Here is a 62,305-nt window from a genome sequence, read left to right as displayed (position 1 = left end):
CCCAACAACATCAGCTCCTGTCTCTCTGTATAGGTGCACCCCTCTCCTCAGACATCACATTTCCAGCACATCAAATATTGCAAGGTGCACCCTGGCTGTTGCTTCTGGGGAGAAATTTCTCCCCTGGATAAATGTTTTCTGTGTCCTGCTGCTGCCAGGAGCAAAGCCAGGCTGTGCTCAGAGGAACAGCATGGGTTATTTCTAAATCCAAGAGGGAAGGTGTCAACTCACAATTGTCCTTTGAGGTCAAAAGACAGCACAAAGCATCTATAAATTGATGACCGAGGCAGAGTACATTAAATAAATATCTGCCTATTAGTTCAGTTCTGAGTCTCTACAAGAGCCTGAAGGGAAAATAGCTTTTCCTTGATAAACAACAATGAGCCACTGTTTTCCTGGCCAGGTACTCCTTGACTTGGGGGTGATCCTCCAGGTATCATTCTTTAAGGGACCATTATTGTTGCACACTGGAAGACTGTTTCAGTTCACATGCCCCATTAGCAATGATTTATCTGCACTGCCACATTTTTTTATTAATTTTAACTTCAAATTCATTTTCCTCTTCTGCATGGCCATGAGGTTTGCAATCCTGATCAGCACCAGGTGCTCCCCAGGATGACATCAAATGCCCACGTGTCCCACAGCAGCAAAACTACCTGGCAGACCTTGGGAGCAGCAATGGGACAGCCTAGGGAAGCAACAGCCTGTGCTCATCCTGCTGTTGCTGCACAAAGCCAGCAGCCTCATCAGGTTCTTCACTTTGAGGACCAAGCAAATATTTAACAAGTTCCCCTTGCACTGTACCAGAGTTCATTTTCTGGTCTCCTGAGCTCCTTCAGTCAGTAATATCCTCTAATTGATGTGATTTGGCACTTGGCCATGGAGTTAAATTGATTTGTAGGCCAGCAGGAGACAGCAGGTGCCCTTTACCCTTGAGAAAAGTGGCACGTGGCTTTGTTTATCAGCTGCTGCAAGGGGATGCCATGGCAAGAGATGCCTTTTAGGGGTGGAGGAAGGGTGTTGGCCTTCTTGGTGTCCTCTTACCACAACCCCTGTTAAATGACAAGGTGTGACTGCCACCAGTGAGAGTCTGGGCATCACTCCAGTGATGAAGTTCACCTTTGCTCCTTGACCCCGGGGAAGCTGGTGTGAAGGGTGAGAGAAATGGGGAATTCCCTTCTGTAAACCCAGGTAGGATGCATGAGGCATCTCTGTGTTCCTTTGAGGGGTGCCCCAACACAGGCTCACACCTGTGGGCTGGGATCAATCTTTGTTCTGGGGTAGGAAAGTTGCCCCTGGTTGTGTAAGGACAGGAGGAGCAGGGACACCCCCACTTGTTGCTGTCAGTTGTATTAATTATCACATTTCCATATTGCTTTGTTGCAAATTATTTTAGGGCATAGTCATGTAACTCTTACGCAGGATGGTCTACAAGTTTTAACATCCATATGCAACTCACCTTCAGGATTTTACCTCCAGCATATTAACACTGTGGAAAAAGGAAGTCAGCGTGGAATCTCAGATGTTATCATCAACTTAGTACTCTGAATGTTTAAGTTTACTTGAAAGTCTCTTTTAATAATTATAAAAAAAAATTAATATAGTAGAAAAGTTAAGAATCTCACTTTCCATTTCAATCATCTTATTCCTATTCTGAGACTTTTAAGCTAGCATTGAAGGATTTTTCTTATCACACACATTCATCTTTAAGATATTTATTGATAATTAAAAATAATAAGATTTCAATCACTCATATAAAAGTAATAAATCTGAGTAAAGCAGCGTGACTGGTAGAGGTGGGGGGGAAGAGCTCCTTCTCCTCAGATGTCACCTTACTCCAGCAATCAGGGATTTGACAGAGCTGGAAGGATTTTTCCCGAGCACTGGCCAAATCCCACGCGGAAGCCGTTGCCCTGGCAGTAACCTAGGGACAGAAAACAACAGACAGCTTGTTCTGTAAGGACAGCAGGATTTTACCAGGAATAAAAGTGAATAAAGGCATAAAGAGACCAAACCCAAGTGAAAACATATCAGAAATTCAATGAGGGGTAAAAAAAACCCAAACACCTGGAAGAGTTCAAGTAGCTCAGGGATATAAGAAAAAAAGAAGCACAAAATGTTAAACACAGCAATATGCAAGTTCAGTGAATTGATCAAAGAGCAAACAAGATATGCAATATTTCTGTTTTCAAACCTAACCTGGAGCACCATCAATCTAACTGGCAAAGCCATTTGCTGCCTCGCCCAGCCCTGTAATTAATCAAGTAAATCTGGATTCTCTTTCTGGAGCATTAGGACTGCTCTCGGGACATCAGGATGCCTACAGCCAGAAAGATGGTCATTAAACCTTGTCAAACAGCAGGACCTACCCTTGCAGAAGTTGTTTTGCTTTCTAAAATCAAGTGGTTTAGTTCCAGGAAAAACTCAGCATCTGAGTCAAAGTACTCATTTATCCTCTGTGACAGACGTGGAAGGTCTGCTGGCTGCTGCTGAACTCATGGGGCTGTGACAGAATCTCTGATCTGGGACAACTCAATATCTCTCTACTCCTGTGTGATGGAGGAGATGACACTGGGACGGAGATGCTGCAGCGCCTCTTGCTGCCACAGGCCAGCCAAGCTGCTCCAGAAACAGCATCCACCAGCAAAGCTGCAGGCAAGGCAGGGGAGGAGACACAGCCAGGGCCTTCTGGCCCATCTGGGAAGTCTGTTCTGGGAAGAAACAGCTAAGGAGACCTACTGTAGCTTTCTGCTACAACAGCTGATCAAAGGGAGGACACAAGTGGCATATGCTGGATTTTAAGGACTGATTTCATAGTTAGAGATGGATTTTCCTGATGGAATACATCAACCTTTCCTGCACGTGATAAGAAACAGCTGCCTTCAAGAGGCCAAGATGGAGCTAAACAGAACAGACCTTAACTCTAATTCCCATCCTTAGCACAGGTCAGTGGAAATCTCCTCCGAGGAAGAGGATGGGTGGGCTCAGGCTGCAGGGCAGCCAAAGTTATCGCAGCACAAGGACAGACCCTGCAGCTCTAACCCACGGTGCAGCTCTCACAGCCAGGCTGAAATGAAGTTTTCCCAAGGACAGCAGTGCCTGTACGTGCTTGTGTAAAGCCACAGACACCATCCCAGTGTCTGCCAGGTAATCCCCATCCATAAACAATACTGCAGTAAGGTGCTGTAAGGCTCAGCTCCGCTTCCATTTGTCCCATTAGGCTTCATTGCCAGCTTTCCTTTGAGTGCCAGCTTATTATTTCAGTCTAGTTTAGTTATTCCCGCTGTCAGCCACGATTTAAAGCAGCACCAAGGAGAAGCCCATTAAATAAAGCAAGCTCTGTGCTGCCAGCAGCCCTGGCCTGAGCTGTGTGTGTGCCAAGAAGCTACTGAGGGGTTTTTGCAGCTGGCTGCCACACACCACCAGCAGCCCCTCCCCTGCAGTGCTCCCTCCCTGACACACTTCTTGGGAGAAAGAAATATATTTCTCTCATTTTATGTGTTAGGTCTCTGAAATAGCTCCCACATGGCGAACAAGAATATGAGGCTGAAACAGGAAACTAAAAATGATGGGTTGGGCACTTGGAAGCACCTCGGGGATAAGATGGAATAGCACTAGCCCTGCCTCAAGAGTGCCTTAAGGCACTGGACCTGCCATACATCACTAAATAGGAGCAGATCCCAAACTGTCCCAGCAGACAGCCCCAGCAGCACCTGGCTCTTTGCAATGCCCTGACCACCACAGTCACAAACTGCTGCCAGTGTAAAATAGCCCAGCTGATCGATGAACATGAGACTGTCCCACTGGGCCCACAGTGCCTTCATCCAGGTCAACACCAGTGCCACTCTGCCATCTTTAATGGTTAAAGACATTCGGGATTCAAAGTATTTATGTAAGTAACACAGTTTGTTCTGGGCATAAAGAACAACATGGGTCATGGACCAGTCCCATTTGTCCCTGAGGTGGATCCCAATGGCAGCAGTTCCCAAACCACAAGGTGCTACTCACCAATAAGGACCATCAGCATGAACATCGAAAGGGATGTTCACCATACTTAACTGTATCCTAATTCAGGGCTCCTGGCATAGTTAGTGGAGGGAGATTGGCAACTTTGGAGGGCAGTGTGGCACTTGGAATTGCTGGAGGTGTCTCTGCACTGGATATATAGGAAGCCTGTAGACAGCAGTGTCAGATCCCCACACGTGTCAGCACGAGCAGTTGTGGGGTTGCTGGGAGGCTGAAGGATGTCAGAGGTATTGGGGACTCCTGGTTTGCATCATCTATGGCTCTGTCCAGTACCTCTCAATCTCCAGTTGTCTCAGCATCTCCCTCTGTAAAACTTGCAGCACCTCACAGAAACACAGTTTTCAAGGCTATTGCACAGGCTGCCAGGTGGGAGACACTGGGGCTCTGGCTGCAGCACCACCAAAACCACTCACAGAGCCACTGCTTGGGAGACTGGAATACGTACATTGCTTTCTTTTTTCATCACAGAAAAGTTCTTGGGTTTTGTTAAAAATCTTTCTGAAAAAAATGATAATATTAAACTGTTTTGTCAAAAATTCCAAAAGTCCTGGTTGGATTAAGAAGGCACAGGTATGTAGGCTCACAGTAGCATCACACCTTCAGGTTGCTGCACAGGCATTAGTCACTCACATTTTATCTGCCCTCAGTCACACCTGTTAGTGTTTTCCCATTGCTTGAGCCATTTGTTCCTGTGCAGACTATCTCTGATCACATCAGCAGGACAGAGCAGCTCAGAGCCAGGCTGGACCTCATCTGATGACACACAACATCCCACAAAACATTCCCTAAAAATTCAGTAAGCAACATAGCAAAGACATGCAGGCGTGAAACAAAAGTTTCTCATGACTGTTCTTGCCAAATATTTGCCACTTCAAAGCCATAAAGGGGTTGAAAAGAGGAAAGTTAAAAATACATTTGTTTTGCACTAGGTTTGGGTTAAAAAGAAGTAGGAGTGGGATTTAGATCACAAAACACCGTGGTAGATTTTAATTTACAAAATCCTTAGTTTATAGAGATGAAAACTAAAATCATGTCCCAGCATGAAATAGCTCTGAAGCAGAGCCCTTTCAGAGGGGAGCTGGTCAGCTGTTCTAGCAGGCTTCATGCTGTTTCCCACATATTTGATTTGCAACACACTTCATTGAAGATGCCTAGGCTACAAATGAAATATTATTTGCAAAATAACTTCTTTCAGCATTTGCTGAGCTCTGCTCTACATGCAAACTTGAACTGTGGTGGCAACAATCCATCAACTGCTTCTAGTCTCAGGGTATTTTCACCCTTAAGGGCGTGAAAAGCTCCATCATCCCCTTAGCACTCACACACCAGCATAGCAAGAGCCTTAAATACTTAGCAAAGCCAACAACCTCATCTGGAAAGCATTTATGGCAGGGAAATTTCTATCCACCTGCTTTTGCCTCCTGGCAGGTAGGATGGAAACAACTGTGCTTGCATGGCAGGTATGTACAGAACAGCCCATCTCTGCACCAGGTGCTTGCCCTGCTGGGATCAATCCATGGAACTGTGTCCTTGATGCAGTGTAAGAGCAGTTATCCACCAGTACCTGTCAGAATGATTTCATCTCCGTCCTGCAGGAATTTACGAGACTGTCCACTGCCAAGAGGGATTTCTTTTGTTCCATTCCAGGACAGCTCCAGCATGGAGCCGAAGCTCTCTGGCTCCTGCAGCAAGAGATTGTAAACAAATTAACAACTTTTTAGTATCTCTCCTGCTGTTCAGCTACTTGCTGCTGGGACCAGACACACAAGTATGTTACCTCTAAGGAACGGAGTGCTGCTGTTGATTTAATTCATTGACACATTGGCTTCTTTCCCTGCCTTTGCATTTTAATTGCTTGCTGGCTATCAGCAGTGATGTTTACAGCTGTTATCTGGTGCATTTAACACAGTGCTCAACCCTGTAAAAGCAGTTTGGGTCTGCCACAGCAAGAATGGAAACAAATGGAGGAGACTTCTACAAATCCATCGCTTTTATGTGGTCACGTTTCAGATTTTTAATTACATTTTGTTCTTCAAAAGAGCAAAGCTGGCGAATGTTTGTGAATCTCTAATGTCATTCTGACAGTACAATAGCTAGAAGATTCAAAAAGCACATGAGAAATGCTCAAAATGGAAGTACAGGCATCCCATCTTGAAAACAACTTACCTGAGGCTGTCTTTTGAGACAGCATGTACAGGATTTGTATTTGGTGTTTCAGAAAGTGTGAGTTACCCATAAATTGCAACAATCGCCCATATGGCAGTACAAGGGGAATAACAGCTTGTGAAGTTAGCTCCAACTTCACTGGAGAAACTAAAAGTTATACCCGTGCACCTTTTACATTCTTAGCAGAAATACCCTCTCTGAAGGTAGAAATACCCTTAGCAGAAATACCTTTAGCAGATATACCCTTAGCATACCCTCTATGCATTTCATAGAGGGTAAATGGGCTCTGTGGATGCTTGGCCACAGAAATTAATTTGCATCTATTGTAAAACAGTTATTAGGGAAAGGAATACAGGAGAGGCTAAAAACCAAACACCAATTAAAAAAAAGAAAAACAAAACTGAAAACTCTTCACAGTGTGATTTTGGGGCTACCAAAGCAGCAGCAGATCAAAGTGCCTGGGAAAGAACTGCAAATAGTTCCGTGGCTGCTCAGATCAGCCAGGATTCTGACCCAAGCCCTGCTCAGCTGGTTCTGGATCACTTACCAGCTGCCAGTGATTGTCACTATTTAAACACTTACAGGTCCACTGATGGTGCCAGAAGCCAGGAGATCTCCAGGTCTGAGGTTGCACCCATTGATGGAATGATGAGCCAGCTGCTGTTTCATGGTCCAGTACATGTGCTGGAGGAAGCAGGAAGAGGATGCTAAAGCAATGAGGGACAAACCTCTCTGGTGTGCCACTAGGCTATGCAAAATATATTGCATTCTCGGGATGATGCTGGTAAGACTGTCCCAAAAGGAAAAATTCTCTCTTTAATCAGTAACCTTCAACAACCTAAAAGCAACATCCACAGTTACTTAGTAACTGCATTCTGAGCAGTTATGTGGCCTGGCTGACAGCATTTATAAAACACATACTTTAACATGGAATTTAGTTCCCTAAAATTTCCCTTTTTTCAGCTGGATGTGATTTTCCCTTTTCTTCTTCCTCTCTAAGGCCAGCACTACTGACCCAGGCTCCACGATTAAGTCCAGTATTTTAATGGCTTTACAGAAAAATCTCCTTATTACTGTTTTGCTGACTACTGATTTACTGATTAAGGTAATTACTATGCAAAGAACCAAATATGAATATGAAATTGATTGAGAAATGCTGCAGCTGGCACACAGATCTCCTGGCTTCAATCAGTGGGCAGAGGCAGAGCTGCCACACTGCCCACAGAGGGGCCGGGGCAGACCCAGGCTGGCAGCAGTGAGTTGCATCTAAATTAGAGCTGTGGCTGCAGAGCTGTATTGCACCTTGACAAGCCAAGAGGCAATTCCCTCTCCCTGTGAGCCCTCTGCTCCCACTGCCAGATGGGCACATAACTCAGGATGCTCTGAGCACCCCAAACCAAGCACTGGAAAGAGCTGCCCCCTTCCTCAGTGCTTGAGCACCCAGGAGGTTCCATCTCACAGGGGTGAACTATCACCACCCTCCAACCTTTTCCCTCTGTCTCCTGTGCAGATACACACCAGGGTGGATCTTCAGCTGCATTGGAACAGGCTGCCCAGTGAAGTGGTGGAATCATTACCACCCCTGGAAGTGTTCAAAAGGCGTGTGGGTGTGAGGGACATGGTTTAGTGGTGGACTTGGCAGTGGGGGGTTAACATCTGGGCTCAATGATCTTGGAGGTCTTTTGCAACCTTAGTGATTCCATAATTCTATTTTATAGAATTGCAAAAAACCAGAATTTAAAACTGCCTAAGGCTGGAGCCAATGGCATCAGCAAGACTGCAAACAAACAAAACATACTGGAGTCTTACCTTGAAATTGGATCTGCATATAGTAGTTGGTGTGTTCATTCCTTCTCCTGCAGAAAATAAGGAGTAAGAAAGAGAGAAGCAATTTGTTTGTGTTGGATGAATGATGTTGGAGTCTTTTATTTTACACATGGATGGAGACTTCTTTTATCATTGTAATCCCTAGTGAGAAACCAGTAATAACGTTTTTTATTGCTACAGAGACCAGTATTTCATAGAAAACAAGTGGGGTTTTCCGATGGATAGCACTGGAGTAGCATCAAGCTGCTCATTTTCTATTCTCTGCTCTCCTACAGGAGCAACACCTGGACCTAGCAGTCATCAGGGCCATGAGCTGGGGTCTGAGCTGGATTGACATCTGGATCCCACACACATGTGCACTTTCCATGCCCCACTTTCCCCTGCTCCTGCAAGGAGACCCCACAGGGACCCTCCTCATCAAAAGCCGACCATCTGGGAAGGCATTCCCTCCTTGGCACATTGCTGCATGGCCAATGGGGAGCAAGAACAGCTTTGCCTCTTTCTCTGACAGAGGCAATCTGGGTAAAGATGGAAAAGAAGGACTGTGTAACCAAGAGCAAAGTGACTGAACGATGTGGTGATTCTGCCGTCCTCAACTGGCAATTTCAGCTTTGTAACCCACTCAGCTTTGCCATACCTTTAATAGCAACAAAGAGATTGATGTCAAAAGTGTAGGGTTCTTTATCCTGAAGGTAGGGCAGTGGCTTGGGATCCTAAAAGCACATAAAAGGCATCACAGTCTAAACAAACAGAAAGGAAAAATTCCACAAGCCACTCAAGAGACTTTTTCTTTACCCAGCCTGTGCTGCCCACCCCATTCATTTCACTGTTCTTACTGCTCAGGTTATCACTTTGACTGGTCTCATGAACACACATAAAAAGATCTTTCTGAGTAGATAGGATATCCCTACAATCTGATTCCTTTTTCTGCACATGGGCTCCAAAAGCCACCTCCATCATTTCAGCACGGGTATTAGCCCAAAACAGAGTGCTAAGCACACCTTTGCCCTGTGCCAGCACAGAGAAGATGGTGAGGTCTCTGCAAGACTCTCTGTTACCCTTTCCAATTTAACTAAACATTTACATAATGCAGACAATTGGAAATGCTTGAACAAAGTGTTTTGGCTTGAGTCCACCCTCTCTCCATTGCCTGCTGGATGCTCAGTGCTACCAAAAGAAGATCTCTGATCAGTTTATTTTCCAGGTGTTTTAAAGGAGATGATTTTTCTGCCCTTTTAAAACAGGATGACTTAGGGCACCATGTTCCAGGGCCAGTGACATCACTGAGCACTTGAACTCACGGGGCCCTGGTGCCTTCATATGTTCTGAAGCAGAATCACACTTGTAAACTCCATGAAGACAATGCCTGGCATTTATACAGCTCAGTGATTTCCACTGATGGGACCTTCCAGCTCTGCTGACATTTATCTACCACTGCTTTTCCTTTATTTCAACCCTTTGTCCTGCTAACCTGGACAGGGTTTGGCAACACAAATGGCATGAGAGCTTCCATGGTAACAACCCACGGAGAGATGGTTGTGCCAAGGCTCTTGCTCAGGAAGGGACCCAGAGGAACGTATTCCCACTTCTGGATGTCACGGGCTAGGAAGAGAAAATTCAAAGCAGTTAAATGTATCCTAGGAGTTGCACAGCCATCAGACCTGTGAAAGAGTAACATGAATCAGAAATGTTACCCCCACCCTTTTCTAGCCACTGTGCCCAAATCCTAATTTCAATCCGTCCCTTTTGGACCTTCAACCTCATTTTCTTTGACCAGCAAGATTAGGAAGAAAAGTCAGTAATAAGTAAAATAAGTCAGGCCATCCCCATATAACCAGTATTTTTATCTCCAGTTTAATTAATGCTTTTACACCCAGCTAATGGTCTTTGCCAGTCAGAGGGCCAATTTCAACCAGTTAAATCTTTGTAGAGACTGAGGGATTTGTGATTGCCAAATCCTTTTCCTTCTCCTGACACTGAAATCAATCACCATCCTTGGAATCACCATCCTCAGGGCTGCTCTATCCCTGCCCAGAAGAAACTAGACTGATATTAGCTCTTTTATAAGCAAATAAATCTTCATTAGGCAGCAATTTCTGGTTCTACTGATTGATTGAAGACGGATTAATATAGACACTGAGAAATATAGACAGCACTTCATTTTCATCCCTTCCAACTGTACCCAGTGGTTTCAAGGATCGCTATTCTACTATCAAAATATGTAATTTATCCTTCTCTAAGGTTTCTCATGACACTGTAACCCCCTCTCCAGGCAGACTCCTGCAGCACTGGTTACCACTCCAGTCGTTCATAAGGACCATCCCAAAGATGTGCTCATGGGCTTTGCTGATAGGAATTGGCTCCCCATACTTGTTTCCAGGACCTACAAAGAATGCCTGAAATTGAAAAGCAACACACTGAGGTTTTTTAAGCCAAAAATCCTTACTGCACAGAGGATTACAGGCACCAGCAACAGAGGCTGGACAGGATGGGCTGTGCATTTCCCATATACATTTAGAAAAAACTCGTGGCCTACTCCCTCTTTCTTCCCCTCCATGAAGCGGGCAGGCTTGATTTACTTAAGAACATTGTGTTGCTAAGAGACAGGCATTAAACAAGGGCACGATGTTGTCAAAACGAAGGAGTGAAAAACAGTCCCTCCTAATTACAATCCGGATGCAGAACAGGTTTGCCCACTGAAAGGACTCTGCCGCAGACAGTGAACAGGAAAGAGTTTAAAAGCATCTGAGGAAATGCTGAACCTGGCTGGAGCCTCTTGTGACAGTGGAGAAGAGGAGGCAGATGGAGAAATGTGACCACTAAATAAAACAGGTCATGAACTGGGTGCCTGTACTCGCTCCCTTAGGAAATGTACAGTCAGAGCACATGGCGGAGGATTCTATAGGGAATAAGTTGTCTCTTTCTGCCAACAATATGGAAGTTTTTTCTTCTGCTCTCGCAGCAGCTGCCAGTAAAACTCAGGCTGCAAAGCAGAGGTACAGCAGCACCACAGGTACCCCACTTTATGGGGTTGCTTCCCCCTTTGCAGCACTGATTTACAAAGCACACAGTATTAAAGGCTTTCATTTCATTTTTAGTACAATTTGCCTCAACATCACACTTCTTTCATTTTTTTTTAAGAGGAAAGATGGGGAACAAATCATATAAAAATTATATAAATCATTAAAATTACATAAATCTTAATGAATACAACTCTCCCTTCTGGACCACACTAAATCACAAGACACTGTGCCTTCCAAGCATGTTTTGTTACAACATCCACAGCACAGGTTACATCTTTCCAGTCAGGAGGACGAGGAGTTTGAGTCACACGCCCAAGAACCCAGGGCTTCCTCTGCTCTAGGCTCAAGCCTGTACTTTCAAAACTCACAGGGTCCATTGAAAGATCCTGCTGTGGTGCAGAGGTAGCTGCTAACCAGGTAACAGGCTCTGGTGTCTGATAAAAGAAATTCTGCCTGCCTTCTACCAGACTGCTGTGCTGGTGCTCAGGTTGGGGCAGTCGAGCCATTTCCAGCCTGGAAGCTGTATGAGCAAACCTCCCAGTAAGCTAATGCACCCTCATCCTCATCAGAAGGGAAGCTTTTCTCCACAGAACTCTTTACTGCCTGCCACACAAACTGCTCAGAGGGGAACACAGGAATGGACCTTATAGGACATTCAGTTTAGAAGAAGCTAAACCCACCCTTTCTTCCCTGTTTCTATTTTAATGTTTTTCAAGTGGTAAGGAAAAAAAACCCAAACCCATCTCACCATTTCTAACTCGATATCCAGACGTTTACAAGCACCAAACACTGGAGGTTTATCTGTAGGTAGGAGAAAGAGTATTTTACATCAGGAAGGCAGGTAGGGAAATAGATGTAATGAGAAGAAACAGAGCAGCTGGTGCTGCCTGGCATAGAAAACACAAGATGGACTTAACCCACGGCTTTCTCTTGACCTGACCCAAGGCCGGGCTTTAGACAAGGCCTCCCAGACCCTTCCTCTCCACTACTCTGTGATGTGGAGGAAAAGTAGAAAAAAAAAAAAAAAAAGTAAGAATCCACATTAAAATCCTACCATGGACTCACCATTGTCAGGTTTCATTTGTCCCACAGGTCTCCGGATGGGCGTCCCAGACACCACAACAGATGATGCCCGGCCGTGATAACCAACAGGTAAGTGCAGCCTTGTGAAAGAGCATCACAGAGCATGGTTAGCTGTGTACCAGAGCAGCTTTTTGAGGTGGAAGCACCGTGGGGTTGTGAGGTACAAAGAGAGAGATCTGCAAAGATGGGCATGATCACTGGCACCTTACTTACTCTGATATAAAGACATGAGTGAACTGTAATCCAAAGCCATGTAGCAGTCAAGGCACTTCAGTGCCACTGCTCCAATTAATTCCTTAGAGCTTAAACCCTGCTTTTTTGTCACTCAGCAAAAACTAATTTCTTAGGTAAATCTGTCTTTGAACCAGGGGACTGCAGGGTAACTGGTGTGGCTGCTGCAACAAAATGCAGTGCACTTGGGTGAGGCTGGGGACATGTGAGGTTCAGTTCTGGTATCAAATTCTTGACTCTGTTCTCATCTGCTATGAACTGAAATCAGAACATTCCTGAAAAACTACTCAGATCATTAAAAATTTATATATACATAGAGATAAGCCTGAAAAATAATTCTGCACTAGAGAAAAATCTAAGCTACCCACCAGTTTGGCATCAGAGCGTTCTCCTTCCCCCTGAACATGATCCCAACGTTTGTGGCATGTTGGCGTGAAGAATAGAAGTCAGTGTAATCTCCTGCATGAGAAGAAAACCATAAAATAGGGATCAATGGCAGGAAAGTCCCTCATCTGCTGGGGGGCTAAAGCACATCATATGCTGCTGGCAATGAAAAGAGCAGAAAAGGAGAGAGCGAGAGTGCTGGGTATGGTCATGTAATTACAGCATGAAGGGGTGATTAACAGTTTACCTATAAATTATGCATACAAAAATGGCTTTTTTTTTTTTTTTTCAGTAGATAAGAGAGGGAGCAGCACAGGACATAAAGCAGCAGCCCCCTTTCAGAGACAAGGCAATTCCCAGTGCTTTTCCTCTTGCCGGTGGTACCCCGTGGAGGGACTCGGCTGATAGTCAGGACATCTGCTGCCCTCTGCTGCCATCCTTGCAAACAGCTCCCACCCTTCAGAACCACGGGAAAACGGAGGAAATGGGGGGAAAACCTCAAATTAGGAGGATGCATTTTCATTACATTGTTTTGTGAGCTCAGTAAGTTATCCTGCAGCTCCAGGAGGATTCAGCAGTAAGTTATCCCCTGCAGTTTCAACCTTCCAGCAGAGGATCCAGCCATTCACGACAAGCAAGAACCACGCACAGAGCAGAGCTGCAGGTAAGTGTTGTGGAATCCTAAATTCCTTGTATCTCCAAGACACAGCCTCGTCACACTGCCAGGGCAGTGCTCTGTTCCCAGCACTCATGAGAGACAGGAGTCAGCAATTTTTTGACAAGACATATTGAACCTGTAAAGCTATTTTCAGGGAGGTATCATACCTGTGGGAACTCCACATGGTTCCTTTGGGACAGGCTAGGCTTTGTCCCAAACCAGGCTGTGCTCCATGGAAGTCAAAAGCCCAGTGGGAACAGAGTTGGATGGGAAATGGGCAAGTTCACATCCTTGCTCCTATGAAGGTTAAGCCCTCAAGTGACTTTGATCAAGTTGGTTTGGGTCCAAATATAAATTTCTGTTAGAAACAGGAAAATGTTTATATCTCTACATGAATATACTAATTCCAAAGCATTCCATGGCCTCATGGGAGTGGTGGTAAGATCTGGGATGCAGAGTAATGGTCTGGGAGTAGAAACTCATTCCTGTTTATGATGCCATGCTGGAGTATCTGCCTTGAAAAATTTTGCAAGACCTGAATTATTTTCTGATGGCAAAAGGGAAAATTGTTGGAAACTGAACAAGTGTTTCCTGCCTGGCCGTAGTCACAAAGGCATCACAAAGGTAATCCAATCTGATGACAGGAGTTATGTACCACCAGACAACCCTGATTTAGTGGAAATTGCGTCCAGGAATCTTCTGGCTGCTATTGAGCTTCCCCAGGCTTTTATTCTTGTGCCACAGACAGCACCTACCTTTCATTATGTGCAATAATCTACTTCTGGCTGCTGCAGAACCCATTCCCTGTCACAGCTATGATCTGACTGTCTGAGCAGGCTGGAAATAAAGCAGCTTGTCTGTGCAGGAGCAAAGGGCAGTGCTGAGGAGCCCTTGGCTGCGGGGAACTCACCGATGTGGGCGGGCAGGTGCATCGTTGCAGAAGCTTGAGGTACGAACGCTCTGAAATGAAAAATGACGCCTTCAGCTCTCAGAAAACTTGCAACTTTCACCTGTAAGAAGCACGTAAGAGACCGACTTGCTCTCCCAGCTCCTTCCTTAATTTAGTTTGCAAAGCCTTGTAGCAAAAAAACCTTGCAGAAAAATCTGATGACTGCACAAGCTTGTAACTTGAGATGGTTACAGCCGAAAGGAGCATCTGTCAGTGGGAGTGGGAAGGGGGGCATGCCTGAGGCCAGCTGGGTTTCCAAGGGGCACAGAGAAACACCCTGTGCCTCTGCTGCGTGGGCAGGATGATTTCATGGGATGTGGCTCTTGAGGTGGCCGATCTGAACTTCTGGCACCGGTCTGGGAAGGTTCAACCGAGGTTCAACCTCACTTCTGCACATGTGTGCCTAAATCCCCCAGGGAGGAACAGCTCCTGCTGGCTGTCAGGACAGGCACTTGCACCATTTAAAGTATCACTCCAGACAAGAGTCTGGAAGATATGGGGTTAATGAACATACATTTTCCATCAGCATAGCAAGGAGCAGAGCACAGTCCTCCCCTCCTGCCCCTAGGCCACTGCACTGCCCCAAGTCTGAAGCCAATCTGTGACCACAGCTGGAAGCTCACCATTCTTGCAGCTTCACTCTGCTCCCTCACCTTCTCCGCAGCTCCGTGTTGTCCCTCAGGGTGGGCTCTCCAGCCGACAGCAGCCTCTGGAGTGAAGCCCTCGCCTCCATCCACGCCGGCCGGCCCAGCCCCATGAAGGCGTTCAGGGTGGGCTGGCAGAGACACAGAGGTGGGGCAACAGGGAAAAGACCATGTTTTGTTCATCCTTCATGAAGATGTCCTGCACTCCTATCCGAGTGTTGGATGCCTGTGGCCAGGGTTATGCAGCAGTGGCTGCCTAAATCATCTGTCCCACCTCTTCATGACTGCCTACACCCCCATTCACCCCTCACAAGTCCTCTGCAGCAGGACCTGCTGCATGTTTGCATCACCCCATCCTAACACACCACTTCAGGCCTTGGTGGCTTTGATATCTCAATCAGCTGTAACCAGATGTCATTTATATTTACCTTTACCCTTAACACAACCTCCCTGTCATTAATATCCCATCCAATTCCTTGCCATGAAGTGTTGAAGGCACAAGTAGGATTGAATTGACATTAAGGCTTTGTGTCAGACCCCTGCATTGCCAAAGGCTGGTGACACTTTCACTGAAAACGCCCTTTGGACCCCCAGTGCCCCAGCTCTCCTTCCTGTCACACCTGTGATGGTTTTCCCTAGAGCAGAACCTGCCTGACAACACATTTCTAGTTCACGTTCATTATCTCACCACAAGTTGCCAGAGTCCCTTGCGGAACATTTCTAAAATGTGTGTGGAAATTAGAAGAATAGACTCTGATAAATACCTGGTCAAAGACGTGCTGATGTTTGGCAAGAGCTGGTCCATTGAAAAGATGTTTAATGACGCTGAGATCCAAAATCTGGTCTCCAATCGCTACCCCAAGCCTGTGCCGAGGCTGCAAAGCAGCAAGAAGAGGGGGGAAGAGAAGAAGAGATTATGCTTGTAGCCAAAAATTCTCCAAAGAGGGTATGGGGGAAGACAGTGACCACAGTGCATTTAATCCATCTGGGACAAGGGTCTGATGCCACGACAATAGGCCATTAAGAGCCAGTCTATGAGTCTGGCTGCTGAAAAACATCTATGGGCAAAGCATCATTGCAGACTTCTGGCAGACCTTGAGAGGTGGAAGACAGCCTCAGCTGGGGAAAGGACAGCACAACAAGCAGAACTTTCTCTCCCTTTCCCCCAGAAGTATTTGCCCACCCTTCATTAATGACAAGCATTGCAGAGTAAGCCTACACATGTGAAGTAGCCAAATGCTATCGCCCCTTTTACAAGTGAGAAACTGAAGCACAGACAGACTATGGGCAGGATGGATCCCATCCCTATAACCATGTAACAGGAGAGAGAAACAGGCATTTCTGCACCCCAGCTCCTTCCCAGAGGGCCACGGGTGCTCTGGACCGCCCTGACGACACCAGGCACGCAGAGCGCCTTGCTCAGGCACGTTGTTTCTGTACCACATGGGACGAGGCTGCCCTGCACCACCCATCCTCACACCACCATGGCATGCGAACCCCAGCCTAGATCCTCCCTTCAGGAACAGAGAGGAAGGGTGGGTTGTGGCTGCACTGGCTGGACAGATGCAGCCCAAGAGACAAAGCCCCCGTTCATCCCCGGCGCGTGCGGAGCCGGCGGTGCCGGCGGGGCAGCAGCACGGACGGACCCACGGCAGCTCCGCCGCAGCTGCGTGGGGCTAAAAAATGCAGACAAATTTCAATTATTTGTGTCTACGGGCAAATAAAGACAAACTAGTCACAGTCACTCTGAAAACAAGCTCACCAAAATAACCACCCGTGCTATTAAACCTGGGGTTTTTTTAACCTTTAATTTCTAAACAAGATTCCAAGTGTGGTAGTAAGTATTTATTCAGCAAACATTCCTGCAGAAGAAAAAACTAAAGGTCACGTCAGGTTAATTTGTAACTGGGATAGTCAGGAATGACATCAATTGTTTTACCCTGAAATCATTAAAACATTGGGCTACTTTTAGAATGTTATTTTCCTAAATAATTTCCGTAAGTCCTTGCCTGTCTTGTCACAGGGTTTGAGTGAAGATGTTTTCTTCAAGTAGTTATTGAAGAAGGCAGAAAAATAATCCAACCTTGCTAGATAACAGCACACACATCTAGGAGGAGATTAAATGAACCATCTCAGTTTTATCTTTAGAAAATACCACATCAGAAAACACAATCTTATGGTTTAAATTTTTTTTTTTTTTAAACCTGCCCAGATAAGCAGCAGAAACCAGGAGGTAATCATGAAGTTTCCATGAGCAATGATAAATAAATTCTCTGCTTTTTCCTTCCAAGATGCAGCTCTTGGCATGTTTCCTTTTCTCCGGGAGGACTCATGTCTGGGCCTCCATCCCATCAGGCACTTGGAGGTGTGAGGTTCAGCCTAGCTGGGCTCAGTATTCATGAAAATAGAAACTGGGAGCTACCTTTTTGGCAGAAAGGTGAACCATGTATGTGATCATAAATACCAGATCTGAAGCTGGCTCAACCTGTAGCCTTTGGGCACAGCTATAAACGTAACACACTTGCACATGTTTAACACAGCACTGCATAAACATGCCCAGTAAAACACAACAGGTCAGCTGCAAAAACAGATAAAACATACATTTGGTGCCCTGGTTGAATGCTTTGGCAGCCACTAACCAAACTCACTAAGAGCAGTATTTAATGTGGTTTCTTAAGGGTGACATTGTCATTACAATCAGTCACAAAAAAGATGAGGGATTGAGCTAAAAAAACTGAGTGTGAACTGTGCTGTGCCTCTACATAGGGAGTGAGAGGATCAAACAGCTTTAATGATTTCACAGAAGTGGTCAAACACACAAAACCTACCACACATATTAGCCAAAGTACTTCTCGTCACTATTAACACCTCTCATTTCTTTTGTGCAGTTTTAAAGAAGATGACATCAAAATAATCACACAAGGAAATGCAGCAGCTACAGCTTTGCTGATAAGCCAGGAAGGCTTCGCAAGTGTCTCCAGCTGGGAAGTTTTCCTTTCTCCCAGGATGCCGGGAAATTGTGCTCTCTCATAGCCCTGGAACAGTTACAACACCCCAAGGACAAACTTTGCTGTTACTCACCTCCTCCTTAGTGGAGAAAACCCCGTAGGGGAGATTTTGGAGAGAAAAATCCGAGTCCTTGTCTACCTGGATGAAAGACATGCTGAACACTGAGCACTCCCTGCTCACGGATGACAGCACCCACCTCCCGGGTGCTACACGCCTTCCGAGGAGGAAGATCCCCTCCAGGTGTTGTAGCCCAGGGCAGGAAAGCATCAAATCCCACCCTCTGTCCTCAGACACAAACCAATCGCTGCTCAGTCGCCATCCCACCCCTCTGTCTGCTCCCCTGGCAGGTTAATCAGTGCCAGAGCTTTGCCTGAGTCAGCAGCTGTTGATTGCTCCCAGCCAGGCAGTGACCCTGGGGAAACAGGGTCTCCCTGCCCACAGTTACCTTTCCTGCAGGCATTCAGAAGATGTGTAGATGTGGCACTTGATTTAGGGGTGGACTTGGCAGCGCTGGGTTAACTGTTGGACTGGATGATCTGGGAGGTCTTTTCCAACTTTAATGCTTCTACGATTCTATAAACCCTCACATGAAACTGAGGTCTTCCTGAAACGGGTACCTTGCTGTGGGTGAAGGATGTGACCAGACAGCTCCAAGACCAGAGGGAAACCCACTCATTTACCTTCTGAGGGGTCACTTATGTGCCAGGATGCTGGTGAAATGATTATGCCCACGCTGAGCAGTTCTCCCACGAGGAGCTCAGCAGTCCTTGAAGTTGGACAATTCACACCCGAAACTGCACTTTGTGTGTATTTTAGTTTTGCAGTGCTGCACCTCTCTGAGTCCTTCCACTTTCCCCAGATAGTTCCAGCAGCTTAAAACCAGAGATAAAAGTGCAGCCAACCATAAAGACCAGGGAGGCCGATCCTTCTGCTTCCAGTCCTGACTTTCTCCCACCTGCAGGAGAAAATCCACCCATTTTCAGAAGTAGAAACCACTGAGGGAAATATCCTTGAAATTAGAACTAAATAGCAAAGACCACCTATTTCCAATAAAAAATTAGATATTCGTGACTGCCAAGCCAAGGCATTGGTTTCCTGCTCAATTTTTTTTTTTTTGGCAGTCATCAGAAGAAATGCATAAAGTTTTACAGCCAGAGATTTGTGCAAGATGATACAACAGCACCCATGACAGCCCATCTGTGTCAGCCACTCACTAGTGGCTCACAAGGTGCTGTTTAAAAGGGGTTCTTCTTTAAATAATACGACACATAGCACAAACTTGGGGAGAATTTCCTGTGAAGTTCCTGTACCTAAGGTACAACTCCATTCCACTGGCTGTTGGAATTATTTTAAACACAGTGAAAATGTTTCATAGCAACATTGGAGGATTTGGGTTATAGAACCTGCTTATTCCAAAAATGAAGCAAAACCACATTGAAAGCGTGTTCCAAAACACCCTGTCCAATGTGAGAAGACATTTACTCAAGCATTTTGTAGTGTGAATATGCTGGTGTTAATTAAAATGTTAACCTGCTAACCTCGAGCTGATGACACAAAATACAGAATGAGAAGCAGATCAGCCACCAGGATAACACAGAGCCAATGCCAAAGCAAACAAACATGACACGCAATTCTCAGGTGTCAGGGAAAGGTGGATTTCCAGTCCAAATGCAAGTTCATGCATCAGGAGCATATACTCTTTCCATACTCTTAACTCTGAGAGACCTGCACAAGCCAGGCCAAAGGAGGTTTGCTAGATGGCTTGGAGAAGGACAGGTGTGGAAGCAGACCTGCCTCACTGTGGGCACTGCCAGGAAAGGATCCTGCAGGCACAGCTCCATTTCCTGCAGTGTGATCAGGAGCCAGAGGTTGTTGCTTTTTAACAGGTGGTGGTAAAGGTAGTGTGTGAATTCCAAAGGCAGTCACTTTTGTTGTATCATTTCTTTTTTCAGTCTCTCAGACACCAGAAAATACAAACATCACTCACTTTCCCCTCATCGTGAAATCTCTGGTGTCTCCACTCTGCTTGGCCCAGGAGTATCAGTCATGTCCAAGGCAGATTGGTGGGGAGGGTGCACAGGGGAGAGAAAAGGACACACTCAGGAAAAGGGAGAGACCAGAAAAAGGGAAGAGGGAGAAATCAAAGTGGATTAGAGAATAGGGAAGTAGCAAAAGAGGAATCCAAACAAACACCCACCAAAGATGATGCTGCTGCTCTTCCACGGTCTGTGCTGTGTAAGAGGAAGTGTTCTGAGGAAACACAGGATCTCTGACCCCTGATAAGCCAGGCCATTACTGAAACTTGCCAGTCAGAGTTATTTATTCCTTCCTTTATAAAACCCATGTGCTCATAGATTATGGTTACAACATTTTTGCAAGCACAAGCTGCTTCATTTATTATTGGGTCTTGCAGATTACTTTCTATAGCTACCAGAGAAAGCTCCTTCTGCTGCACAGTTTATATCCCAAATGTAGTGCTTTATCTACTAATTGCCAGCCATAGCTTTTAGAAAGCATTCTGAATTTTAAAGGATGGAGCCAGCTTTGATTAAAAATTTAATGTTTTAAATAAAGCCATGCAATTACATTTATTTCACAAATGCTTTAAAGCAACAGCAAGTCAGCCAGTGAAATTTCAACTGCAGATCAGTACCATTTGGAGGAAGTTGGTGCTACTTTAGTGTGGTGTTAGGTTTGGTGATAAGCAACACTGGCTGAAGTTTCCCTGGCACTACAGAAACCACCTCAAAGTTATGGAGAAGAGCAGGGGGGTTGAAGGGTTGAGGCACAGACTTTAATCTCACGACACCTGAAGAAAGACACTTACTGAGCACCTTCACAAGACAATAAAAGAACAATTCCTCCTGCAGTGCTGTCTGTCAGATAGTGGATCCCAAACCCCACGGTTCAATTTCCTAGAACCAGAATCACACCCATGGCTGCTCCACATCTCCACTGATCACATCAGTTTTACCTGCAGGTCTGCCCCAGCTCAAGTACATTGTCACAAATGACCCAAACTCCTGCATATGAGTGACACACTGCATGGGAAGCACTCCCTGGGCAGAAGCAACACACAAAGTAAAAAGCTTCTGGAAACTGGTGTCTGATAGTTACAAGTGAAAAGGTTAAAAAAAAAAAAAATCAACAGTTAGTTGGCATTGGGATACACATGATTGCTGTGAATAAATACACTGTAAGTAAAGAAATCACCAGTGGAAGGTCCCCATTAAAAGAAAGCAAGAGAAATCCAAGTTATATATGCCAGTGACAGCCACAGGGGCTCAGATTTTTTTAAATTTTATTTAATCAAAGTTAAGACGTGGATAAACATAAATACAGCACAGGTACTTCAGATCATTCTTCATATTTGTGTACAGACAAACTGATGGATGAAATCCCAATGAAAACTGCAGTCAATGAAGTGCATACAGCCTTCCCCCCACACACACAAAAACAAACCCCAATTAAAAAAAAAAAACAACAAAAAATCCCCCACACAATCTCAGCACACACTCTCATTACAAATGATTCATACATAAATAGGTAGAGGGTGCAAACAAGCTAATATGCGAACATGTATAACCTCTCGTTAATGGGAAAAAAAACCAGAAGCAGCCATAATGATTAAAATACATTCAGTTACTGATAACTAGTTGTGCCATACAAGGCATTATCAAAAAAAAAAAAAAAAAAAAAAAAAAATGTGTGTGCCAGAAAAGACATAAACAAAAAAAAAAAAAAAAAAAAAAAGGAAATTGTGCTGCAGAGAAAAGCTATATACAACAAGAAAATAAACTGCAAAGTTAACGCATGCATGTTTTATCCTGGAAAAGCACAGCCCTCCAATATTTTCTCCACGTTTGTTATAAAAGCCCTCTGCACTCAACTAAAATTAAAATGATCTTAAAGGATAATATTTGTAAAGTTTACTTAAGTCTTCAGCCACAGAAAACTGCAATGAAAATAATGTTCAGAGTCATTTTCAAAACAAAAAAAAACGAAAACAAAAAAATCTATTCATCTGATGACATGCATGATTAAAAGGTCTAGGCAAGATACACTGCTCTACGTTCCTGATGACTAAGGAAAAAAGCTCAAGTCAATTTAATCTGCAGATGGTCAAAGGATTTTTGTATTCCAGCAGAAGCAGCAGTTCAGATCTTCTGGATCTTTTCCCCAACAACTACAGGATTCTCTTTTCTGATCTTCTCAGCAGCATCAGCTTTGTAATTGTAAGAGCAACTGTGTACATCTGAGTAACGGTGCATTCCACAGTAAACGTTCCCACACCGACATTCGAACCCTGTGGACAGAAACAGCAGCTTAGACATTTCAACATTCTTAATTACACTGGCTTGTTTTAAATCCTGAATGTATTCACTCACTAGCAATAAATCTCAGTCACCAGTGTCAATCAGCCAAAGAGCCTCTGCTGCAGAAAGCATAAGAATCACAAATAATACATTTTCAAGTGATCACAGGAAGATTTGATTTGACCATTCCTTCCTATCACACAATACACTAGTATAGAACATATTCCTAGACACCTCGTGCTCTTTTCTTTCTTTATGAACCTTCACCCTGCAGAACTCAAGTTCTGAGGCCCTTTCACTTGACCACTGCAAAGCTGGTTAGTGAAGGGCAGCAAACTATCATCCAGTTCCTCAGCTAAGCAGAGTTCCTAAGGGAAGTATTTGGAATTATGAACTTCACTTAAAGACAGGAGGCTGAAAAACAAAATAATACATGAATAACTAATCTAGCAAGAGTCAGCAGAAAGCATCTTTGACTAAGTGTTATCTCAAATCAACATCGAGACGACTATGCCCCATCTTCCCTTTAAGAGAACATTTCAAAGGTCCAAGGCTTTGAACAACAAATCTCAGAAAACTGAAATCAGTATTTCTTACCAGTAAGTCCAACCTTCTTCCTGCACATGAAACAACGATTCTTTTTCTGTTTTGGTTTGTCAAGCGACTTGTCTTGTTCTTCAGGTGTAGGCTCTGCATTCTCTGACACTGAAGCTGACATTAAAGAAGTTAATAAGAACAGTGGAAAAAAAAGTCTGTCTCTCCCCTCCTCTAAGTCCTACAGTAATTTAAAGTTCATGATGTACAATTAGCCATTTTTCTGCAGCTTCCATGCCTGAAGTGTAATGGTGTCTCAGCAGTGACTGCAACTCCCTCCTTCTAGACCGTCAACATAATTTAAGGGGAGGATTCACTACATGCTCACATAAAGTTCACAATACAACAACACCATAAAAAACTCAGAGTAATTAAACATTAGGTTTAAGAGTAAGATTCAGATATGGGAAGAAAATCCAGCACCCCAGTGTTTCCCCACAGTTTACCAGCCCAGTTCCCACAATCTGCTTGTAAGAAGCACTGTATGTAACAGGATTGGTTGAGCCAAACACTCTCTTTCAAATCCTGAATCAACACTATTTTTGCTGAATGGTGCAACACTGAGACCACATAGAATGCAGTGTTTCAGAACAATCTCTACCACTGTGATGCTGCTGCTCTTGCACACCTGGAAAAAGTCTACACAGGAGCTAGTCACTACCTGGGGTGAGAAACATCAGCTCTGGATACACAGACTTACAGGGAGGAACTACACTGTCCTGAAACACAGAAGGAAGCAGGTGAACACCTAATTTTAGGTGTTCACCTGCTTTTGCTAAGGCAGGTGAACCTACTTTAATGTTCTCTCACATCTAAAAGAAACAGGTTATAGGTTGTATGGGAGAATACAAACAAGTAATGGTAGTATTTGCCTGACCCAGGTAAAAATAGAAGTTGGCTGCTTTTCCTCCAGTATTTGCACATTCCTTACACTACAAAACAGAAATAGAAATCAAAACCCCCAACTTCATTTCAAGAAGGGCTAAGAGCCAACCTCTGCCTAATGAGACCACAGCAGAACAAGTCTCCAGTGAGTAAGGCACACAGAAGTTAGGAGTATTTGCAGCAAAGAACAAAAGCAAGCTCCAGCTGGGAGAAATGTCAATGCAAGCAGAGCTAGAACCAGTACTGTGAGGAAAGGAACACAACAGTAAGCTCAGACATTTGTCAGGGAAAAAGCTGCAGGAATCTGTGCAGTTGGACTTTTGTTCAGCAGAGACTGTCAGATGCAGTTCTGTGCTAGTTCTACGCCAGTCGACAGCTCTTCTGCATGACAATCCCAGTGGGGTTTTTCCTGTGCTGCTATTCTGATGATTTTTTATTTTTAAAGGAAAGGGCACATATAATTTTGTCTATGTATCAAAACATAGTCTGTACTAAGCAACATCAATGGGTAGCAAGATACCTGATCACCAGCAAAGACTTTGCCTGAGGGGACAGTATATTCCACAAGTTCATCTAGCAAAGATACTATTACACATGGTTTATTAAATCCTTTTAAATCACCATGTATGTTACAAGAAGAGCTTTTCTTTGTCCTGAAATTTCTAACAATTGATAGTTGGCAAAAAAGCTTCAATGGCTTTAAAAGGCTGTAAAGGGCACATTCCTGAGTGGACAGATAATATCCAAAGGTTTTCAAGATAAGAATCAAAAGCAGCAAGGACTAAAATAGGAGAGATAAGTACCAGAAGGGGCAAGCAAGACTTACTCAAATGAACTTTTGCAGCTTTATATGAAACAGACATTGCAGTGTTTATTAATTCATTAAGGCAGCTCCATGCCATGAATTAGCCTCTAGCAGCTAACATTCTCAAGCTTGCATTTCCTGTTGTAGCAAAATCCAGTTACCTCAATATAAGTTTCACTAAAAGCCTCTGTAACTATTTGCTAAATTTAGGGAAAACTGGCACTCTTCCCTGCATAACAAGGCTCTCATACATACTTACATTTTCTTTGTGCGTATGGCTCTCACATTAAAAAGGTTTAAAAATATTTAAGAGCTGCTGCTCAGTGTAGAACTGAGTGGGAAGATTCTTCTACTGTGCCACAAGTCACTCACTTCGTATCTACTGTAGTAACCATAAATTTTAGGTCTCAATTTGCACAGAAGCCAGAGATTTGACTCAAAATCCTCGATGACAATCATGAATATCCCAACCACTAAGACACCCTTAGATGACCAAGTGCCAGTGGTTCAGTGCTCAATCTATAAGCTAGCTGTGATGACCACAACAGAATAAAGGCAGGTAAAATACAAGACTGCCCAGCAGCTTGGAGCTTGCAGGAAACATGTTGCAGCCACTCCCAGCTGCTGGACTTCATCTGGATTCCAAGATGCTGCTGCCTGCTTTCCTTGAACAAAAGTCCTCCCTTCCCCCAGCCCCAGCTCTGCCTTTAGCCAGAGCACAGAAGCACCGGCAGCACCAGTACAGGGTGCCAAACCAAAAAGGAGTAAGGCATGAACACACACTCATTTTTCTGGAGCTGACAAGTTGAGTTGGCTGCTAAAAGTCCCCTGATTTACAGAACGTGTTCTTAGCAGAACAAGCAGAGTCTGGATTTCCTCCTAAAGGTAGAAGCTTTTCCTGCTTCTTTGTTTGTGCCAACCCTGCCTGAACTTCAGTGTGCTCTGGCTGACCACAAAAACAGCACCCGCAAGACAGAGCTCACTCCAGCCCTTGCAAATCCCTGAAGGCACAACTCAGCTCCCTGTGTGTGCAGCAAGACTCCTGACACCTCATCTGTTCTCTTCTCTCTTTGGATGTTTTACATTTATCACCCCTGCATAACTAGGCAGAGCCTCTTAAAGAAAAAGGTTCCTTATTCCCAAGGAAGAGAATAAAAAGCTACATTTAATTCTTAAGAGCACCTGATTAGATGGCCTAGGAAGAAGAATCCCCACTCCACCAGACGAATGAAATGTGAAGTTAATCCTAAGCAGAAGATCACTACTTCCTAACATTTTAACACTAAACTCAACTAATCAGCCTAAAATACACTATTTCAATGTTAGGAAGAGGCAAATTAACTAAGAGCACACTCATCTACAAAATTTAGCTTTAAATCTTTCCGTTGAATGTTTCCTCTCTCCCTGGAGCATTCATCCAGTATATCAGAATATCCTATACTGTTTTCTAGACTTATATCATAGTCATACTCTACCTCCCTGGTACTATCACAAAAATCTCAAGTATCCATCAATTCCTTTCCCATACTGTCTATTGAACCAGCCCTGATGAGGTCCACTGAAACTAAAGCCTTTAGTTCAACTACATTCACCTTTGGTCCAGGTTACCTCCACGCAAAATGCTGCAGTAGTTTAACTGTTTTAGTATCAATTTTTTAAACTTAGTCATCAATGACTGAATTAAACCGGTTTACCTCACTAAAACCTAAATGTGCCCAGTTATTCAAACCTAAGTTTGTACTCTGATTGTTCAAAATAGTAACCACACCACATCACGTGAGTGATGGCATTTTGCAATGCTCCTCTCCAACTCACAATAAGTTTAAAAATCAGAGGGGCTGTTCTGGCTTTCACAAGTTTTCAGCCCCAGACAGGTCGAGAGCCCATCTGTTAGTTCAGTTTATACTTTTAGCCCTATATTCTTCACCTGTAAGAGCTCCATAACGTATGTGCTGGAGTGCTCCTGCCTTCCACGACAAGTTTCTTTTACCTTTGAAAACCGCCCTGAAATACAAGGCATGAATCCTAACCTGGATGGTTTTAAACTCATTAATCCTAGGGAAGGGAAGTGCCTCTTTACCCGCTTGCAGGCTTGCTGGGAGGCAGCCCAGTTAATCCTCTGGCTAACAAATCAGGAATCCTGACTGGCTAATCCTAACAGGGCTGTAATGTTAAGCAAAAGGTACAACAGCCCAGGAGGCAATCTAAAATGAGTTGGAGAGATGCTCAGAATAGAAGACAGCTTCTAGAAAAGCTGGATTGTACTTAATGAGTTTCATTTTAGGTCATCTTTAATGGTATCTTCATGGTATTTAAGAACATTAAAGTTTAAAAAAAAGTCTAGTACTACTATCTAAGAACATCTGAGCTTTTTGCAGTGTTGCATATCTACAAGTATCACCACGGAAATACTGACTGTAAAGTCTAGACTTATATTCTATAGTTTTTCCTCTATTCTTTTGCAATGCATAAATCAAAGAAAAACAGATCTGAACTGCTCTTTGGGATTTTTATCCCCTCATAGTTTTAGCTTGTCTGCAAACAGCAAGGACTGCGTGCACACAGCACAAGTCCCATTTATCTGTCTGCTTTAGAAAAGTAATAATAGTAATCTAAGAAAGCTTAATTGTTCACCCAATCTTTCTTTCAGTGCTGTTGTAGCCTGGTAATTTTTGTTTTAATGGTAAGTTACGGGGAACTCAACTAAATACAATACATGACCTTACACAAGCAGCATAGAACAATTTGCCCCAGAATTCCCACAAGGCAAGATTTTAGCAGAATAAATACTGAACAAGTCATTAGAACAGACATAATTTCTCCTTTTCTTACCCTAAATCAACAGAAGTAGCATTAGATGCTCTTCAGTCTGGGACCAATTACCACACTGTTGTGACTTTTTAATTTTTTTTTAGTGCTAGAAAGTCAGGCAATACTAAAAGAACTCGGATTCACATGTTTGTATTATATTCTTGACAGCAGCCTGAAATTCAAATGTGGGGAAAATAAAAGAAACTTTAGGATGCACAACTGTGACAGCAATTCAATGAAATCCTCTTAGCATTCATTCTAAGCTGCTTTCTTTCCAAACTTACATTTTCAAATCAAAATATTTAAACCTGGAAACACTACATTTCCTATAATTTTCAGTTAAGGGATAGCACAGAAGAAACTCCTCAGGAAATAAGGCTGACCCTGCCACAGTGAGTTATAAATAGGGACTGTAATTTAGAACTGCAACTACATGGTGGTGGTATTCTTAGTTTAGAAACTAGGGTACAAAGAAAAGGACACAGGACTCAGCTGAGTAATCTAAACACCTGATATAGGTTGATCCTTGAAGCACATACTGTAAAAAATGAAGATATGCCCCCCAATTAAAAGCTTTAAGTTGAGAAACCTATCTTACCTTCTACTAAGAAGAATGAGCTTTAAAGGTGGAGAATTAGAAGGAGCACAAATTTACCCAAATGAGTAAGAAGTGAACCTTGAGAACCATCTCAAAGATTAGTAAAAATAGTAAAGCATTAAAAACTTTTCTCCTAAGTTTTACAGTCACTGTTTGTGTGACCAAGGACATGGCCTTACCCAGCACAGCAGCTGACTAATGACTCTCACATTCCACCCCAAAAAAAGGGACAGGTCAGGTTTAGAAATATGAGAAGCAAAACTTTGATACCAGAGGTACACTGAAAGTACTAATATTTAGCATCTTTAAGTGGAATTACAAGTTGTATCTGTGGAAAACCCGAACTCTTATGTTTAGACAGAAACATAACTTCACCCACTAAAGCCTTAACTGTGTCAGCAGAAGTAAAGGCAGAATACTTACTGACTTACCTTTAAATACTTTTTATAATGTCTACAGGTTACAAATCTGAGCACATTTTGTATATTATCTGGCATTTTTGCATTTCCGAAAAAATATTATTAAAAATTTTTAGTCTTAAGCTCTGAAAGCTTGCACAGAGAAGAAAGTAAAAAAACCAAAACCTTTACACTGTACCAGCAATAAGGATTTTAGGCCAATATAGTTAAAACAACCCACTCAGCCATTTTCCTTCAACCAAGCATAGTCTGTGGTTTGGTAATTTTATATTTGATAAAATGAATTTTAGCAGGTCAAAATATTACACCACTACAGTTCATAGGTGAAAGGTTCTTTTGTAGGTGTTTTCTGTTTCTAAAAGATATTAAAGCTGTTTTTGCAATGGTTATGTCATAACACCCTCTATCACAAATATGCTCATAAACCTCTGGTATCTGCTGCAAATGGTTCCTCTGAGAGGTAGCAGATACTCAAGACTCTACTTACATGTAATAGCTGTGGCATAAAGACAGAAAAAAAATGTTGATTTACAATGTGCATTTCCAACACCAATTAACACACTTGTTATGGCAGATACTGACATCACCAGTGAAACATAACAGTTTTCAGCTTGACTTGCCTTTTAAGAAAAGAAAGTTTATCCTTATTTTGCCTCCTGATTTCACAGAACATTTGGGTTTGAGAATCAGCCATCTCTTGAACAGGAATATATTAAGAACAGTCAAAGTTTAAAAACATTATTCCTAAGTTCTCCCTCTGAAAACTAGGCACCAACCTTGCAATTCTTCTGTCTCGGGTACTGTTTTGTCCACAGCCGTACTATCCGGTTGGGATGATGCTACAGATTCTGTTAAAAGTGACTGACTTGACACAGGGCTGGGGGGCAAAAGAAGACAGTTACAACTTTTATGATGCATTTCCACGTTCTTTTCCTGAAAGGGATACATTAGAGCACCTCTTGATGAAAAAGCATGCCAGAACTTCTCACACTCTGAAGTTGTTTCTATAATGATTTAAAAAACACCACAACCTCAACTGACAAAAAAGGTAAACATTTTTTGCATTCATACTAAATGCAATAAACCAGTTCAACTATAAAAAGGGAAATATTTTGGGTAGTTTGGCATACCATCTTTTTACACAGAAGCAACAATGCAACATTCAATATGCAAGGATTTTTATAACATAAGTCAGCAAGATAATTGTAGAGGAGCTACTTTTGGTGTTCTAGTGATAGGAATGAGAAGATTGCAGCATGTCTATGTTTCCAGCAATAAAGCAGCTGCAGCTGCACACAGAACCCTTTAGATTTTCACAGCATAGAGCAGTGCTGGCCAAACCTCCCCACCCTGTCAGTCACACTGTTAAATCACAGCCTGACTGAAAACTCACAGCTGAACACCCTGAACAGACATACAAGAAACCAATTCAATACCCGCAGTCGCTCCCAGCCAAGCTGCTCATCCAGGACAAGGCAGACCTGAAGTCCCAAGCAGGAGGTAGCCCTACCTCATTCACATTATTTGTTTCTTCCTTTCCACTTAGGGATTCACTTTGAAGTCAAACAATTGGATTATTGAGCAGCCCATGAGCCAGCAGACCATGACACTCCCCTAGCAGAGGTCCACAGCACAACCAGAGTACTCGAGTTGCAATTTTAACAGCCAAGAACTGCACAAAGGTCTTCAACTGCAGCTTTGGTTACACTGTCAACTTACTGTATGTGTCCTCAGAGTATTGTAAGTCTGAGGTATTCCCAGAGACTGAAGTTGAATTCCTACTTTTTATTTTGGAGAAAAAGCCAAATAAGTGACACCAATTCTTTTGAAGTACAAGTCCAAGAGCAACCATCCACTTATTTCTCCTGCAATCAAACCAGTGATCAATGAGGTGCTTTTATTCTCTTTCATGATTCTACAGAAGTTGTATGAGAACAAAGCCAAGGCACTGTAATTGGTTCAGATCTGTGCACTGACCTGGATGATTTTTCTTTTTATTACACACACCAGAAGAGTTGTTTCAAGGTAAGATATATATTTTCTATCCCAACTAGAAGTCTCAGAATGGAAAGACTAAATATAGCCTCAAGCATGGCACCTAGCTCTCGGTTCATATGCAGGATCCAAGCACGAGATAACACATCCTATAAAAAGCTAGGGAGCAGAAAACACAGTCTGAGCAGAATCAGCCAGCAATAACTGATGAAATCACCCTCAACCTGTGTTTTACTACATTCTGATTTTAAAAAAAAAAAAAAGTTGGAATGAGTATTTCTGCAAGTTAGCTTCCATAGTGTAACACACTAACACTTTTCACTCAAAAAATTTCCAAAGCACTTGAGTTGCTATTGGTTGTGTCATTCTGAACTGAAATGCTGCCACTAAATACAAATATTTAGCTTTTACAAATGGAGAACACTTAGTAAGTCTGAGTAGTTTGTAAGAGGACATTATGTATCCTTGAATAATCCAGATGGAAATTACTTGTTTAATAAGAAATCAGTCCAGTAGCACAACATGTACCAAGATTCAGAGATCAGTTCAGTAGCATAACTTGTACCAAGATTCAGATATCCTTTCCCTGTCCTAGTACTCTCCAATCTTTGTGAAACAACTGGCTCTTAACACACTATCACACATTTATTTATGAAAGCTCTAGTAAGCAGCTCTCTGCCATTTTAAAAAACCCTCAAATTTCTAAGGTGAAAAGAGCTCTCCTTTGGTAAACATACAACTGCAAGCTGTGGAATCAGAAGACTAGCCAGACAAATCTCCTCAGAACAGCATGAAGCTGGCAATGCTCCTATTTGAGGCTAAATTCTAAAGACAAATTTCCATCTGAATGCAAGATGAAGCTGAGAGATCTGCTAGTATTCACCATGAGATCCCATGCTTTAAAGTCAGCAGTCAGATCTTACACCTTCCCCTAATTCAGGTCCCAGCGTTTAAACTATGCAGGATCAGTACACTTCATTTCACCATCTTGACACAGATTTTTACATAAAGACACCTTACCTTGGCTGCATAGAGGGAGTCGATGTAGAATCTAAAGTGGACTGAGTTTCCTGGGTGCTGCCTTCTGTACACTGAACCGGTAAGGACTCGGTTATACTACTGACAGAGGCTGCTGGAAGACACAGACCAATGCAGAATGTGTTACACTACTTCCTGGGATTACAAAAGTTACACACTGCAATTACTCTTTGACCCCTATGACACCAGTCAGGAAAGTAATTGAATCTCTGCCTATATCATAATGAAACGTAACTTTACAAAAAAGTAATTATGTTTGGCCATATCTCGATCTCATTCCAGCCCCAGGCCCCTGGAACTTACACTGCGGAGAATTTTGAAGCTGGAGATTTAAAATAGTTACTATTTTTTGCTAATTAAAGCATCGACAAACAGCTTTCTCAGCATAAACTGCAGTATTCTGATGTAAGAAGCTTGGGGTTTGTTTGAAAAACCAAGATGGATCTGTGAGAAACACTAACATAGCATCCTAATGCCAAATTCAGATCCATTTTGAAGTTGTAGAACTTAGTTCCCCAGATTTCAATGCAAGCTTTTTCTTCAATTTAAAAGGTCAAGTTGAAGGAAAGGATAGTACAGAGGGCACTGGGCTAAAAAGAACAAAAAGTATCTGAAGATAAGGAGAAACTATCAAGTGTCTACAGGTTAATCCTTCAGCGTGAGACTGCAGAGATTAAATACCTGTATTTTAAATGCTTTTCACAAACATACCCCAAGGTAAATCTTATCTCTACTGTCAGTAATTTCAGGAAAAATACGTTGGTATTTTTTCTGCATTTTTAGATCTTCAAATTGGAAACACTCAAATGATTACCAAAGGTATTAGGAGTCTAATTCTGAGCAGATTAATCGCAGCACAATCATATTATGAGCATTTCATCCGCGCTCATTCCATGAGGGAGCGCGAACCGTTTTACTCAAGCATCTTAATGCTCCTAACATGTAGTAGTTGGACATGAGCAAGGAGCTGCTGTCCACTGTGTCAGTCTGAGCTGCTCAAACACACGTATGTCAGTGTTACTTACCAGGAGGGCTAATTCTACCATTACTGTTCTGCCTTTGAAGATGTTCTTTGTAGCACACCGAACACATGCCATTTGTGCGAGGATTCCCGTAAAATCCGCAGCCAGTGGAACAAAGCATAGGCACTTGGCTACGGTTCGTTTCTTGAGCCATTTTCCCTTCTTCTATAAACCTGAAATTGATACATACAACCCGGTATTTAGAGGCCTGAGAAAACCTTTCTTTTACAGTTGACATTTGGAAATCTGAAGTTTCCCACAGCTCAGCAAAAAGATCTTCCAGAATAAATGCCTTGTGGGTAACTCAGTGCCCTTCCCCAAGAAGTCTATAAAGTCTGCCCAGTACCACAAATACAGTCATCTGTGGGCTTTGCATGACCCACACATTCAGACCCTCCCAGCCCCACCAATTCATGTTCAATATATACCCACAAAGAAAATCTGTTTTAGCAAATATTGGAAGTATCACTGCATCTGTCAGTCAGGTAAGGGGAGACAGGTGAGGGGGACAACTCAGGTTGAATTCTCCTTGAAACCTGAACACCTAATACTGTGCACGAGAACTGTAAAATGAGAGACCAGCATGGTAACACAGGCTTACTTACTGCATAATAATTATAATTACCAGTGGTCACGTGAATTCACACGTCACTGTTTAGTCACTGCGTCATTAGTGAAAGACAACATGACTTCTTACCACAAACCCCGTGTTATGATTTTTCACAGGCAAAAAAAAAAACAACATCCTTTCAGTCAAAAAAATGAGACCAGGTACACATACCTATTTATCAAGTTTGTGGGAAAACCTAGAGATATATGAGTTGCCATGATATTTAACATCCTTAGATTTAATCTTCAACTGTATAATTTATATGTTTTTGTTCCTGGTTTGTATTAAGAAGGTTTACAGATATTTACAAGAAAACTAGAGCAAATAACCATTTTCATCACTATTCTGAGCCTCCTAATTATTATCAAGTGATCTAACTTGTAAATCAGTTTTGACATCTGTCACTTGGTGAGATGAAATTAATTTTCCATTTTTTGCCCCACTCTATAAATATACAATTGCCCTTTAAATCAGTTTTGAAAGAAAAAACAGTTTCTCATTAAGAAACTATGTATATTAAGGTATCAATTATTTTATTCAAGATCGACTTGGGTCAGTCATTTTATATTTCCTGATTAAAAATTAAGCTGAAGCATGTGTGATTTTAACTCTTTAAGTCAAACCAAAAATGAGCAATATTATTAAAAAAAAAAAGCACATCAATCTTTCAAGTAACATCAGTATACATTTCAAAAGAAAAGAAAAACAAAACAGAGGGAAAGTGGTTTCAAGATAGTTGAATACTTCACCAATTGCCATGTTATAAAACTAGATTAAACCACAGTAAGAAGCACCAGGGTAAAAAAATATTTCCTTTTACATAAGATGCATTTGGCTTCAAATACAAACAACTTTCCCATTACTTTGTTTCCAGACAAATCTCCTCATCTCCTCTCACACCCACACCCCACTGCATTTTGGTTTTATTTCCCCAAAACATATGAAATTGATACCAAGAGCAAATCTCTGGGTTGCAAAGCCAACAGTGACACAGAAACAAGTCAAGTCTTCTGCTCACAGCAATAAGTGACTCTTAGGATGTGAAGGTGTTCAAGATATATGATAAGGAAGATGTACAGGCAAGAAGACAAAATCTGATAGTACCTTTTTCAGCTTCAACCTGCAATTAAGCTTATTTCAGCTGCTGACTGCACTCCCCCACCCCAATATAGAAGCACTTGCTTTCGACATACAAAGCCCCCATTGACCTCACAGGACAGCTAAATTTGATTTTGCTGAAGTACTGTACTTGTAGCTGAAAGACCACTTTCATTCCTGCCTTTCCCCAGACAGCCCTTCAGAGTGAAACTGCAAGTAGTGCATGTGGGAATTTAATTTTTTTGCTGGGTCCAACATTCAGCAAAGCCATTTCAGGGTAGCTTAAATGAAGACGAGTTTTCTGTGCTTTGGTAACTAGAAAGAATTTAAGGATGAAACCTTATGCAAGTCACTCTTGGCATAGAATGTTTAAGATTGAAAGACTAATTAAAAACACTTTCGACTGAGAATTTCAAGTGCTAATAGAGATTCAATGTCACAATACACATATTAATTTTAGGCAGCAGCATATTAAAGAACCCTACCACACTAACTTTCAAAATGTACCACGACTGCCTTTCTGTTCAATATCAGCTTCAAGCAACACACAGGAACTCAATAACAGCACCAGCTACTGCTAATATTCCCCAACACAATGCTGCTGAAGGGACCAGGTGCTAATACAAACACAGCACAACAATCTCTAAGATGGATGTAAAAAGATAAATAATTCTGCTCCCATTCAATAAACAAATTGTGAAAGGTGCACAAAGATGCCCAGATGAAAAACAAGAAAAGCTGGCCTGAGTTCCAGCTAAGCCAGTTCCCAAGTTCATTAACCAGTGGGTACTGTCACCAGCCAAAGCACAAGCCACTGGCATGAGCTTCCAGAACACTTAAATCTCCAAGGGGAAGTGCCAGGGATTCTTCTGAAGAGTTTTAATAAGGGCCACAGGAAGCAGAATATCCTTCATTGGTTGCTAATATTTGAGGAATAAAAAGAAGAGATAGGATCAAACTGATGCAATGTTACAAAGTCAAATGAGAAAGAAATCACACCAACAAAGCAGTTGGTTGTGTTTGAAGGGGACAATTGTGTACAATCCTCCACACCAGCTCCAGTGCTCAGCTGGACCCTCACCCACCCAATTAGTGCCATGAACTACAAAAAAAAAAAAAAAAAAAACCAGGAAAAAAAAAAGGGCTATCACCACCACATACAGTTTTCTGACAGTTCAGTGAGCTCAATCAGATCACATACCAAAACACAAAAAGTAGAAAGCACAAAAAGGAGGAAAACCTCTGGAATTTATGTGAGGGATGACATGTGACCAGGGGGAACAACACATTTTTGCAGCCTGTAAGCTGCTGAGATGGTTGAACTCATCCATTTGAACCCTAAAGCCACAGAATGCCAAACCAGTATAATAAGCTCTCACTCCCTCTCCCTCATGCTGTGCCCTCCCTTTCAGTGCTCACATGCACCAAAATGAAACAAGGAAGTGATCAAACTTAAAGTCAACCACTCCATCTTCTGCCAATTAGTTTCACCACAGACTGGTTTCTCAGCTGGTTTGTCACGTGTGCTGTTTGGGCAGGAGAGAGGGTCTAGCTGCAGACACGTGTGGAGCCACTTGTTTCAGCAGCAGAGAGGCTTAAGGAATTAGGAGAACCACTAGCCAAAAACAGGCATTGAGAGAGATCCAAGTGCTGGCAGTTCCTGGCACTGCACCTCAGACATACCTCTCCCGTACACATCCACTCCCTCCCTCGGGAGGGCAAGGGCCGGGATGACACAGCACTGAGCCTCAGGGACTTCTCCTCCCCACCGCCTGGGCAGGAGGCAAACAGCCACAGGCAGAGCAGCCGGACTCTGTCCCCAGCTCAGCAAACACGAACAGCAGGAGATCATTGAACAGATGTTTTTGGGGGAGGGAAGGACCTCCAATCACCCCAGTTTTTGGCTCAGCTTCAGATTTTTGTCTCAAAACTGTCCATAATTCCTCATGCAGGGAGATCCACAGTATCGCTGAGCCCAAACATCCCATAAGCCAGTAACGGTGGGCAGTTGCTGCTGGAACAGTGCAGTGAAAGGGGCAAGCCCACTCCCACTGCTGCACACCCCTGCCCCTGCCTCCAGTCAGATCAGTTCAGCCATCTGATGGAAAAAACAGGACTATTTATTCTGGTGGACCGGAGAGCTTGCTGATCTGACAGAAGATCAGCTCCAGAGAACTGACATACACTGCACAGGAAGTGACATGTCTAAAAATAGGACGACCCTCTTTAGGGGCAGTCAGCTCTCGCTGAGCATCAAGCCCACTGTAAAATAAATCCAAAGTGCAAGTGCATACCCTATTCTGTATTTCAAAACTGGTCTCCTAGTTTGGCTTCAGTATGAAACTGGAAGCAATTTCATACCTAAAGTGACTGCAAGGTCTTAGGATCAACATGACTACATGTATGTCCTACTTGTTTGAGGTGTCACAAAACAAACGTTGAACTTGTAAGGCTCCTGGAAATGCCTCTGGGCTCTGCCTGTTCCCCCCAAGCTGTGCTTGCACAACATGCACAGGGCAATTCTTTGAATTCTGAATGTTATTCTGAATGCAGAATTGGTTCATTTTAAAGAAAAAAACCCAGAACAACAGACTCTTTACAATATTTTAAGCACATTTCCCTGCTCTGCTTTGCAGTATAGTTGTATAACCAGTTGTACAAGCACTAATGAGAAGGAAGCATGTTAGAAGGAAGTGCAAGAGCCTCAAACAACTCCTCTCAGTGCAACCCCAGAACATCCACTCTGTTGAAGGTTATGGAATAAACTGGCTCTTTTTGCATTAGCTGATAAATTTAAGATGAAATTACCTCAATTTGCTTCTCAAAAATATTTATTGTTACTATAAGCATGGCAGGACATAGCTCTGCAGGCTAAGTCCTTCTTTGGTGCTTAAAGTCTACCCATTCCTGTTCTGGTCATACACAAACTTGATGCATCTATAAGGCCTTACTACTGCTGCTACGGGTCCCACCTTTCCCCCCTCACATCCTCAGAGTAAAGTCCTCTCTGTACCAAGCAAAAATATATAAAGGATGTTCCTGATAGTAAAATGTATAGAGCTGAAGCACTAAAGTAGGGTAACTCTTATGGCCATCAAGTTCCCTGAGGAAAGAGCTACCTCTTCCAATAGTTTGTAAAGTAAATAAAATACTTGTGTACATTCTTTTTCCACAGAGCAAGCACTGCAATACTGGTCTTCCCCCCCCATCTTCTTCTCTTTGTTTTAATTAAAATGTTTATATGCTACTAGTTTCAAATAACTGATACTCTAGCTTTATAGGCTTCAAATGTTAATCAGTAAGATCAGAGAGAGCAGCATTTAGCAGGATTAAACACACAAGGTTTAGGAATAATCTCTTTTCCCCCCTTCTCAACAAGGAAAATAGAAGTCCCACACACAGAAGCCAGCCTTCTGTTCAGCTGTCTTCCCCAAAGAAAATGGTCTCCTAAATTCCAGTTATCCTCATATTTGAGGCTGTGGTAAGAAAATGAGATCCTTACATCCACTACCCCAGCTGAAGTACTGTCTTGTGTTCTGCAAACACTCCTAAAATCTGTGACTGGTATGGGAAGGATCCCTCCCAAATGGTGAGGCTGATGAGACCACACAAATAGCATTCTGCCTCAGCACCACACCAGATAGTCTGAACCTCACTAACGCCAGCTCTGAAACTGCTTCTCAAAGAGAAAGCACAGCACTTGGTGTGAGCTACTCTTCCCTGCGAAAGACCAACACACTGACAGTTTTACCTGACACTCAACCCAAATAATTAATCGAATTTCAACAAGTGATTAAAATTTTCCCTCCTCTGTCATAATCACATCTATAATGAAACAGTTCAGCACTGATTTAAGTAGCACCAGTACTAATGGTCATTTTCTTTGAGCTAATGAAGCAAGGAAGAAATTGCAGAAGTGGTATTTTGCACTGCTTAAACATATAAAGCTTCATCCCGGGCACAAATAAAAGCAAGACACACAGTTGTACAGACACTTCACTTTAGAGTATGTACTGGCACAAACATCCAATACCACCTGTACCACCATATGAAAAGGCATGTTGGTACAAAAAACAAATAGGAAATGCATTCCTCTACAGGCTTATCAAAACAAATGGCAAAAAAAGGCCCAAGAGCAGAATTCTGTTGAATCTTGCTGCAGAAGTTAGCAGAGCATTGGCTGTGACTGAGGATATCACTCCATAGTGGAATTTGGTGCTCAGGTGTCCTGCTCAAAGCAGGACATTCTCAGGGTATAAAGCACTAGACTCACAATTTAATAGCAAGCTACAGAACAACCCTGTTTTCTTTTTACTTAGTTGCTGTCTCCCAAAAGGCTCCAATTTAAATTCACTGAGCAGTCATTTGTAGCTGCTTTAAGGCATTGCCATGTCCCAGCAACTTGCTGTGGAGCCAAGAAGAACTGGCAGATTTGAATAGGGGCCTCAGTCATTACAGCTCAGCCCAGCTTGCTGGTTGCAGTCAGACATGTCATTTCATCTACAGCTCACCCTGGCTAAAACACTGCAGCTGGTTCACATTTGCCAGCACAGCTATATGTGTATTACACTCTGACCCAATTTCATCAGAATGCTTTGAGTTAAAAAAAGTGAATATGGTTAAGGACCAACTATGCAAGCAGATCTGTAAGGGCAGCGACCTCTTTGTTCCTGTTAGCAGCAGAACACACAGCTGCTGCATTTTTCAAAACACAGGAGTGATCCAACTTCCTCAGCACCAAGAGAATCCATGCATTTTAAGGCTTTCCATTCATTTCAGTAGGCCTCCAGTATTCTTCCTGTCCACAACTAACTAAACTTAAGTTGCAATTAAAACTACTGAATTAGAATTTATATGATGACTTCGTATCAAAAACAAAATACTCACACTAGTGACCAAAGACTTACATAAGATCCTCTCTCAACTCACTTGACAAGTCATTCACTATCTACTTATGTTCCTGTCTATTCCTGTTGAACAGTTTTTTATTTTTGTTTCATGCATAGACTTATTTTAAAATCAAGCACTTTGATATATCAGACACTCCTAGCAGAAACTTCACAAAAAGACGGAACAAGTTACAGAAGTCTCTTTTCACCTCAAACTTAGGCAGTCAGCACGTTTAAATCCTTCAGTACACGAGTTAAAATATAGGTAAATTCTGGACTCTTAAGAAAGCTGTATCTCAGGTTTAAGATTACAGGAAGACTGTGAAAGAATCACACTACTGGAAAAGAGCCACACACGAGAGAAAGGGCGAGCTCAGAAGTGGCAGATGGACAGAAAAGAGAGAGTTCAGGTCTTAGGAAGGGAAAGAACACGAGCAACTTTCATAACTAATCTGAGCCAGAATATCATACAACCCAGGAACGCTTGGTATAGACAAAGCCTCCAGTGTTAGTGTGTATATTGCTATGTACAGCTGCCTGCTCTTGTACTCAAGGTTACACGAGGAACAAGAGAACATTTCACTACAACCTCTTCACTCTTACTAGGCAAGAACAAAGACACACAGATTCTATACTGGTATCAAGAGATCACTGATAATAAGGACTCAGCTTCTCATGCTTGTCTGCATACACTATTAATAGATGTTACTTTGAAACTGTAATTACTACTCGTAGCCACGCTTAACCTTTGCAAAGTAAGGATTACTAGACCCAAAGATTAACTGCTGTAGGTACCTCAGATTCTCATTCACCTCATGCAAAAGCATCAAATTACTTGCAGTGACCACTTGAAGTCTACAAACAAAAACCAGAAGTATAAGCAAATGTTACTTATTTAGTTTCCAAACTTTCTTGTAGTCACCGCACATAATAAAGGGGCAATTCCATGAAATTCACTATTGGACTGAAGATTAGTCCTAAAAGGAAAACAAATTTAACAGGCTAAGTAACATGTACATTTTACTACCTTGTAGGAGGAATCACATTTTGTTTATGCTGGATTTCAGAGGCAGAATACAGACAAGAGAATTTTCATGAAAGTGTTGGAATTCCAAAAAGCTACCACACAGAGCTACCAGTGTGATGGTGGTTTTTTTGCAGGAATGACCACTGCTTCAAGCTGAAGCATGTGCTAACTGCTGTAGCACCTAAAAGATTAAATACAGCACTCTGTATAAAGCCTTCAACACTCTTATTTATTTTCAATTTGAGCCTAAAGCAGCAAAATATAAGTCAAGACACCAAGGATTATCACTGTTAATACATTTAAGAGTGTACATTTGGACTTCTGTTGTTCAAGACTAACACTGCAGCACCACTAGAATTAGGCCCCTGCATATGACAGCATCAAAACTTTGTAACATTCAAAGAAACATCAATTTTATCTCTGACTTAGAAAACTTAAAAGCCTCTTAGATACTACTTATTCCCCAGCAGCACAATACATTTATAGGCAACCCCAGTTAATCCAGCAGACTCCAGTCAAGACCAGCACAGAGATGCTTTCAGAAAGAGCATCACCAATATGTTCTAAGATTCTGTCTCTTCAGTGATGACTATCAGAAAATCTAAGCTGACAAAGCTGCCTTTTTGGAGAGGTCAACCTGAATGCAAGTGAAAACAACAAAACAAAACTCACGCACACCACAAAGTCACTTCTTAGGTTCAAGAGAAAAACCAGCAAATAACCCTTGGGCTGGACACGTTTGTTTACAGCAAGACACGACAGGGACCTTCAATAAAAATAACTAGTTAAACATTAAAAACACTGAGAGCAACACAGTAACTATAATTGTTCTGTACAAAGTAAAGATAGTTTCTGAGGAATTATAGACAAAGAAAAGTCAACATGAGGAAAGAGCACGTCTTGTGTTTCGGGAAGCTGGTTTTAATCTGGTATCTTTGGGGGAGTCATGGTGAGAGAAGCCCAAGAGGCGTATCTGAGGAACACAGAGGACACCAGCCAGCCACCCCACTGGTCATGCTGTCCTACCCAAAGCACTGTATGCCCATACACAACCCAGAGGACAGTGTTTTTCTCCCAGAATATGAGGTTGTACTTAAGTTTAGCCTGCCCAGATCACACAAAATTTAAGGCTAAAGGCAGACAGGCTCAGCAGGCCCATTTTTGGAAAATGGTTGTCTGAGATGAGACTGCCTCAGAAACCTCACGAGAAGTTACACTTGCAATGGAATACCCAGCTACTGTTAAAAGAGCACACTTTTAGGGAGTGCTTGCTCTGGTGTCTCTGGTAAAGAGGATAAAAATTCAGGAGTTACACCCATTAGAAAAATCAAACCATCTCAGTAATTGCTTGGCAGCAGTCTGCTAAGTCAGCTCACACAAACCACAGTTTCCATCGTGTGTGGCTGAACCGGTGTCAAGCTGCACAAGCTGCAGATACTGCTCGAGAAGCTCTTTTCTTTCCTCTGGAGTTTGTGCCATCTCATACCTGTATTTTGGCACTCAGGTGCTGCAGGAATCCTTGAGTTGCCCTTTGTACTTCTACACAGCCCTATAAATAAATTTAGGGTTTACTTGAAATCTGTCAGTAAAGAAATGCCTTCTTTTAAAATGCTCTGAAAAAGTTAAAGGTTACTCTGAAACAGACCAGACAGGGCTACATTCTGCTTTCTTTGGCATCATATTTTGAAGCTGGTCATTTCAGAAATCAGAGGTTGTATAAAATTAGAACCAGGAGATTCAGGAATTCTCTACATTCCTTTAAAATACCAGGCCAAAGCTTAATGGATGCAGGAAAGCAACTCCATAAACTATCTTTAATGCTATATTTTAAAACAGGTTTTACTTTACAAGCTGATGAAGAATAATCTGTAAGAAGATTCAAACACTTACAAGATTACCCTCATAATTACTGAAAGAATAGATATAGATTCAGTAATCGCTTCCTTTGAGCTTCAGTGAATAAGTAATCTTCTCTCAATAGAGCATGAGTTTCACTTATTTTAAGCATATCAAACCCAGAAGAGATAAAAGCCGCTTTAACACGAGTTCCCAAAATAGACAGCTTCTTGTTAACAAAGCACCTGTTGCTGAGAACTGACAGTAAGCACAAAACATGTTATAATTTGTTTTTATAAACAGCAGTATGTAGAATTTTAATTAGCTTATAATGCTACAGTTCTATGTGGGCTTAATGCTAAGGGAGCTCCTGCTCTAATATCAGGGTTCCTGTGTGTTAATAAATAAAACCATCATCACAATCATCATTTCTGGTTAGGGCATCTTGAATTCAGCTTAACTCCCAAGAACACTGTGATTATCATGCATGATGTGTAGCTCTATCTAGAATTATGCACTATGTCTAATTTAAGTGTTCAAAATTATACAATACCCTTACTGTGGTTTGATGGGGAGCTCAACCTAAAGCTAAATCCTGACTAAACAAAGAGGGTATTTAAGGACAAGTTTTCAGTGTAAGAGGTATAAGTATGATGTTCCCTGTGGCAAAGCTGCATTCCTCATCTTCTGCAATACACCTAAATTTCGTCAAGGGACTTAAAGATGCTACTTTGTTTTAACCTTAATGCTATTCTAGGGGGTTTTGTTGTTGCCTTTTTTATCCCTTAATTATTATTTCAATCACTGGGGAAGTCAGCTTACACAATTCTAATTACTGGATGTCAATAGACTAAAATTTATCACCCTGCACAAAGCATAGGAAAATATTTCACAGGTGATCAGCAGCACCATGCTGGGCAACTGGTATTTATCCAACACTTCACTGTATTGCCAAGTTTCACCAAATATATGAATACACCAACTGGTCACACTGTGAAGCTTTGCATGTTTCCTTAGTTTCCCCTCAACTATTACTTTATACTGCCTGAAACAAGGGAACATCTAAACATCCAAGTGTAACCTAAACACATGCATTTAATATGTACTTATATGCAACCAATGCAATGGTTTCATGATACAGGTAATTTGGGGCTTTGGATACCTCTGCCACAGCACTGCAGTGGGACAGGGACGGATCTACGTTGAAGATTTCATTCCTCAAGAGCTTGGATTGGCTCTTGTATGTGGTTTATGGTGCTGCTCTGTGCCAGAAGAGTCAAAGTTAACAGAGCACTGCAGGAGGAAGGTGAACCTACCATGTTGGTGACAGAACTGAACTCTAAGGCATAGACTCACTTACAGCTTAAACCAAGGAAAAACGAACACATCACCAAGAGTGAAACGAGGTCAGAATGAAAATTAGTAAGAATTGCCTTGTGTCAGCTTTAACAACCTGAGACAGCAGGTAGGCATAAGGGACAAAGGAATGATCAGAAATTTGCTGTGAGACATACTCCTTTCTGAAGGTTTCCAAAACTCCCACTTGCTTAGATGGGGAGGTCATTATACTGTTTAAGAAAAGCTTAAATATTGGAAGTAATTTGATTGAGAGCAACTGGCATTTCTTCCCCCACTGCCACCATGGAACAGAAAATAGTTTTTTACACTTCTTCCCTAAGCCCATACAGAACAGACTGCACATATTTCAGTTTCTCAACTGTGGAGAAAGCCAGAGCTGACAGCTTTCGAGTAAAAGTCTGCATTGCAAACATTGTGCTTTAATCACCAGGGCATCCTTTTTACCTACTAATATTCCAGTTACGGTTCCGTAAACTGCCCTCCTGCAAGTCTGCTATTCATTCTGTTTCCAGACAAGATTCAGCTACGTGAGCACACATTTCTAGTACAATGTCTCCCCCACTTACTGTCCAGAACACTTAGATCAGCAAGTTAAGAGTACAATTGCCTAAAAATAGCATGGCTGGATGCCAATCCCCCCATTTATTCTGATGCTACCTTTGTACAGAGTTTTTTTCCCTACAATTCTACACAGAAAAATAAAGCCATAAATGGCTTCAAGGGAGGGACTTGTATCCAAAAGGCCAAGTTGATAAGTAGTGGCATGGGATTTCCCCTTTTTCCTCAAGCCACGTAAACAGAAATCTACATTTTTAGAAGCATTTTGAACAATAACTCTTGAAGCAGATCTGACTTCTCTTTTTATCCTCTTGCCATAGTGATTGTATTCTGCCAGAGAATAGACTGACACATAACAAAGTAACAGCACTTTCTAGAGAAAGGAAAATTCATGATATAAAGGAAAAGTAGACAACCATAGAAAAACGCAAGGCAGATCTCCAATTATGACATATTAAAGCCAATATCACACTTCAGAACGGATAAACAGGGAACAAAAATCTGCTCAAAGGATGCTGAACCTCAGTTGTCAGCAAGGTGTGGCTTTCTATCAGGGTGCCTGTTCCCTTCCATTCACCAACACTGGCCAACAGGGCTTCTATCAGGAAAGGATGGAAAAAGAGCAGAATATATTCCCTTCTATTATGGTATAAGGTCATAAACAAGAGGGACATCAGGAAGAACAACACTCTTTAGCTTGCTAAAGATGTGTTCACAGGCACCATTACTTCAGCAAAGCTAATTCCACAAGTACCCTGTCCTCACTATTGAAAAAAATCCCAACGCCTCTACACTGTCTGCCAGAAATCCCTTCTGTCTCACACCCCTTTTGTGAAGACAAAAATCCCCACACAACCATTGAAGAATATTTGTATCCTTTACAAATAATAAAAAAAAATCATTAATTTTAACCCATAACCCTGGGTTTCAAGAGAAGACTTTCCCATTTTAACAACTTACTTGATGCTACTCGAGGAAATACAGCAACACTGCAATACACATTTTACACTGTATGTGCCACTCTGTGTAAGTTCACAGGGTGAGACAGAGCTCTCAGGCCATACAAAGAGGTTTCAATAAATTCTTCATCTCAGGCCTTGCCAGTTTGAGAAATCAAGGTGTCAGAGCTGCAGCAAGGACACAGGTGTTCTTCAGAGCAGACAATTTCCGATTGTGCAATGGGGAATCTGACATTGAAGACAGAAGGATAAGCAGGTAGCAACTAATCAGGGATTTCTTTATATAGAGAATGACTAGGTATAAACTTAAGACCATGGGTCACAGTCACTTTATGACTTTGCAGAATAACAAGCTAATTCTTGTAGAAAGAGAAACCATAGACAACAGCCAAAAGTTTGACAGACACCAAGTAAGAGAAAAGCAAATGCAGGAAGGCAACACAATCAACCAAGTGACCGGAGTGTGAAATTAGATATTTTTGTTGTTTTATTGAAAGAAAAAAAAATTAAATGCAATTACTCCGCTGCTATGCACAGGAGCTTTAAATTGCAATCAAAGCACCAAGTTTGACTGGACTTATTAAGAAGGTGAAAAATTCATGCCCAGCTGCCAGGACACTCCACAACAAATCAAACACTCCTTGATCTCAGCACCCCTAGTATCAGCCCTTGCATGGTTTGTCACACTCAGCTGACAATTTGTTTGTTATGTAACTAATAATACACTTACCTTGGCCTATTGTTACTAATGCTGCTTTCCTCCTCTCCCAGGATACTTTAAACAAACCCCATGAAAATATGCTGATATTCAAAACAATCCTATTGAGCAATTCTAAAGCCTCTTCCCTAAAGAGCATTCCAAGTAAGTCCTTCCATGTTGCCACAGTTTCTTTTTTTTTTGCAAGCTAGCACTCAAATGTTTTTGATATCATAAACCACTAAGATAATTACTTTTCTTGTCACTTTTCACCTGGACAACATTTGTTTGATAACTACTTCTAATTAATACCTACAAAATCACTTTATTCAAGGACTTAACAGAAATATCCAATGGTATGTCATACTAGCATGATGTTTGGATAGGATAATCCCAACATGAGAAGTCTGGTGAAATCACTTAGAAAAGTCTCCTGTATCAGCAACAAAAGCTAATTCTAAAGTGTCTTACCCGATTCTAAAGGAGCTGGGCAGGAAGAACAATCTACAAACCTTTCAATTTACACTTCTTTTGCCCCTACCTTGATAATGATACAGATACCAAAGTAAGGTCATTCTGTTGCACAGAAAACATGCTGGTACATGGCAACATTGCATTGTATGAAGGCCTTGATTCTATATGATTTTAGAAAAACATGCTAAATTCATACGTGGGGTAGTAGAGAAACAATTTTTATCCTTTTTTATTTTTTTATCCTTTGCCAACCCATCCTCAAAACCAGTATGTTCAACAACTCCTTAAATTTTATCTTTTGACAATCTAAATTAGATATAGCCTTCAGTATAAAAATGCACTAATATGTCCAATTTAGGTACCAAATTCTAAAACTTTTGCCTGCAGAATCAATAGTTGTCTCTTGTCCTAAACACAATTTAGAACCTAAGTGGAAAATGCCTGCCTTCCCCATGCAATATTTTGCTTTCATCAGCCCAATTATATTCCACGGCACACACATGAAAACCACTCAGCCTGCTGTCTTGTTCAACCTAACTTCAGTCCCTGATTAAAAACCACATCCAATGCAAAATGCTTAAATGAACTGAAAATGCCTCGCTTCTGTCCTCAGCAATACCGCTACTAAGCTCCCACTCCAATTTGATTATTAAGTTTATATTTGTTTCCCTAATCCTTCCCATAGATAAAGGTGCATTAGCATCATGAATCACAGGACACACAGGCACAGTGTTGTCTTAAACCCTGGGCTAGTTAAACTGTTGGGGTGGTTGCCGGGGCCTGCCAAGGCAGCCACACTGTTTATAGTTTAGTTCTCCAGATACAGGACTATTATGTTTCAGACTGACAAATACCATATCCTGAAGGTTAGTCCTGTGATGCAAATATATCCTGGCAGGGCAGAACGGTTGAGCAGGGGTGGTCTTTAGCATGGAGACAGTCTGAGCTTCTGCAAGATTGCTGAAGCATTAAGTTAAAGGAAGAACTGTGCACTTAATAAAACTGCTGCTTAAAAAGGAGCTATTTTTAGGAAATACTCAAACGAGTGTGTTCATTTGTCTAAGTAATACTCAAAAGACTGTCTTAAGTTGATCTAAATGGAGCAGAAGATGGATCAGGTTAGGATTTAACTCAGTTTATCTCTTAATGCATAATTTAATAGCCAAAAAGTTACTTTTCAAATGAAAAAACCTCACATTTTGCCAACAACTGGAGAATGAGCAAAAAAACACAACTTGATTGAGGAGAAACTATTTTTGCACTGTCAAAGCTTTGTTTTTGCTAATCTCTGTTTAGCTCAAAAGCCCTATAAACACACTTGGAAGAAGGGATCTGTTAAAAATATATCACCCCACCCCTTCAATTAAGGGCTGAGAAGCTTATGACACATCGGAGATCCAACAAGAACAGGGAAGGACTTAATGTTCCTGATATTTCTAAAGGTAAAAAAGCCCAAGCAGGTTTAAAAATCCCGAATGTTTCATGCCTCTGTTAAATAGATTTTAAAGCAGGAATCCAGATCCAAGCTATTTTTATTCGTTTGTAGGTCATGTGTAATTAACTGCTTGTTTTCACAAAACCTTATTACACTGTAAACATCACTGGCCAGATGATCCTGCCCCACCCAGAGTGAGCTGCACACCACAGAGGGACAACTATCTCCCGAGGAGCCCTTGTATCTGCGGGAGAGGGCTGGTCCTGCAGCACCAATCTGCCCTGCAACAGCACTGCTGTGCTGATCACACCTCCTCAGCTCACCCCTTTCCTAGAAACTGCAAGAAAACTACTCAGAGGCCAAACTCCACGTCTAAAACCATGGGCAGGTGGCCCTTTTTTGGATAGCGCTGACACTCTCTAGGATGTCATTATTCTTCTCCCCCCTCCCTTGTGCCCTGGGGACAGGGCAATTAGCAGAAATGATCACTAAACCACTTGAGAAACAGGGGGAGGAAGAGGAGGGGGAAAGAGCCAGTTGGGTTGGCTCGAGCCACTAATTTAGAACAATTTGAGCCAGGCTTTACCTTCAGACCTCACAGAACCCACTCTGCTGGGAAAGTGGCAGGGAGCACCCAACACTCAGGGAGGGATCCAAAGCCCACATCCCTGTTTGCAGGGTCAGCATCTGCCCTCCCTAAGGCTCAGGGATGTTTTACAGAGATGAGCCCATGGCAGACATGAATCCTGCTCAAAGCAGCATTGGACAGGCCCAGAAAGCAGGGTCACCATCCCAGCTCATGCTGGGCCACCCACCTCACAACACTGGGCAGTGCCACCAGCAGACAGTGACCTGTAGGGCACAGACATCCTCTGCCTCATAAACAGGGGAGACAAAATTTGGTCCTGCATTTTGTATACAGAGCTACAGTCACTTTTAAGAATCTCTTATTCACATCAGAGATGCATATTCCATCCTGGCACAAGAAGCAGACACATAAATCCCACAGCACCCAGCACATTCACAGTGTTTAAGGTTTGCAGATGGAGCATGTGCAGGAGAAGGTTTTTATGAACAAGAAATGCTGGAACAACCAATCGTCGTGCAGGGACAACACAGGTCCTGCCAGCAACGGCTTTGAATGCAGGCAAGAAACATTTGCTGTAGCCTGAATACAGAAGTTGTACAGCTGTGCCAGCTAAGTGGTGTGTTTATCCTTTAGGGCATATTTGCTTTCTACAAACAGCCTGCATTAGAACCGTATACATGTGGCTGGAGAGTTGAACATTTCACTCCTGTGCTGAATAAATCAGGAAAACTGGTCCCAGATAATACAACTTTCCTAAGTTGGGGGGCAGAGGGGACCCAAGAAGAATGGTTGCTCAGTGATCAAGTGACAGGAACCAAGTTACCTCATGTAAGCAGCTTTTTTCTTGTTCTAAGCAAAACCAGTTTTTGGCTAAATGTAATATTTAATAGCACACAAATACTTTAGTTGGCTTCCTTTTGTTTCAGCAATTTCAATATACACATCACAAGTCTACAGAAATTCGAATAAGCTCCATTATTCTTCTTGCCCTAACCTCATACACCTGATCTAGTCACCTTGTCTAGGCCTAGCATCCCATTCAAGTTAAAAAATGAATAAAAATCCAGGTATTTAAATGCTTATGTGTTCTGGTCTTAAATATCTCCCCTGATACAGGAAATCTGTCCCACCTGTGAGCTAAAAGACCATATATAGTCACTGCTTATTCTAAGATAGTATTTCCAGGGTTTAAATACAATTCAGAACATTTAAAAATGTAATAAAGAGGTAAAGACAGATCACAAGAGTGAATTAGTGATTCAGACCTATAAGCCACTGGACCATGGCAAAATGCCAGTGTGTCAAGACACTGACATATGTAAAAGTAATCCATACCCAGCATTTTGGGAGAAAATAGAATGGCTAGATGCAAAACTTGAAAGAATAAGGTATACTTTAAAAATAACACTTGTTTACATTCAATAGAGCTCTAAGCAATTGTGTTCCATGGTCATTTGGAAGACTGTTGCTCAATTTTCACATCCATTCTTCTATCACCATGACTAATCACACAAAACACATCAACCCATCAACTCCTTAGACTCAACAAGTATTAGGGGCATGAGTATTTCTTTCCAATTCCCAGGAGCAGCTGTATATTGACAAACAAGTAATTTTACAAAAATCAGGAAATATTTAGGGAAGTAAGAAAATACATTTCCCAGTCTGAAAGCCTTGTTTTATATAAGGCCTCATCTAACATACTTGTCAAAGATACAGAAAGGATGGCAATTAAAAGAAAGTCACTATTCTCATTAGAACCCCCCTTGCTTCCTGCCTCACCACTTCCTGCTCTCCCCCCTCTCACCCTATCCCATGCCACCCACGGCAAATCATACTTTTCCTGTTCCTGAAGCCCTTTCAGATGCTCAGTGTCACTAAAAATACCATATATGATAAACATGGTACACAAACTGAAAATAATCTTCCCTCAAATAAAACACCTGTTATCATTAGACAATACAGGTTTCCAAAAAGATTCTGACCTTATCCAAAAGCAAAAAAAAAAATACAATTTCCTCCCCCCCCTTTTTTTTTTGGCTGGAAGGGTAGTAGCTGCAACACAGAGCAGTAACATTTAATTTTTCTGCCTGTGTTTGTAATCAGAGCTCTGACAGACCCAGACACCCCATAAAACGTATTAAAAAAAGAGAAAAACTGCCATGTTTTACATAGTTTTTACATATCTTTGTTCTAAACGCTAAAGACCTGTGAGACATTCATCTCATCAAGAACAAACACACAGACAACAGCACAGCAGCCTTCAGTGATACAACAAAGGACAATTTAAGACAAACGACTTGGAGCAAATGCTATCACTGAATAATCCCACAGCAGCTGTCATAATTAGTTACCTCCAATCTCATCAGAATCAGGGAAGTTAGAGTTAAAACCGAGCTCTCTTCCTGTAACATTGTGTAACTCCAAAACAGCAGCATTATCCTCGCTATTTTAGAATTAACATTTCTCCATAAGATAATGTGGAACCACTCGATTCTTCCACGCCAGAACACTCGGTGCAAGCCGACAGATGACAAAAGAAACTCGGTCAAGTTTGAGCCTCTCTCAGCACCTTATTTCCTGTCTAAAGAGCCCTTTTGTTCTGCTTCCCTGCATAAATGTTAATATCCTGCCATCATTAGAGAGCGAAACGACGAAGGAAAAGCCCCACGCACATGAACTCCGCTGCCCCGGCGGGCGGAACGACGCCACACGACGCGATTAGAACCGCAAAATTCCTACCACCAAGATCTGCACAATTCTCTGCTCGCTTCACCCCAGATTAACTTCACTTGGAGCTGCACTTCGGCGCAACCTACCCCGGCCGCGGGGCCCCGCCCCCGGGCTCCCATTGGCCGAGGCGGGCGGGGGCCCGCCCCGCCGGCCGGGCCGCGCTCGCCGATTGGCGGAGCGGCCTGTCCGTCACGCAAAGAACTTTTCCTCGCTAGCAGGTTAGGCTGGGCGGGCTCGGGCACCCCCGGCGCGCGCTCTTAAAGGGGCCGCGTCCCGCTCCCGCCGTGACAGCCCACGGCCCCCCCGGGGACACGCAGACCCCGCGGGGCACCCACCCCTCCCGGCACGCAGCCCCCCGGCCAGGGGGACCGGGGATGGGGGACAGCAGAGCACCTTCTCTTCTCTTCTCCCGCGGCAATTACACAACTGCTGCTTGCTCCACTTCGGGGATAAAATTAGATGTGTGTTTGGAGCCCATCGCGCTTTAAGGGTGACTGGAGTTGCCCTGGGAGGCCGAGCACACTATATAAATTAGTAACCCCGGCTAAAAATACATCGGGTCGCCGGTTCCAAAGACTTCCACCCATTTAAAGCATGAGTCAGCAGGAGCTCCGCAGGAAGTGACTGTCTCCATCCCACAAGGTACCACGGCTCCTGCCAGAAACTTTTTGTGCTTATTCAGGCTTCACTCGGCTGAACGAATTTGCAAGATCCTGGTCACGTTGTGACAACAGCATTTCTCACGGTACAGCTTCCTCTCAGCACTAGACAAAACCCTGTCTTTTTAATCCTTAGATTAAAAGTGTTTCTTTTTCCTCAGTGCAAACACTGATGGGGTTCCCTATCCATCTATACAGTGAAAAGAAAAGTAAACACAAAACAAGGTTTGATAAATATTTCACAAGGGCAGATATGACACCTGGTTTGAGACAAACCTTGCCCCATTCCAAACAAGCTACACGAGGAAGAGCCACAACACAGTGTTCCCTCCTGCACCCACAAAGTATCATCATGGTTACACAAGACTTATCTGGGCAGCAAGGCTGCCTTGCATAAAACATTTTCGTGTGTTTAGTGTAAAACAACTAAAAATATTAAGCTAGAGGAAGCATAACCACATTTAGGTTGTTCTTCTGGCTATTGCCACCTTTCCTCTCCCAGTGCTGGAGCTGCCTGCTTTGCCTTACTTCACCCACTGCCAATACCACAAAATGGAGATGTTTTAACTTCCCTAATAGAGATTAAAAAGTCCAAGGCAGTTTAGCAAATACCACATAACATCAAGAAAATATTTACAGCTAAGTACTCCCTTGAGCTGTGAAACACCAAAAAGAGCATAAAACACACCTTCAGGAAGGATATTTAACTCTCTAAACCTGTGAAATAGCACATTTTGTGTTACCTCCTATTTTAGAGCGACCTACCATGCCACAAATTCAAACAGGACTGAAAAGCAGCAATTGGTACAGCTGTAAGTTGCTATGTATGAAGCAAGCACAGAAAAAACAACATTCACATAACTTCCCCCTCAGTACCTAAAATACAAGCTGAAAGGACCTGCCCTTAACCCTTGCATCTGAATTCAGTGCCCTGCCAGAGCCAGCACTGCTGGAGGTTAATCTCGGGTCCCCTGAGGATAACTCTGAGGTCACACTTACATGACACTTTTTTGACCAACTCTTATCTAAGCAATCAAAACCAAGAACACAGTTCACTGCAAACAAAACAGACTAGTAAAGTGTCCCTTAGGTATCACAGTAACCAATCTTGGAAAGCTTCAATTTAGAACACATTAACTTTAGGCCCATAAAAACAGCAACACAAGTCACAAATCATATCAATCAAATTGCCTAGTGTTAGAAGACACAAGAACCCTGAAGTCAGTGGTGTTGTTTGGGTACTTTCAAAAGGAGAGGGGAAAAGAAAACCCAAAACACACTACCCCAAAACTTTCCAGCTCTATAGCTACCACAGCAGTTTCACCACCTGGCAACAGCAACAAAAAGTAATTTTTATCATCAAACATCCAACACTTCAGCTCATGCTTCTGTTACGCAGGCAAGCAGGAGCTCTTATCACTAAGAGGGAGACATTTCATCCCTTTTCCTCTCCACCTCTCCCCCTTCATTCAGTCTGGCCAACTCCCACAGCCCAGCTCTGGTGCTCATCAGCCCCTTCCACCTGCCTCGAGTCTCTGGGTTGGCAGAAGCTTGGCCAGCCTCTGATAAGCAAGAGCATAGCTCACCCAGAGCACAAGGGGGATGGCAAAACACATTCTCCTCCATCCAGCACTGACCACCCAGATTTGCTTACCTCATCTCATTTAAAACCAAAACAAACCCACCCACACAACACAACTGTCAGTAATACTACGAATGCCCCAAGAGTAGTTTGCCTTCCTCGTAAAAGTGAAGATCCCCACATCATCTGTTTAGTGGGGTATCCTGCTAGGTTCCCCAGCTCACTGGATTAGAAACCTGTATGCAGATGTTAGCAATCTGAGCATAAAAAAATTACTATTCAAGTTATTATCCCATGCTGAAGGAGACCTAGTGAAACTAGACATTAAAAAACCCTAATTTTTTAGCATCAGTTTCTACACAAAAGCCACTTATTTTCCCTGTAAACACACATACATTCTGGAGAAAATGCAATGGCACCACTTTAAGGTCCAGGCTTAAGTTAAGCCTTTGCTACTCATACAATATCTATGGCAATGTAGAAAAAACCTAGAAATAGCAGATTGCAGCTACAAGAACATTAAACAGGGAAGCTTTGAAATCAGTGTTAAAAAAAAAAAATCAGTTTGGTGCCACCCAACTTCCCACTGAGGACAGTAACAGAAAGCACCTGACTCTCATTTGACTATTGTAATCATGAAACAGCTAAAGGGCCATTTGTTCTGTAATCTTACATATACAGAAGACAGCAAGTTTGGAGGACTTGACAGCTCAAGAGATCAAGAACAGAGCCTTTCATCTCTAAGTCACCAGTTCAAACAGAGACAAGAATAGTAGTGATCAAAAGCTACATGTGATAGCTGTTCAGGGATTAGATGAGAGATGGTTACTCGCTGTCCAGTTCCCAACAGATCACTGTGAACCACAAGAGCTTTCTTCAGTGGTTTGCACCTGTTTTTCAGTCTTGAACACATTACACCTCCTGGTTCTGTACATGTTAATAAGTAGCAAAGGAACTGATCTGCTGGGTGCACACACTGAACTGGCACTGGAGAAAAGGACTTTACCCTCTGGTTGTCAATTATATCAGCACTAATGTGCTGAACTTTTTATTTCTTATTATTATAGTTCTGACTTTGCTTTTCTTATTAGAGACAGATTTGAAAGTAGTATTTAGCTTCCCATTCCTTTCACACCCTCAAATGCTGCAATCCTGTTTATAAACAATAGTTCCCAAACTTGCTGGGTATTTTTGGAAATACATCAATTTTAAAAGCACATTAGCATAGCAATTTCAGAACTTTGGCATTTGATAAATTATTCTGAGACATTATTACTAATTTTTTATCAAACCCATACAACATTAACAGCATAAGGGCAATGTCTGCATAAAGACTGGAAAAAAAAGATCCTTGACTGAAGAAACCAACATTCCTTTTCATATTCTTATGCATTCTTCAATCAGTGTGCAGCTTCTGCAAAGTTTGTCAGCAATAGCCCCTTTCCAACCTGACTTTAGTTTTAAAAGTCTGCATAAGTACCTGGAATTTCCAAACTGGATAGGCAAGATGAAAACAAGTTCAGAGAGTATGTTGACTGAAGGTTCTGGGAGCAGGAGTTCATTGTCCCGCTACAAACACCACTACCAAAAACAATCTTCTACACAACCCCAGCAATACACAGGTCATAGTTCTTAGTAGTGTATTACTTCCTAAGAATTAAGTTGCTGATGAAAAGCCAAGATCCTAGAAACCTACCAGGAAACTTAATCCTTAGCTGTAACTAAGGAGGCCCTCACATACAAAGAATCCAACTTGCTATTCCAGGAGTTTAAAGAGAACATACCAGACTGATGAGATTTCAGTAATCTTGAACTTTGAGATTCCTCTTGCTGTTTTCAATCCAAGATGTACCACTGCCGTGCAATACTCAGACCTGGAAACAACAAAGAGGCACACGTGGTAAACACGGGGTCTTCAGAGAGGTCTGGTGACTTGTCTGGACAGCAGCACAGATACACCAGACAAACACAGTCCCTTGGCAGTTTTAGCAGCTGCCTCAAACCACCCAAATCTTAGCTACTCATTCATGTTAAATCCCAACTGTCTCCTCCTATGTAGGGAATAAACCCTTAACAGAATCATTTGTCCTGCCTCGTATTCCCCCGGCCTATAAAGCTGCACATCCATAACAGGTCTCAATCCCTCAGCAGTTGCCACGTTGCTTTAGTTTGAGGGGGTTTGTTCGTGGGTTGTTGGGGTTTTTGGGGGGGCTGTGATTTGGTTGGCTGGGTGGAGTTTTTTGGTTTAGTGGTTTTTGGGTTTTGTTTGGGTTTTTTTTTAATCAGGACACGGAACTGTAACTTGTACAGCTGCACCACCAAGGCCTCTGGTGATGAATGGCCACAACACTTGCCTTAGTCAAAGTCCTTGCAAAAGGATCTAGACATTTTTAAAGACATTTCCTTGACATCAGGTATCTCTTGGACGGAGCAAAAATAAGCATACTACAGTTTCCACTGAATTGAGCAAAGTCCAAGCACATTTATATGTAATCTATAATACTCTTTGTAGCTCAAATCAAGTATCTTGAATGCAAGTCATAGCCCATTCAGCACTAAAAAAAGAAAAAAAAAATAGAAAAAGCTGCATAGTGATTAGCTGCCAAGAAAATGGAGCCAGAAGTTTGTATACTTCCAATTCTCTCAGAAATCACACTGATTAATATAGCTGTTACAAAACGACACACTTTCACAGAAACAGGGATTACCTTTATCTGTAACCATAGCAACTTTTCAGTAGTTTGTGTTAATGCTACTCTCCCTCTGATAACTTGCCACTATCTCTTTCAAGCTATTTGTGTAAGGTTTTCAATGTGCCATCTGAGACCATGAAGCAAGAAGAAGTTGAAATGCAAACTTACATTCTTAGATCACACTCTTAAAAATATGCAGTGTCACACACACTGTTGTTCATTTTTGCCATAAATTCAAGATTAGTCAGGAAGTAAAATAATAACAGATTAAAATAAATTTAATATGATTCACAGGTTTTTAAGACAAACAAATATTATAAGAGGTATTCTATGAAATACATAAAGGAGGCAGTTTCTCCAGTACTGAAGAATGTCTTCTCTAACTGCAGAGTAGTAAACCCAAGGAATTAGGCCACTGATATGTCATATATTTTGTTCTGTAGTATCATAAAAAAGAAAAATCCTCCCCAAACATAATTATTTTGGCCTGAACAAATATATAACTGATCAGAAGAGAGCCAGTCCCCTTGTTCTATGTTAGGTGCTAATAAATATAAACAACAGGTGTAAGTACCTCGGCACTGGAAAAACAAATCAAGCAAAACTATAAAAGTTAGAAGAGAGACAGGAAGGAGACAAAGGAAGGACTTTACTTCCTCAATTGCTGAGCTACCATCATCCACAGTTCAGATAAGGACAAGCACTCTGTGACAAGAAATTTTTTAAGATGACATCAGACAAACAAAGTCATTTGCTGGGAAGTAGTAGGAGGAAGAGCATAATTTCTTCTTTATTTTTTTTCCCCTGAAGCTCACAGGGCAGCTTACCAAGCTGTGCCCTTCTCTCTCCAGTATACAAAGAGTTTGGCACAGTTAAGATGCAAGCAAAGAACCTTAGAAGAGTGAAAGAAACTCGGCACACTCTTTGCTCCTTGTAACTCTTACGCAATGACACCTATTATAGGACAAGTCTGGACAAACACTCGGGGAATGGACTCCAGAACACAACGGTGCACTTAAGTCAGTCCACGCAGGGGCTGAAGCAACTACCATGGTTTTGCTGAATGCCTCCACATTACATCAGCACATGTGGTGGAGGCTTCTGTATTTCGTTGTTGTTGCTGCTATTACCAGTAGAGACAGCTGCCCTTTTTATTTTTTAAGATTTCCCAGTCCTAACATCCCGTGGAAACACCAGTGGATGTTTGCATCCCTTATCTATCACTCCAGGCTTTTTACCTAGGAATTAAGTTTGGGTTAAATTTCGCAGAGTTCTTGGGCGAACACCAGCACAACAACAAAAACAACTTTTCACACGATAAAACTCAAAACTACGACAGGCTGTGTTAAGTTTTAACCCTTGGCTTAACCAGGGCTGTGCCACAACCCCAGGTGAATGCTGATCCCCGGTACCTCTGTCCCCACACCGGCCAGAACCGCTGCTCTTGGCTCACCCGAGGGGCGGCGAGGCCCGGACAGCCGGGGGGAGCCCCGGGTCTGACAGGGCACCGCCGCCGGGTCCAGCCCGGTCCCCACGGCCCCCAAACCCCCGCGGTCCGTGCGGGGCCGGGCCCGGCCGGCGCAGCGCTGGCGAAGGGCCGGCTCTGCCTCTCCCTTCCACCCAAGGACACGAGTACAAACACCTCTGCCCCGGGATGGCTCCTGCGCACGCAGCCGCCCGTCGGGGGGTGGGGAGACGGACGACGGAACCACCAAAAAAGGCAGAAAAAAGACCCGCAGAGGGCCCCGCGCCCGCCGCCGCCGCCGCCCCGCAAGCCCCGCGCCCGCCGGTTGCGGGGCTCGGGGGTCCGCAGGGGGGACTCTCCCTGCAGCCCCCCAGTCCCTCCGCCGCTCCCCGGGGGCGGCGGGCGGCCGCAGCCCCCCCCCACACCCTGCCCCGCCACGGTGCGGGGCCGCAGCCACCGCCGCTGCCCCGGCCCGGCCCCGCCGCGCTCCCTCACCTTTGCCGGGCCCGCCGCGCCCGCCCGGCCCCGCTCGCTCCGCACCAAACTTTTTTTTCCCCTTTCTCCGTGTTTCGTTGCCCTCGGAGTGACGCGGGCGGGCGCTGATTGGACGAACCCGGCAAGGGAGGCCGCGGGCAGAAAGGGGGCGGCGCTACGGCCCCGCTAGTAATTATGGCAAGGCGACGGCGGCGACGTCAACCACGGGATGGTGTTTAAAGGGACAGCGGCCCGTCCCCGGCTCCCCCCCGCCCTCAGGAGTGACCTGAGGCGAACGCGGCGGCGGGAGGGCGAGCGGGCAGCGGTGCCTCGGCACGGCGTCATCCGCCCTCCTCCCGCCGCAAATAAATTCATTTCCCTGTAAATAAACCCCTGTGTGTGTGCCTGCTGCCGCTCCCTCTGCCCTTCGGATCTGTGAGGGGAAAGGTTTCCTGCCGGAGCGCGGTCCGGGCGCTCGGTGGGGTTAGTCGCTCACCCGCAGCCCCCTCGCTTCTTCTGCCCTGTGGGAAGGCAGCTGTGGAGTCCCTTGCTACCTCTAATGTCACATGCTTGTCTCTGTTTTCTTTTCCCATGGGGCTCTGAGACAGTCTACCACAGCTTGTTTTCATACAGCCCATTTCCACCTCACACCCACTCTCTCTTAAATATATATATATATAAAAATATATGTATTATACAGTCTCCTCTCTTGTCACAGGTGGCTCTAGTCCACACCACGCAGGAAGGTTTAAAGGTGAGATTTAAGGATGATGACTGACTTGGCAGCTTGAAGCAGATAGGAAGGGAGGATGGGATTCCAGGGAGATAAAACAAGCCAAATAAAAGAGGAATTTTATCTGTGGATAGCAGAGAGGAGCAGGCCAAGGCTGGAGGAGCTGCCAGGAGGTGAGTGGCGTTTGCAGGGAGTTTTGGAGGAGAAAGAAAAGTGAGCAGTTGTGAAGCCAGAGAAGCTGAGGATGGGTAAAACATGTTTCCATTTCACAAAATCACAGAATATACTGAGTTGGAAGGGACCCATCAGGATCATCGATTTCCTTGGGGAACTGTGAACAGATTTTAAAATTTTGGGTCTTTTTTTGAGCAGAGGAACTCCAGACCATTGCAAGAGGATACAATAAAGATTTCAGCAAAGATAAAGTCCAAGTAGAAACCTCCCTAGGAGCTCACTGTTATCCATGTTGTGAGCTGAGTAGGTAGATCCATAAACCTGGCAAAAGCACTTAATGGGAAAAAGGCATCTATTTTTTTTTATTATTTTGAATATCTGTGCTTTGATCAACACCAGAAAATGCTGGCGCAACCAGCGTGGAAGTGCTAACATAGCTTTACAGCTATTTCAGTAGAGATTATTCACTCTTGGCTGTCTTAGCTGATGCAATAGGTTTTCCAAATGCCAGGTTGCATGAACAGAAGATGACCTGCATTGCATGTGGGTATCACAGCATTCCCCACAACATTATTTGGAGCGCTTTCATGGTCTTGGCAGTAATCATAAGGAGCTGTGGGGAGTGATGATCACATTCCTCCAAGCCTCTCCATGATCATCTTTTTTTATATGATTTTTTTTAAAAACCCCTAAATTCCCTTTGGTTGCTCTCAGACTGCTTTCTTTGTGCTAAGTTCCACCTCATAATTAGAAATATAAAGGCAGAATACTAGGGTGGAACATTCACAGTGTTTAGGAAAAGGCCAACTGATTCTTCTGCAGTTGTGAGTGACCAGCACAACAGCTGGCAGGGCAGCAGTGGGAATAAAAAAGAAATTGTGAACAGTGAACAAGACGATCACCTCCTGCCAGGAGTTATTGACCAGCAACACATGGTGAAACAAATGTTATGGCATCAGATGTCATGGGGGGGCAGCAGAATATTCAGATGTGATCTTGCTGAAGTTGTGTATGAAGCTTGTCAGTTTTTTGATGTGCCAAAATGAGAAAACTCAGTTACAGTAATGCTAGAGTAAGTAGGTTTCTTGGAGCATTCAGAATCAGTGTGTTTGGTACAGTCAGAAGCTGCTACAGCTTAGAAGAGGAAAACAACTGGGAAATAGGCAACACAAAGTTTTTTATGCCATTTGCACAAAAAAAAGCCAGTAGTCAAACTATCTCTGAGGAAGAAAAATCATAAACCAAATGGCCAGGCTTATTCCTTGAGTAGAATGAAGGATGCAGTTAAAAATTAAATGTACATGTTGTTCCACTGTGAATGGATGGCATAATATTGGAGAAATAGTGTTCAATTTTCTGATTTATGGATCTCAGGACTGATAGATTAAAAAACCTGGCTGAAGTCAAGTAGGATAAGGACAAAGAGAGAAGTGTATAATCAGAGAAATGAACTAAGGTGTTAACTACCCATAAAAGGGCATCCTTGACTCTGAGCAAGGGTCAGAAATCAGCTGAAGAGTCAAAAGTGATCCTGAGCCAGTAGCTGAAAACAGAAGCCTGTTTTCTGAGGACCACTGCAGAGAAGGAATTAAAAGCTATTGGTCCACCTTAAGTTGATCAGAATAGTTTTGATTTTTAAGAGTGCACAAATGTTCAGCAGGACACAGGATTGCCTGAAGTACATGAACTTCAGCGGGATGTTCATCTTCATGGAACAACTTCATTCTACCAGACATGATTTTGCTTTGATAGAGATGTCCTAAAGAAGCTACAGGCAATTAAATAGGGGATGCCAGTACAGGCTGAAACACCCAGGAGAGAGGTGAAAGGTTTCACAGCTATGCCAGCAGTTTGATGATGTATGGCAAAGTGGAAAAATCAGTGAACATTACTTCCTCATTTATAACATCCCAACTGACATGGTGTTTATTCGCCTTGACCTGCATTACTTAGATCTGCTTTCACATGTTAATGCTCCCATCACCCTGATATGCCAGCACAACTTATTTTCATGGTTTTAAGGACCATCTATTCATATACCTCTTTAGAAAATATTGGCACAATTTTTCTGAAAGGAGTTTCTTCTGATTTTTACTCCCTTCTCCTAAATCCATTTAATCCATCTGCTAACACAGAGGACCTTTTCCTTTGGTTCCTTTTATGTTTGCTTCTGGCGTAGTAGCTTGTTATTTCTTTTGCTAAAGCTTTAGAAATCACTAGAGGAATCTCACTAATGTATTCATTTTGAGGTAGATTTATCTTCAGAGCTGGTAAATGGGAAGTTTCTTCTTCACTTCAGTGAGCTTTGGATCCTGTGTTTAGAGCTAACATCATTTCAGTTCTTCTAATCTTGTTGTTTGGGGCCCAGTGTGCAACCCCCAAGACTGCTGAGATTTTCACCATAGGCTTTAATGAGAGCAGGATCAGCCCCTGCTTCCTGAGAGATAGCCTATAAAAACCCAAAAGAAATAAGCACAAAGTTTTCTTGAACAACTGAGTCTTAAATTTTATTTTGTTTGATTCTGAGTCTCTCCAGATTTTTTTTTTATCCACAGCCACTTTGACCTCTGTTCTGTGCCTTATCCTAACAGGATGAGCTGGCTAGGCCTATTGGAAATTGGGCCCAGCAGTTATTTGGCAGTGGCCTTCAGGAGCAGCAATGCCAGGTCTCCATTGCAATGCCCACATTCAGGGATCTGTAGAATTAGAGTCCAAATTCTGCTCATATTTGCAAGCCCAGAATGCCACTGATTTCAAGGGGGTTGTAGGATTTTAGCCAAGAGCAGAAATTGGCCCAAGATCTTTTCAGACTCCCTCATGCTTCTGTTTATATGATGTAACCATCAAGCTCTAACAGCAAGCACCATAATGCATTTTACTTCTAAATTACATAAAAGATATTTACTGTCCCTATGCTACATAGTTTGCAAAGAAAAATGCACATATGGAAATGAAAAAACACCAATTACCATCAGGATTTCCAGCTTTCAGCATTCATTTTCCAAAACAACCCAGAGACTATTTCTCATCAAAGACATGCAGAAATGAAAATCCCTTTTCTTGGTATTTATGTATGGCATTCTGGACTCTTACTCATGAAGTCTGTTGTGAAAATGGCTGGAATAAAAAAGCCTCGTATTGTACAGAGGTTTAATACTCTGCTTTTATTTTCTATATAGTGTTTTCCAAGTCAGAGATGAGTCCATCCCTAAAAATAATTAAATGTTTTTCTGCTTCTCAGAGAGAGGGAGAAGAGATCGTCTGGGGAAAACTGAATGATCACCGAGGACAACAGGTAAAAACACTGGTAGAGGTTGAGAATTAATGGATCAAACCTGTAAACACAGGCAAGTAGGATGCCAGGCACAGCATGTGGGACAATGCCCACCACTGCCAGAAAGCATCCAAGGGGCCAGTGGAGCCAGGTCAGTGCTGCCCTGCCCAGAGGGATGGCTCCTGCTTCAGAGCCAGCAGCTCACTGATACTCTTGGAGCTGCACAAGGGACCTGGTTTGAGAGCAAACCAGCTGCTCGGTGTGTTCCTGGAGCAGGAGCAGAGCAGGATGAAGGGCCTCCACAGCACAGTGCTCCATGTTGGTCCTGGTCGGAGCTACTGGGCTGTTCCATACTTTCGAAATGAGGCAGATTTTGTTGCCACAATGGTTGCAAATTTGGGAGCTTCCTTCTAGATAGCCTTGTTTAGAAATCTGGGCTGGGGCCTTTTAAAGCCCTAACGACTCCCTAGTTAAGCTTTTATATCCATGTTAAATAATTCATTG

General features: G+C 42.8%; 2 protein-coding genes across 5 annotated transcripts; both read right to left on the bottom strand.

Annotated features, from left to right (window-relative positions):
• Nucleotides 1-1,699: 1,699 nt before the first annotated feature.
• On the bottom strand, nt 1,700-18,272 carry FAH (fumarylacetoacetate hydrolase). 2 transcript variants are annotated; one of them, XM_027644613.1, is made up of 14 exons: nt 18,073-18,270; nt 15,756-15,866; nt 15,001-15,122; nt 14,309-14,358; nt 12,725-12,815; nt 12,108-12,205; nt 11,791-11,843; nt 10,316-10,415; nt 9,491-9,621; nt 8,657-8,732; nt 8,002-8,048; nt 6,775-6,876; nt 5,591-5,708; nt 1,700-1,924 (listed from the first exon to the last, which is right to left on the bottom strand). In XM_027644613.1, exons 1-14 carry the CDS (start codon nt 18,265-18,267, stop codon nt 1,845-1,847), a joined length of 1,374 nt encoding a protein of 457 aa, XP_027500414.1. In that variant the 5' UTR covers nt 18,268-18,270; the 3' UTR covers nt 1,700-1,844. The 2 variants fall into 2 exon arrangements, with proteins under 2 accessions (XP_027500414.1, XP_027500415.1); XM_027644614.1 differs by lacking the exons at nt 1,700-1,924; nt 5,591-5,708; nt 6,775-6,876 and adding an exon at nt 6,920-6,988 and having other exon boundaries at nt 18,073-18,272.
• A 3,469-nt stretch (nt 18,273-21,741) lies between these two features.
• On the bottom strand, nt 21,742-57,740 carry ZFAND6 (zinc finger AN1-type containing 6). 3 transcript variants are annotated; one of them, XM_027644249.1, is made up of 7 exons: nt 57,642-57,740; nt 54,773-54,862; nt 32,487-32,656; nt 31,444-31,555; nt 29,205-29,305; nt 22,914-23,027; nt 21,742-22,306 (listed from the first exon to the last, which is right to left on the bottom strand). In XM_027644249.1, exons 3-7 carry the CDS (start codon nt 32,635-32,637, stop codon nt 22,158-22,160), a joined length of 627 nt encoding a protein of 208 aa, XP_027500050.1. In that variant the 5' UTR covers nt 32,638-32,656; nt 54,773-54,862; nt 57,642-57,740; the 3' UTR covers nt 21,742-22,157. The 3 variants fall into 3 exon arrangements, with proteins under 3 accessions (XP_027500050.1, XP_027500048.1, XP_027500047.1); XM_027644247.1 differs by lacking the exons at nt 54,773-54,862; nt 57,642-57,740 and adding an exon at nt 50,757-50,831; XM_027644246.1 differs by lacking the exons at nt 54,773-54,862; nt 57,642-57,740 and having other exon boundaries at nt 31,444-31,552.
• Nucleotides 57,741-62,305: the final 4,565 nt, after the last annotated feature.

This window comes from Corapipo altera, unplaced genomic scaffold, assembly GCF_003945725.1.
Source record: "Corapipo altera isolate COAL_440 unplaced genomic scaffold, ASM394572v1 50, whole genome shotgun sequence".
NCBI lineage: Eukaryota > Metazoa > Chordata > Aves > Passeriformes > Pipridae > Corapipo > Corapipo altera.
The sequence above is the reverse complement of the archived record's forward strand: the minus strand, read 5'-3'. Positions and strand labels throughout refer to the sequence as shown.

Bases quoted from the DNA above. Each gene is read 5' to 3' on its own strand.
- FAH (XM_027644613.1), bottom strand. From the start codon at position 18,267: ATGCTTTCCTGCCCTGGGCTACAACACCTGGAGGGGATCTTCCTCCTC. The intron at 12,816-14,308 runs GTGAGTTCCCCG...CTTCTCATGCAG, and splicing joins GCACCTGCCCGCCCACATCG to GAGATTACACTGACTTCTAT. The intron at 10,416-11,790 runs GTGAGATGGGTT...TTTCAATTTCAG, and splicing joins TGGATATCGAGTTAGAAATG to GCATTCTTTGTAGGTCCTGG.
- ZFAND6 (XM_027644249.1), bottom strand. From the start codon at position 32,637: ATGGCTCAAGAAACGAACCGTAGCCAAGTGCCTATGCTTTGTTCCACT. The intron at 29,306-31,443 runs GTAAGGTGTCTT...TTTGCCCCCCAG, and splicing joins ACTCCCTCTATGCAGCCAAG to CCCTGTGTCAAGTCAGTCAC. The intron at 23,028-29,204 runs GTTGGTGCCTAG...CTTTAATGTCAG, and splicing joins CGAGACAGAAGAATTGCAAG to CTTCAGTGTCAGAGAATGCA.